We start from the raw sequence: 72,089 nt of genomic DNA, 5'->3' as shown, positions 1-72,089 counted from the left end.
AAGACTTAGAGACTTAGATCCCTCCTCTCCTCAATATCTCACCGCTCATTTTCTAAGGGCCAATCAGATAGTAACTCATTTTCTAACGGCCAATAAGATAGAAATTCTTTTTGTAAAAAGAGCAGACTTAGATCCCTACTCTCCTCAATATCTCACCACTCCTTTATAACTGCCAATAAGATAGTACACTCCTTTTCTAACTGCCAATAAGATAGTAATTCTTCCTCCAGTAAAAATAGATGACTTAAGATCCCTCCCTTCCTCAATATCTCACCACTTCTTCTCTAACTGCCAATATAGTAATTCTTCTTTTTGTAAAAACGGCAGACTTGGATCCCTCCCTCCCTTCCTCAATATCTTCTTCTTTTTGTAAAAAGAAACTTGGATCCCTCCCTCCCTTCCTCAATATCTCACCACTCCTTCTCCAACTGCCAATATAGTAATTCTTCCTTTTGTAAAAACAGCACAGCAGATTTAGATCCCTTCTCTCCTCAATGTCTCACCACTCCTTCTCACCACTCCTTTTCTAACTGCCAACATAGTAATTCTTCCTTTTCTAAAAATAGCAGATTTAGATCTCTCCTCTCCTCAATATCTCACCACTCCTTTAGTAATTCTTCCCTTTCTAAAAACAACTAGATCCCTTCTCTCTTCAATGTCTCACCACTCCTTTTCTAACTGCCAACATAGTAATTCTTTTTTTGTAAAAATAGCAGATTTAGATCTCTCCTCTCCTCAATATCTCACCACTCCTTTGGTAATTCTTCCCTTTCTAAAAACAACTAGATCCCTTCTCTCCTCAATGTCTCACCACTCCTTTTCTAACTGCCAACATAGTAATTCTTCCTTTGCTAAAAATAGCAGATTTAGATCTCTCCTCTCCTCAATATCTCACCACTAATTCTTCCATTTCTAAAAACAACGGATCCCTTCTCTCCTCAATGTCTCACCACTCCTTTTCCAACTGCCAATAATTATTCTTTTGTAAAAATAGCAGATTTAGATCTCTCCTCTCCTCAATATCTCACCACTCCTTTAGTAATTCTTCCCTTTCTAAAAACAACTAGATCCCTTCTCTCCTCCCTTCTCTCCTCAATGTCTCACCACTCCTTTTCTAACCGCCAACATAGTAATTCTTCCTTTTGTAAAAACAGTAGATTTAGATCTCTCATCTCCTCAATATCTCACCACTTAATTCTTCCCTTTCTAAAAACAACTAGATCCCTTCTCTCCTCAATATCTCACCACTCTTTTTCTAACTACCAACATAATAATTCGTACAAACAACAGATTTAGATTCCTCCTCTCCTCAATATCTCACCACTCATTTTCTAACCCCCAACATACTAATTCTTCCTTTTTTAAAAACATGTAGATCCCTTCTCTCCTCAATGTCTTATCACTGCTTTTCTAACTGATAGGATAGTAATTCTTCCTTTTTTTTAAAACGGCAGATTTAGTTCCCTCCTCTCCTCTCACTCCTTTTCTAACTAAAACAGTAATTTAGATCCCCGTTCTCCTGAATATATCACCACTCCTTTTTCTAACAAGATAATAATTCTTCCTTTAGTAAAAATAGGAGATTTAGATCCCTCCTCTCCTCAATATCTCACCACTCCTTTTCTGTCAAGATAATAATTAATAATTCTTCCTTCTGTAAAAACAGAAAATTTAGATCCCTCTCCTCAATATTTCACCACTCCTTTTCTAACTGCAAGATAATAATTCTTCTTTTTGTAAAAACAATAGATTTAACGAAATTCCTTTATGCAAAAACAAAGAAAAAACAAAAAAGTTTAAGTTGTTAGTTTTACTGAGGGATATGACTTTCAAGAAATCAGTGATATTTTACATCTTCCTTCTCTCTCATTAAAGAAAAAACAAAAAGTTTAAATAGTTAGTTTCAGGGAGAAATATGTCTTTGAAAAATTGATATTTTACCTCTTTCAATTAGTTTATTAAATCATATTAATTTAGTTACAATTAATTAATTTGAATTATGAATGAAAGGATAAGAATTTTAGATGAGTTTTAGAAAATGTGAAGAAAAAGTAAGATTGATTTTAAAAATGGGCTAAAACTAATTGAAGAAGGAAATAAAGGTAATAAAATAGGCTAAAACTAACTGTGAATATAATTAAAATGAGGAAAATAAAAAAGAAAAGAACTAAGAGAAAAGAAAATATCTTAAAAATGTTAAAGGGTATTAAATAGAACATTTGGACAATGTTAAACGGTATTAAATGATTTGCATGAAAATAATATTATAACAACCCTGTATAAATAATTCCAAACATAACTCAGATAAAGATGAGACTAAAGAATTGGAAGAAAAAAGATTTAACAAATTTAATTAATAGAATTTATATAAAATTAAAAATTTACGAAAAAAAATTAAATCTTAAAATTTGTTTGAAGTTTCAGAATTAAATTTATAATATATTGTGATGCAATAAGTTATAGTATGATATGTATACGATGGAAATTGTCATATCTAGAACATGAAATGGTACGATGTATTTAGATAAACTAAATAAAAAATAAATAAACTTGCGAAAAAAAGGAACAAAATTAATAAAATTGGTAAATATAATTAAATAGTATTGGAGATAATTAAAAAAATTATATTTATATTCATAAACTACGTTGAAATATCCATTAATTTCTGGTAAACTGAGAAGCCTGCCCACGAGGCCTATTGAGCCTCCCATATTTTATTTCATTTCATATTTAGTGAAAAATGGTAAGGAAACTCATGAGTACTGGACGAACACGTAATGTGAGGTTGTGGGCGCCCATCAAACCTCCTACTCTTAAAATAATTAATTGATATTTATTTACTCAATTATATTTGGAAATAGAGTCTTATCAATTTTTAGACTAAACATAACTCAACATAATTTAAATATCTTCATTTTTATATGGTCGTTTAGTTTGAGATTTTGTTTAAAATATTTAAAAATAAAAAATAATTATATTAGATGTTCCATGAAAATACGGTAGAGTTTCATAAAAATTAATAATATTTTTAAATAATTAATGGTGGTTAATTAATTTATTTTTATGCTCAGTTTTAGCCCATTAAATTTTAATTTTCATTCATATAGTAAGAAATATCTACTCACTCAAATTTTAATAACCATTAATATAATAATTAAGCTGAATAATTAATTACATGTTATATTTTAAAAATTAAATATCATTATTCTAAATTAGATTATCTTATAAATTTTATATAATTATGATCAATTATTAATAAATATGATTGAAAGGAATAAAAATAATAATTAATAATAATAATAAAACCCTAGACATAATAATAATAATAAATAAATAAATAAAATGGAAACAGTTTCCTCCCATCTCTTTTCCAAAAATTTCTCCTCAACACCTCTTTAACCGTAGAGACCAGCCATTCCAAGAGAGAGAAAGAAAAAAAAACAAATACAAAAAGAAAAGATTGCACATTTGGGAGAGAGAAAAACAACAATGACTTCACTTCTCTCAGAATTTTGGGAGAGAAAAAAGAAAAAAACTGGCAAGAATAGTCTTCACTTTCCAAGAGAATTTTGGGGAGAGAAAAAAAGAAAAAAGAAAAAACAAGACACCCTTCACTTTACCAACACAATTCTGAAGAGATAAAATACAAAAATGACCTTCACTTCAAATTTAACGGGAGAGAGGAGGAAAAAGATAGAGAAGTTTAGAATTAAAACAAAATAAAAATAGAAAGAAAGAAAAGAGAAATTTGAAATTGTGAAGGGAATTAAAGAGAATAGAAAATTTGGAGATAATTAAATGGTGGTTTTTTTTTTATTGTATGTGTGAATGAAGAGGGAAATAATGTTAGAAATATATATTTTTTATATGTAATACCAAACAACACTTTATTTCTAAGAATAAGAACTAAAGGGAATAACCCATAGAAAATGAACTACAGAGAATATCTTAATAGAAAATAAATAAATCAAATTCTTTTTTCAGAAATTTGCCTCAAATTGATGTCAAAGGTTCATGTAAATTGACTTGGGTACAAAAGACAAAATCAAATTTTCATAATTGGTGACATCAATCTAAACTAATCAGATAAGTAATTTTACTATCCTCATCGTTATATTTGATGCTGACACGTGCCCCGTGGTTCTGCATATGTCATATATGTATTGATATGTGTGAATTGTCTATGGATCGATATGCTTATGATATGATGTGTATATGTTATAATATGTGAACATTGAATGTAGAAATACTTCATTTAAACTTTCATAAAACATCACTTTTATCTTAAAACGCAACCATGGACTTACGTGTTTTGAAAACAATTTTAAAAACGACACAACAAAAGACTAAATAAAATAAATAAATGTTTAAATTAAAAACATCCTATTCTAGCCTAAGTCTAAAAAAATAATACGACTACCTTATGCATGTGTCATGGTCTGGAGTCGCAATGCCATCGTCAGTCAATGTTTTGCCTTAACTTGAAATAGAGGTATCACGTGGCTTGAGTATTTTAAGAAATACTCCGTTAGTGACTCAACTATTGGAGTTGAATGCAAAAACATGCGAATGCAATAACCAGCATATTAGTCTCTTTTCCTATGACACTATACTAATGGGCAGTTTGGATGTGTATTTTTTTCTTAAATATTAATTTTTTTAACTTTTTTATAAAAGTAAAGGGTGTTAATACTCCTTCTAAGGCTATTTTTAAATATTACAAAAAAAAATGAAAGATATTAATAATACTTTTTAAATTTTATGAATATTTTTTAAATACGGTTAAAAGTCAAGGGTATTTTTGAAAGAAAACAGTAAGGATTTTCATTAAATACATAAGAGTATATTTGAGATTTTTTTTTTAAGTTTTAAGGATATTTTGGACAAATTACAAAATTTATGAATATTTTTATTAATTTAGTTTTTTTTTTTATAATTACTAATTTTATATCTAATTAAGCATTAAACTTTTAAGACAAATAAAACTTTTAAAGTTTTATATTTATGTTTAATATAGAAATACTCAAACTATTTAAAAATGGTTCATTAAATAAAATTCAATTGTTTTAAAGGATGAAAACTTAAAATTTTGTGTCCAACAAACAGTGATTTTTTTTAGTATCGAATATATTAAAAATTTATTAGACACAAAAATGAAAACTTAAAGTATTTAATAAACACATAAAAATGAATAGACACCTAAAAATGAATGCATAGATACACACTTTCTAGATATATTTTAAGGATTATTTATCATTAGTTTTAATGATTAATTTGTCATTTTATCTCACATCCTCATTTACTTTTATAAAAATTGATTAATTACCATTAAACAATGCATTTGAAAGATTTACGAGGAATGAAAAATAGATGAGACTAAAGAAGAAAAAAGCATAATCAAATTTAATTAATAGGATTTACAATAAATTTGAAAATAAAAATTAAATCTTAAAATTTGTTTGAAGTTACATAATTAAATTTATATTTAACTATTTTTTAGATATTTTAAATTTAACCCATCAGATAATCAAGAAAAAATAAGTATAACGATTCTAAAATAATAATAATAATAGTAAAGTAATAATAAAATTTTAAAAAAATGGTAACCATCCCTCGTCTCCTTAATCTCTCGCAATTCCTCTTTGGTATTCTTCTTTTTGTAAAAGCAGCAGATTTATTAGAATTTCTTGATGCAAAAACAAATAAAAGTAAAAAAGTTTAAGAAGTTAGTTTTACTCTAGAGATATGACTTTCAATGTGTCAGTGATATTTTACCAAATGATATTAATTTGATTAAAATTAATTAGTTTTAAATGACGGATTATATAAAAAGAATTTTGTATGAGTAAGATTTGATTTAAAAAATGACTAAAACTAACCTGGGAGAACGAAACAAATAGAGATAATAATTGTTATTTGATATACTGCAATATGTTATGATACAATATGTATATGATGAAAATTGTTATGTTTAGAATCATGGAATGTTATGATATGACGTATTTACGTAAACTAAATAAAAAAAAATAAACTTACAAAAATATGAATGATTTTTTAATGAGTATTAAAAAAAAAACAAAAAACATAAAAATAAACTTGTTTGAATATATCAATTTAGTTGGACTTGACGTACTAGGAACCAAAGCCTACGAGGCCCTTGTTTTATTTATTTACATATTTAGTTAATTGAATTTATAAAAAATTAAAATTTTATTTGAAAAAAAATTAAATTTTAAAATTTGTTTGAAGTTAAAAGAATTAAATTTATATATAACTATGTATTTTAAATTTAACCATCAATTTTACTATACTTCAATTAATTAAAATAAAATATGACAAAATAAATATAACAATTTTAATAATAATAAAATGGAAGAAAAAAAAAACGGTAATTCATCCCTTCTCTCCTCAATCTCTTATCACTACTTATTAGTAATTCTTTTTATGGTAAAAACAGCACAAAAAATAAAAAACAAAAAAAAGTTTGTTAGTTTTATGGAAAATATATGACTTTCTAAAAATTCAGTGATATTTTATCTTTTTCTTTTATTTTATTAAATGATATTAATTTAGTTATAATTAATTAGTTTAAACAGTTAGTTTTATGGAAAATATATGACTTTCTAAAAATTCAGTGATATTTTACCTTTTTCTTTTATTTTATTAAATGATATTAATTTAGTTATAGTTAATTAGTTTTAAATTAGGGATTAAATAAAAAGAATTTTGTTTGAGTTTTAAGAAATCTTGTAGCTGTTATTATAGTAAAAAAAAAGTAAGAATTAATTTAAAAATTGTCTAAAACTAACTTCAGAGAAAGAACCAAACATAGATAAAAATGGGAACCAAACATAGATAAAAATGGGAAGATGGTGGATATAATTGAAATGAAGGAAAAAAAAAACAGTCAGAGAAAAGAAAATATCATTAAAAATGTTAGGTTATTAAATGGTTTGTATGAAAATAATATTATAACAAACATATATAAATAATTCAACACTTCACTTATGTAAAGACTTTAACGTTCGCATGAAGTATAACACATGGACGAACGTAAACTAGAGAAACAATTTTGTAGAAGTCCAAACTTGAAACTGATGTCATGGGCTCACATTGGTTGACTTGGATTTCAATGGGCATAATATAACTTTCATTGAGGATAAATTTCTGACAACAACGTAAGCTAATCGAGTAAGTGATCTTACTATGGGCATCGTTATATTTGATGTTGACACGTGCCCTGTGTTTCTACACGTGTCATATATATTGATATGTGTGACTTGTTTATGGATCGATATGCATGCTTATGATATAATATGTATATGATATGATACAATGTGTTCAATAATATATTTGAGATAAGATACGAGAAGGATGCACTAGACGTAATGTAATGATAGAAGTAAGATATGTTCATGAAACGTTAAAGTTATGTTACGTATCGAAGTGTTACAGATATGAGAAATTGATAAAAACGACATGGTCGCAATCGATTGATAAAAGAATATGGTTAGGTTATGGATAGAAAGGGATAAGATTATAATATATTGATAGAACGGTAGCATTAGGATACGTTCCTGTAACAATATTACTATGATTGGTATAAGAATGTTAAGACTATGACAAGTTAGGGAACGATATGACCATGAAGTGTTTACGATATGATATGATTATGATATGATATGTGTGTATGTATATATATCTCAAATTTACGAACTATTCATTGCATGTGGGAGAGACTAACATATCTCTCACATCTCTCTCCCAAAAATCTCTTCTCAATACCTACTAAACCATAGAGATCAGTCATTCTGATAGATAGAGAGAAAAAAAAAATAACAAAAGAAGAATGGCCTTCACTCTACTTGTAAATTTTGGAAGAGAAAAAAGAAAAAAAAAATGGTAAGAATAACCTTCACTTTACAAGTAGAATTTTGTAGGAGAAAAAAAAAATAGCCTTTACTCTACCAAGAGAATTTGTTGGAAAAAAAACATAATGACTTCCCCGTTCCTAAAAAAGAAAAAACAAGAACAGCATTCACTATACAAACAGAATTTGTTGGAGAGAAAATTCAAGAATGACCTTGTGTAATGCCCGGGATCCACCACTAGAACAACTAACTGAACAAACAGAATTTGTTGGAGAGAAAATACAAGAATGAGCTTGTGTAATGTCCTGGATCCACCCCTAGAACAACGAACTAAATAAATACAAAAAAGAAAAGAAGAATGACCTTCACTTTTACAAGCACAATTTTGGGGAAAAAAAAACGAAATAGTAAGAATGACCCATTTTACCGACAGAATTTTGGGGAGAGAAAAAAAAGGAAAAAACAAATTTTTACAAGCAGAATTTTGGGAGAGAAAAAAAGAAAAAACAATAATAGACTCCGCTGTACAAACAGAATTTGTTGGACAAAAAATAACTGAAGTATGAGCAGAATTGTGGAGAGAGAAAAATGAAAAAACAAATACAGCTTTTACTTCGCAAACAGAATTGGTTTGAGAGAAAATAAGTAGAATGATTTGGGGTGAGAAAAAAAAAAGAAAAAAAACAAACCGAATAACCTCCACTCTTAATTTTGGGGAGAGAAAAAAAGAAAAAACAAGAACATTCTTTACTCTTCAAATAGAATTTATTGGAGAGAAAATACCTTTCATTTTATTGGAATCTGTTGTCTATTCCAAAGATTTGAATCTTTGGACCGTTGGGAATGGAGTTGCCGAAAGATGGTTATCGGTTCAAGGACGCAAGGTGCCCCGCTTTCCCCCCTTTTCCGCCCGCCTCTTTGGTCTTAAGAATGCTGGTTTTTTGCCCGGGGGAAAAGCTACATCTAGTACCGGACCAATGATTTGAGCGATACGTCCCAAGTTGTTTTTCTTCACTCCACTAACAGAATTAGTTGCATTCACTTTCCTAATAGAATTTTTTGGAGAGAAAATAACTATAAGTATGACTTCCTTTTTACCAGCAGAATTTTGGGAGAGAAAAAAAAGAAAAAACGGCAACAACTTTACTTTACAAACAGAATTGGTTTGAGAGAAAATAACGTTAAGAATGACCTTCATTTTACCAGCCGAATGAGGAAAAAAAAAAAGAAAAAAACAAGAACAGCCTATAACGGTAAAGTAACGATAAGAATGACCTTCACTTTACCAGCAGAATGAGAACAAAATTTGTTGGAGAGAAAATAACGGTAAGAATGACCTTCACTTTACAAGTAGAATGAGAGAAAATAACTGTAAGAATGACCTTCACGAATGAGAGAAAATAATGGTAAGAATGACCTTCACTTTACAAGTAATATGAGAAAAAAAGAAAAAACATGAACAACCTATAATGGTAAAATAACTATAAGAATGACCTTCACTTACGGAATGAGAACAGAATTTGTTGGAGAGAAAATAACCGTAAGAATGACCTTTACTTCACCAGTTGAATGAGAAAAAAGAAGGTAAGAATGACAGCTTCACTTTACAAATAGTAAGAATGACCTTCCGTAAGGTAGCAGATCCACCGCTAGGAGATATTATCCTCTTTGGGCTTTCCCTTTTCAGGCTTCACCTCAAATCTTTAAAACGCGTTTGCTAGAGGAAGGTTTCCACCCGGGTGATTTGTTCTCCTCCCCAACTAACTTGCGACATCACACCCCCACTTTAAGAAAATTTAACTGAAGAGGAAAGAGATAGAAAAGTTTGGCTAGTGAACAAAATTAAAACAAAGTAACCATAGAGGGAAAGAAAAGAGAAGATTTGAAATTGTGAACCAAATTAAAGAAAATATAAAATTTGAAGTTCTTTTTTTTTAATTGTACGTGTGAATGAAGCATCTAAGAATAAGAGTTGAGGAAATAGGTCATGAAAATGAACGTAGAGAATAAAGTAATATAAAATAAATCAATCAAATTCATTTAAAAAAACCGTGGTAATAATAGAAAATGAGGTTTTTAATGAAAGACAAAATCTCTGATGCTCTAATATTGGAGCACTTTAAAATATGGAGAATTGAACTTGAAATTGATGTTAGAGGTTCATGTTGGTTGACTTTGGTATAAACGACAAAATCAAACTTTCATTAGGAATAAATTGACAACATCAATCTAAACTAATAAGGTAAGTGACCTTACTATCGGCATAGTTTTGACACATGTTCCGTGGTTCTACATGTGTCATATATATTGATATGTGTGAATTGTCTATGGATCGATATGCTTATGATATGATATGTATATGTTATACTATGTGAACATTAAATGCGGAAATACTTCCTTTGAACTTTCATAAAACATCACCTTTATCTTAAAACACAGCCATGAACTTACGTGTTTTGAAAACATATTTAAAAATGACACAACAAAAGACTAAATAAAATAAATAAATGTTAAAATTAAAAATATCATATTCTAGTTTAAGTCAAAGAAAATAATACGACTACCCTATGCATGTGTTACGGTCTCGAGTTGCGATGTCGTCGTCAGTCGTACAGGAATGCTTTGCCTTAACCTAAAATAGAGGTAGTACGTGGCTTGAGTATTTTAATAAATACTCACTAAGTGACCCCACTATTAGGGGTTGAATGCAAGAACATGTGAATGCAATAACCAGACCTATCATATCAGTCTTTTTTTTTTCCTACAGCACTATGCTAATGGGTAGCTTGAATGTGTACCATATACTCTACACAAAGCTCATACGTGCGAGTATGGGCTCACCAAACAGTTCGCACACTGCTAGGTCCCTTTTCTTGTCGGGCGAGCCTGCTTTGTTAGCTCCTTATGCTGGACACCTAATGCATGGGGTCCCAATATTTTTCTATTTTCACTGTCATTTAATACAATCACACACACACCGTTATATGAACATACCTTAGTCATTCTATCTTAACGCTATCACTCTATCAATATATCATAATCTTATCTCTTTCTACCCATAACCTAATCATATTCTTTTATCAATCGATTGTGACCATATCGTTTTTACCACTCTCTCATATCGATAACACTTCGAAACAAACCCTAACCTTAACGTTCCATTAACATATCTTACTTATATTGTTATATTACGTTTAGTGCATCCTTCTCGAATCCTATCTCAAACAGATCATTGAACACATCGCACTATAAGTATTATCTTACAATTTACATATTATAACATGTACATAAAATATTATAAGCATATTGATTCGCAAACAATTCACACATATCAATATATATGACATGTGCAGAACTACAGGGCACATACTTGATTACCTTAGGCTAATGTCACGAAGTTATCTATAATGAAAGTTTGATTTTGTCCATTGAAATCCAACTTTTACAAAATTGTCTCTCATTTACATTGATCCACGTATTATATTTCATGCGAAACTTAGAGTCTTTGCATGAATTAATTCTTGGAATATTTATATAGTTTGTTATAATATTATTTTCATACAGACCATTTAATACTTTAACATTTTCCAGGTATTTTCTTTCCTACTAATGTGTTTTCCTTTTTTACTTCTTCTTCTAATATATTCACTTTGTGTTTGTGTTTCTTTCTTTTCTTCCTTTTAATTATATTCATAATCCCTTATTTTAATCAATTTTTACTTCTCTAATAATGGCTCCAAGATTTTCAAACTCATATAAAATTCTTTTTGTTTAATCCTTAATTCAAAACTATTAACTAAATTAATATTGTTCAATAAAATAAACCAATGTTAATTAATATCATTTAATAAAATAAAATGAGGACTAATGATCTCTTCAAATGCATTATCTCCTGCCATCAAAACTAAATCTCAACCTTTTTGTTTTTCTATTTGGTTTTGTAAATCTTTGTAAATCTGCTTACACCTTTCCTTTTTTTATTTCAGTTTGTTTTGTTGGTAAGGAAATATGTTTGTTTTGTTTTTACAGTAATAAGGAAATCTGTTTGTTTTGTTACTAAAAGTGTTGGGAGAGTTATTTTAGGGAATGAGTGGTGAGAGATTAAGGAAGAGAGGGATGGGTTACCATTTTTTTAATTATTTTTTTTACCCGTATTAAGTTGGAAAAATAAAGGTCTCTAACTTTAAGCATTAAATCAAAGATGAAAAGATCATATATGGTAATAGGACAAGTCCACCGCTAGCATATATTGTTCGCCTTAGTCCATTAAGTATCGTCGTCAAGCTTACGATTTTAAAACACGTCTACTATAATGTTTCGTTCTTCTGTTAGATTGAAAACATAGTGAAAAATAATTTCAAAATTAAATCAACTCAAAATTACAGTTTTCCATCCAATTCATGAATAAGAAATAAATTATTATAATATTAAAAAAATGAGAGGTAAATCAAATATTTGATTGTATTTTTATAAAATAATTAGTAAAAACTATCTTTAAAAATAGGATTTTGTACCTCAAATAAATGACAAAAAGATGATTAACTCAAAAAAATGAATAAATAGATAACAAAAAAAACAATAATTTTTATTTAAATTCTAAAAAGAAAAGGTCAAATTTAGTTTATTTTTAAGTATAAATATAATTTCTTTTCGACTATTTTCAAAATTTTAAATCGTCAATGTTTAAAAACTAATTTCATCCTTTTATTTAAAAATTTTATTCACATTTTTTAAAATTAAATTTGAAATTAAGAAAAAAAATAAAAATATTTTCATAAAATTTGATCGTTCAAAATATAAATAACAATTTGAGTTGTGCTCAATCAAAGATTGAGTGAACAAGGAAAGAGGGAGCCATTTTTGTAAAAAATACAAAATATTAAAAATTTAAAGTTTTTTTCTCTATTTTAATTCTCTGTTTTTTTTAATTGGGAAGATTATATTTTAAAAATAAATACAAGTTTAAAAGGAAGGCAGATAGAAAAAAGCTAAGCAAGAAAAATAATTTATTATTTTATTTAAAATGATAGTTTATTCTTTTTTATGTTATAATGGATTTGTCCTTACAAAAAAATATATACGTGGATTCACTTATCTTTTAATATAAGATTATTTTAAATTCAACTGTGACATTGAAATTTATTTTTAAATATACGTGGATTCACTTTCATTTTAAAATAAAATTATTTTAAATTTAACTGTGACATTAGAGTAAGAAATATATGTGAATGAACCAAGACTACATTGAGAGTGGTCTTAAGAATAAAATGACTAATAAAGACTAAAAAAAAATGAAAATTACGACTTCTACCAACAAAGTCCTAAGATCACTAAAAAATACTTGAAACAAATGAAAATTACGACCTCTGCATTCTTTGTTGGTGAATTAATTTTATTTATTTTTTTTGGATAACTTTTATGTGGGATGACTTCTTGAGAATTTTCCTAAAATGCATGTAAGTGAGAACAAAACATATAGAAGAACTCGTGTTAGTTTATGAGATACTCTTCATCTTAAGAAGCGAGGAGTAGATAATGTAACCATGTCGTCGGAAAATTATATCTGGAATTTGAGACTATGTCAATTTATGAAAGTTTATTTTCAATTTAAAAAAATTTAAAATTCAATGACAATTTTTTTAAAACAATAATGATTAAATAAATATTTTTATAATTGAATCACCAAAAATGAAATAAACCCAAAAAAAAACTAAAAACAAAATGAATAAATTATAATTTCGAACCAAATTTATCATACTGGTACAGTGAAAATCAGGTAAAAAAAAAAAAAAGTCTTTTTTATATCATGGCGCATCTATTGTATTTATGATTTCAGTCCAAAAATAATAATAATAATAAATATTCCCGATTTAAATATAATATACTTATATATTTAAGTTTGCAGTATTTTACTCCTAGATTAAAATTTTAATTTAGTATTTTTTTTATATTTTTATTTTTTAAAATTTAATTTATTATTGAGATCCGTCAAAATTATGTAAAGATAAATTTAAGGTAATTTTTTTTCAGTGTAATTTATAAAATTTTATTAAATATTATGTTATATAAGATCATTATCGTCAAATTTTAAATAAAAAATAGAATAAATAAATGGAAAATTATATTTTACAGAATAATATAATTTTTAAAAAATTATTTCGACTAAATTAATTATTAAAATATTTAATTGTCATCACTCTATTTGATAGTAAAACCCTATTTATATTCACTTGGTTAATTGTTATTTTGTACTAAAATCTTATTTATATTCTCTTGGATAGAGAATGAACGTGATTAATATAATATAATTTTATTTATTTTTTTATCTAATTAGAAGTTCATCATGATCTCACGTCGACTTTATAAATTTTATTGATATAAAAATTACAAATTATTTTATTCTATAAATTTGCACACGTCTACTCTATAAATTTTATTGGTATAAAAATTACAAATTATTTTATTTTATTCGTAAAAGTATAAATTTACTGTGTTTTTTCAAAATTAAATTATTAATTAAGTCCCTACTTTAAAGATGTGTCTAATATATTTTTTTTCAATAATACCTAAATTTATGCTTTAAAAAAATATCCTTAAATTTTACATTTTCTTAAAAATAAAATATTAAATTTTCAAGAGTTTCCAGAATAGTCTTAAAATTTAAAAAAAAAAAAAATCTTTAAAATACCCTTAAACTTACAAGAAAAAAAAAAATCAACAATACATTTATTTACCGTTAGTTTTGAATGAAAATCATTAACACATAGTTAAAAAAAAAAAAATCAAATATACTCTTTCCACTGATACTATTTTCAAAACTACTAACCTTCAAAAGTAGGTTTGAGTTTAATCTGAGGTGTCAGATGGTTCTCTCACATCTATTGATGTAAGAATTTTTTTTAACATAAAAATTACCGGGTGTACTAATTTTAAAAATAGTATTAACAGGTATTTTATATTAATATTTTTTTTTAAAGTTTATTAATAAAAATAGTATTAACAGGTATTTTTATCAATAATTTCTTAAACATTAATAAAAGTTAAGGTATTTTTGAAATAAAATACTAACTGTTTCCATTCAAAACTAATGGTAAGAGTATATTTGAGATTTTTTTAAAAAAATTTGAAGGTACTTAGGGAGATTTTTTACCTTTTATAAATTATTAATGTTCTATCCTGCATCCACCTTTAAAAAAGATAAATAAATTTTTAAAATTTAAAATTTATGTTTAATATAGAAATACTCTAAAACAATGATTCGCTAGAGTAAATTAATTGTTTTAAAGGATGAAAACTTAAAATTTTTTGTCCAACAAATATGTAATTTTTTTTAATATCGAATATATTATAAATTTATTAGACACAAAATTAAAAACTTATACAAATGAATAGACCCATAAAATAAATGCATAGACACACACATTCTAGATATTTTTTTAAAGTTTATTTACAATTAGTTTTAATGATTAATTGTCATTTTCCCTCCCATCCTCATTTACTTTCATTGAATTGATTAATTATCGTAAAACAAAATATTTGAAAGATTTAGGAGTGATGAAAAATAAATGAGACTGAGAGAATGAGGAGAAGAAAGCTAATCAAATTTAATTAATAGGATTTACACAAAATTAAAAATTTAGGAAAAAAATAAAATTTAAATCTTAAAATTCATTTGAAGTTAAAAGTTAAATTTATATTTAACTATTTTATATATATATATATTTTAAATTTAACCCATCAATTTTAATATACTTCAACTAATTAAAATAAAAATAACAATCATAAAATAATAATAATAATAATATAGTAATAATAATAAATATATAAATAAATAAAATGGTAATGGATCCCTCATCTCCCTCTCCAATCTCTCACCACTCATTGTCTAACTGTCAATATAATAGTAATTCTCTGTAAAAACAGGATTCACTCAACAAAAACAAGGAAGAAACAAAAAAGTTTAAACAGTTAGTTTTACTGAGGAGATGCGACTCTTAGAAAGTCTGTGATATTTTACATCTTTCTCCTATTTTATTAAATAATATTAATTTTGTTACCATTAATTAGTTTTGAATTAGGGATTAGACGAAAACAATTTAGTATGAATTTTAGGAAATATTGGTTGTTAGAGAAAAAATAAGACCTTTATGCAAAAATAAGGAAAAAACAAAAAAAAAATTTAAGCAGTTAGTTTGACAGAGGAGATATGACTTTTTAAAAGTCAGTGATATTTTATTTTATTAATTTTGTTACAATTAATTAGTTTTGAATTAGGGATTAAACGAAAAGAATTTTATATGAGTTTTAGAAAATGTTGTAGGTGTGGTTAGAGAAAAAATAAGAATTATTTAAAAATATGCTAAAACTATCTTTAGAGAAAGAAACAAACAGAGAAAAAAAAGGAGAAAATGGTGGATATAATTAAAATAGAAAAATAAAAGAAAATATCTTTAAAAATGTTAAATGTATTAAATAACTGGACAATGTTAAAGAGTATTAAATGGTTTGTATGAAAATAATATTATAACAACTACATGTAAATAATTCAAAACTTAACTCATATATAGACTTGAACGTTCGGAAGTATAACACATGGATCAACATAAATTAGAGAAATAATTTTGTAGACATCCAAACTTGAAATTAATGTCATGGGCTCACATTGGTTGACTTGGATTTCAATGGACATAATCGAACCTTCACTAAGGTTAAATTCGTGCCAACAACGTAAGTTAATAAAGTAAATGGTCTTACTATCGGCATGATTATATTTGATGTTGACACGTGCCCTGTGGTTCTACACGTGTCATATATATTGATATGTGTGAATTGTTTATGAATCGATATGCTTATAATATGATATGATATGTATATGTTATAATATGTAAATTGTATGATAATATTTATGATATGATGTGTTGAATGATATGTTTGAGATAAGATACAAAAAGGATGCACTAGACGTAATGTAATAATAGGAGTAAGATATGTTCATGAAATGTTAAGGTTAGGTTATGTATCGAAGTATTATAGATATGAGAGATTGATAAAAATGACATGGTCACCCTCAATTGATAAAAGAATATGATTAGGTTATGGATAGAAAAGGAGAAAATTATGATAGATTAATAGAACGGTAGCGTTAAGATACATTCTTATAATGAAATGACTAAGGTACGTTCATATAACAATATGACTATGATTGGTATAAAAATGTTAAGGCTACGATAAGTTAAGGAATGATATGAACACGAAGTGTTTACGATATGATATGATATGATTATGATACGACATATGAATGACGAATATATATATATATATATATATATATATATATATATATATATATATGTATGTATGTATGTATGTATGTTGTAATATGATATGAAATATGCTATAGTACGAGATATGTGATAAATTAACATATTTATGATACGATATGTTATTGTATGATATGCATATGATGAAAATTGTTATGTCATCAAATATTATGGATATAATGTATTTATGTAAATTAGATGAGAAAAAATAAATTTGCGAAAATATGAATTTTAATCGGTATTTAAAAAAACAATAAATTAATAAAATTGGTAAATATATTTAAATAATATTGGAGATAATTTTAAAAAATTATATTTATATTTTATAGTATATTGTTGATATATCAATTTAGTTAGACTAGCCCAAATTCCACGAGGCCTATTGGCCTTCCTCACATATTTTATTTAATTTCATATTTAATTATGAATAAAAACAATTGAAAGGAATGAGAAGAAAAAACGAAAAAAAAAAAAGAGAAAAATAACTATAATATAAAATCATACATTTTTTTTTTTAATTTTTAGTAATTAAATTATTTCGAGCCGAACAAATAGGGCACTCCGAGCTTAGTCTTTCAGGCAAGATTCTAAAAGAGTGAGTCACTTATACTTTAGGAATTTGTAGTTGGTGAACTTTTGTTCCTGTTTACTCGTCAGAAACTTTATTCAAAATTTTATTTTAAAACGTAGCCAAAGACTAACATGTTTTCTAGAAGGTCATTAAAATAAATAACAAAAATTGAAATAATATAAAGCAAAAATGTCCTATAATAAATATCTATTATGCTACTAAATTAAATACATACAGCTTATTGTTTATGAAATTCAAATTTACAAACCGTCCAACTGTCCAATGCATGTGCTCTAACCACCCTATAAATAATAATAAATAAATAAATAAAATGGTAACCGTTTCTTCTCTTCCTACCTGTCTCTCAAGTTGACTCTCCCAAAGATCTCTCAACACCTCCTCAATTGTGAGTGAGAGAGAGCAAATACAGAAAGAAAAGATAGGAGAGAAAAAAAAGAAAAAACAAGAATAAGAATGAGAGGAAATAGGTCATGGAAAATGAACAGTAGATAATAAATGTAATATAAAATAAATCAATCAAATTCTTTTCAGAAAATCGTGGTAACAATAGAAAATGAGATTGTTAATAAAAATAAAATTATATATATATATATATATATATATATATATATATATATATATATATATATATATATATATAGATTACTAGACAAAATCTACGATGGTAGCCTGAAGTATAATATTGGACCATTGTACAATCTACAGAATTGAACTTGAAATTGATGTCAGAGGTTCATGTCGGTCGACTTGGAAATAAACGACAAAATCAAACTTTCTTTAGGATAAATTGGTGACATTAATCTAAACTAAGTGACCTTACTATCGGCATAGTTATATTTATTGACACGTGCCCGTGGTTTTGCATGTGTTATATATATTAATATGTGTGAATTGTCTATGGAGCGATATGCTTAGGATATGATATGTATATGTTATGATATATGAACATTGAATGCGGAAATACTTCATTTAAACTTTCATAAAACGTCACATTTATCTTAAAACACAGTCATGGTCTTGCGTGTTTTGAAAACACTTTTAAAAACGACACAACAAAAGACTAAATAAAATAAATAAACGTTTAAATTAAATACATCCTATTCTAGCCTAATTTTAAGAAAATAAGATGACTACCCTATAAATGTGTTATGGTCTTAAGTTACGATGTCGTAGTCAGCCGTACAAGAATGTCTTGCCTTAACCTAAAACAGAAATAGCACGTGACTTGAGTATTTTAAGAAATACTCACTAAGTGACCCTACTATTAGGGGTTGAATGCAAGAACATGCAATGACCAGACCTATCATATCGGTCTCTTTTCCTGCAGCACTATGTTAATGGACAGCTTGGATGTGTACCATATACTGTACACATAGCCCATACGTGCGAGTATGGGCTCACCAGACAGTTCGCACACCGTTGGATCTCTTTTCTTATCGAGCGAGTATGCTCTGGTACCTCCTTATGCTGGATACCAATTAGAATTAGTAACCGTCAAGGCAGCATTACGTAAAACATAATGATACTTCACCTGCCTACTGATGTACGCGTCTATACCCTCGTGATGGAATAAGGGTATCCCCCAATGCATGAGCACACGTAATGCATGAGGTCCCAATATTTTTCCATTTTCATTATCATTTAATACAACCCCGCTAGCGTTCCGTGCATATCATATCGTTTGTCATATCATTTCACATATTGTTTACGATTCATATCATATCATTTCTCATTTTTCTGTTCTTATATCATACATAATTCTAACGGGATTATATTTCATGTCATTTATCGTGATTTCATGTTATATACATACAATTTAAAACATATAACATAATGTTCCATGGTTTTAACATTACATCTCCTCATATACATCTCATACCATAACATAGCGCATCACAATATGTCATATCATAAACAAGTCAATTTATCACATATGTTGTACCATAACATCTTTCAAGTTTAGACGTCTATATATCACATATATATATATATATATATATATATATATATATATATATGTCATTCACATGTCGTATCATAATCATATCGTATTATAAACAATTCATGGTCATATCGTTCCCTAATTTAACATAGCCTTAACGTTTTTATATATATCACAGTCATATCGTTACATGAACATATCTTAGTCATATCGTTACAGTGACGTATCTTAACGCTATCGTTCTATCAATATATCATAATCTTATCCCTTTCTACCCATAGCCTAACCGTATTCTTTTATCAATCGATCGTGACCATATCGTTTTTACCACTCTCTCATATCCTAACACTTTGATACGAACCCTAACCTTAACATTCCATGAACATATCTTACTTATATCATTATATTACGTTTAGTGCATCCTCCTCGTATCCTATCTCAAACATATCATTGAACACATCGCACTGTAAGTATTATCTTACAATTCGCATATTATAACATGTACATAATATATCATAAGCATATCGATTCACAAACAATTCACACATATCAATATATATGATATGTGCATATTACAGGGCACGTGTCAACATCAAGTATAACCATGCCGATAGTAAGACTACTTACCTGATTACCTTAGGCTGATGTCACGAAGTTATCTATAATGAAAGTTTGATTTTGTCCATTGAAATCCAAGTCTATGAGCCTATGACATCAGTTTCAAGTTTGAACTTTTACAAAATTGTTTCTCTAATTTACATTGGTCCATGTGTTATACTAGAACCTTTGTGTTATACTTCATGAGAATCTTAGAGTCGCATGAGTAATTTACATTGGTCCATGTGTTATACTTCATGAGAACCTTTGTGTTATACTTCATGAGAACCTTTGTGTTATACTTCATGAGAACCTTAGAGTCGCATGAGTTAATTCGGGAATTATTTATATATGTTTTGTTATAATATTATTTTCATATCAACCATTTAATACCCAACATATTTAGATATTTTCTTTTCTATATTTAGATATTTTCTTTTCTATTATTGTGTTTTTTTTTTCTTCTCTTTTAATTATATTCCCCAGTGTTTCTTTCTTTTTTTTCTTTTCTTCATTTTAATTATATTCAAAATGTCCCCTTTATTTCCTTTTTTCCACCATTAGTTTTAGCAGATCTTTTAATCAATTCTTACCTTTTCTCTAAAAATTGCTACAAGATTTTCAAACTCATACAAAATTTATTTCAAAACCAATTTATAACTAAATTAATATTAAAAGGAAGACTACTAACCTCTTCAAATGTATTATCTCCTCTCAGTAAAACTAAATCTCAACCTTTTTGTTTTTCTATTTGTTTTTGAAGTTCTTAGGTAAATCTCCTTAAATCTTTCCTTTTTTATTTCTATTTATTTTGTTTATAAGGAAATATGTTTGTTTTATTTATAAGGAAATCTGTTTGTTGTTTGTTTTGTTTTTACGTAAAAGAAGGAAATCTGTTTGTTTTATTTTTAGAAAAAATAAGGAAATACTGATAAGTGTTGGAATGAGCAAGGAGAGATAAAGAGTGGGATGGGGTTACCATTTTTTTAAATTATTATTATTATTATTATTTTTTATACGGTTGTTACATCGGGAATATGAACCTCCCTAACTTTAAGCATTAAATCAAAGATTAAAAGATCATATATTGTAATAGTTCAAGTCCACTACTAGCATACATTATTCGTTTTAGCCCATTACGTATCGTCGTTAACCTCACGATTTTAAAAAACGTCTACTAGAGAGAGATGTTCACACCGTTACAAGTAATGCTTCGTTCTTCTCTCCCATTGAAAACATAGTTAAAAATAATTTCAAAATTAAATCCACCCAAAATTACAGTTTTCCGTCAAATTTATGGATAAAAAATCAATTTTTGTTATATTAAAAAATGAGAGGTAAATCAAATATTCAAAATAATTAGTAAAAACTATCTTTAAAAATAGGATTTTGTGCCGTGAAATAAATGCTAATAAAAATGCCATAAAAGAAAGAGTTGAATAAATAGATAAGACAAAAAAAAATAATAATAACAATAATTTTTATTTAAATTCTAAAAAATAAAACAATTTTAAAGTCAAAATTAGTTTATTTCCAACTAGTGTTCAAATGGTTATATCATCAATATTTAAAAATTAATTTTATTGTTTTATATAAAAATTTTATTCACATTTTTAAAATTAAAATTGAAATTAAGAAAAAATTAAAATATTTTCATAAAATTTCATCATTCATAATACAAATAACAATCTGAGTTGTGTTCCATCAAAGACGAAGTGAACGAAGAAGGAGGGAACATACCTCTATCTCTCGATTTGTCTTTAAGTCTTTTTTTATAAAAATACAATCTGTATCATCAAAGTCCATGTTCTTTTTTGGTGTTTTTTTTCTTGGATAACTTTTACGTTGGGCGACTTCTTGAGAATTTCTCCAAAATGCATGTGAGTAAGAACAAAGTATATAAAACAACTCGTGTTGGTCTGTGGGGATACTCTTTACTCTTAAGAAGAGAGGAGTAGATAACGTGACCATGTCGCCGGGAAATTATATCTGCAATTTGAGACTATCTCAATTTATCAAAATATATATTTTCAATTTAAAAAATTTAGAAATTCAGTGACAATTTTTTTTTCAATAATGATTAAATAAATATTTTTAGAATTAAATCACCAAAGTAAAATAAACTTAAAAATTTAAAAACAAAATTGATAAATTATAATTGAACCGAACCGAATCAAACCAAATAGAATTTATCCATATGAGCTGGTCGTGTGAAAAGATCAAGTCCAAAAAGCATATGCTCATTTATATTTATGACTTCAATCCAAAAATAATAATAATAATAATGAATATTTAAGTCATTTTCCCCTCAGTTTGTTTAAAGTTTTAATTTATTTATTTTTATATATTTTTATTTTTTTAAAATTTAATTTATTACTAAAACGGATGGTTAAGTAATGATAAATTTACACCATAAATGAATAAATAAAAATGAAATATTAAATTTTTTAAAATAATTTTTTCAGTGTAACTTATAAAAATTTATTAAATATTATATCGTCAAATTTTAAATAAAATATGGGATAAATAAATTTAAAATTATGTAGTAAAATAAAATTAAAATATTTAATGGCCACGGGTACTAAACCCTATTTATAATCTGGTGGTTAAGAGGTATATGGATTAATATAATATAATTTTATTTTATTTTATTTTTACCTTCTAATTATGAAAGTTTGTCCATTTCTTTTGCTTCCTTTATCAGGTTGACATCATCGTCTCGATAATCATTTTATTTTATTTGTAAAGAGTATAAATTTAGTGTTTTTTTTTTCAAAATTAAATTATTAATTAAGTCCACCAACTTTTAAGTAAAAATGTATAATATATTTTTTTAATAGTATGAAAACTTCGGCTAAAAAACGCTAATTTAATAAAAATATTCTTAAATTTGGTACTTTCTTAACGAAAAAAATATTAAATTTTCAAACGTTTCAATAATACTCTTAAAATTAAAAAAAAAAAAAATCTTAAAAATACCATTAAATTAAAAAAAAAATCACAATACACTTACCACTGTTATACTAAATTTTAAAAGGGTTTAATAAATTTTCAAAAGTTTTATTAATACTCATAATTTTTTTAAAAAAATTAAAAAACATCATTGATTAAAAAATAAAATTTAAAAGCACATTTACCCATATTAGTACCATGTTTCAACTACTTAACAACTTTCAAACGTAAGTTTGGGTATAATTGATGAGGTTTCATACCATTTTCTTATATAATGTAAGAATTTTTTTAAACATATTTTATAAGAGTAGATGGCGTCAATACTAATTTTAAAAATTTATGGCTATTTTTAAAAAATAGTAATAACAGATAATTTATTTTTGAAAAGTTACAACAAAAATGGAAAAATATTAATAAAACTTTTTAAACATTATTAAAAAGTTAAGAGTGTTTTTTAAATTTTTTTTTGAAATTTTTAAACGACAAAGTACAAAATTTATGAATATTTTTATTAATTTGAGTTTTATAAATTAGTAATGAACCTTAAACTTAAACCATGACAAATAAATTTTTAAATTTTTAAATTTATAGTTAATATTAGTAATACTCAAAGTATTTTAAAATGAATGATTCATTAGGAGTAAATTCAATTGTTTTAAAAGACGAAAACTTAAAATTTTGTGTCTAGCAAATAAGTGATTTTTTTTAATATCGAATATATTAAAAATTTATTAGACACAAAATTGAAAACTAAGTATTTAATGAACACATAATAATGAATACATAGATACATACTTTCTAGATATTTTTAAGATTTATTTACCGTTAGTTTTAATGATTAATTGTCATTTTTCTGTTTTAATGATTAATTGTCATTTTTCCGCACATTCTCATTTACTTTTATGAAAGTTGATTAATTATCGTAAAACAAAATGTTCGAAAGATTTACCGGAGATGAAAAATAGATGAAAAATAGAAGAAGAAAGCATAATCAAATTTAATGAATAGAATTTACATAAAATTGAAAATTTATGAAAAAAATAAATTTTAAATCTCGCTTGTTAGACTAATTAAAACAAAATATATAAGATAATAAAAGGAGATAAATATAACCATCCTAAAATAATAATAATAAATAAATGATAAAATTGAAAAAGAAAAATTGGTAACGGATCCCTCCTCCCTCCTCAATTTCTCACCACTCCTTTTCTAACTGCCAACCTATTAGTAATTTTCTTTTTCATAAAATCAACAGATTTATCGGGATTCCTTTGTGCAAAAACAAAGAAAAAACAAAAAAAATTAAGAAATTAGTTTTACCGAGGAGATAACCTTTCAAAAAGTTGGTGGTATTTTATATATTTGTTTTATTTATTAAATGATATTAATTTCGTTAAAATTAATTAGTTTAAATTAAAAATTAAATGAAAAGATTTTGTACCGAGTTTTAGAAAATCTTGTAGCTATTAGAAAAAAATAATAATTGATTTAAAAATGGGCTAAAACTAACTTTGGATAATGAAACAAACCAAAATACAAAAGGGAAGATGGTGGATATAATTAAAATGAGAGAAAAAAAAAACACAGGAAGAGAAAAGAGTATTAAATAAAATATCTTAACCATGGTAAAGAGTATTAAATGGTTTGTATGAAAATAATATCATAACAAACATATATATAAATAATTCAAGACTTAATTCAGGTAAAGATTTAACATGGACTAACATAAACTAGAGAAACAATTTTGTAGACGTTTAAACTTGAAACTGATGTCGTGGGCTCACATTGGTTGACTTGGATTTCAATGGACATAATCGAACTTTCACTACGGATAAATTCGTGACAACAACGTAAGCTAAACAAGTAAATGATCTTACTGTGGGTATGGTTATATTTGATGTTGACACGTGCTCTGTGGTTCTGCACGTGTCATATATATATTGATATGTGTGAATTGTTTATGAATCGGTATGCTTATGATATGATATGTATATGTTATAATATGTGAATTGTATGATAACATTTATGATATGATGTGTTCAATGATATGTTTAAAATAAGATACGAGAAGAATGCACTAGACGTAATGTAATGATAGGAGTAAGATATGTTCATGAAACGTTAAGATTAGGTTACGTATCGAAGTGCTACATATATGAGAGATTGATAAAAATGACATGATCACAATCAATTGATAAAAGAATATGGTTAGGTTATTAAGATAGATTGATAGAATGACAGCGTTAGGATACTTTCCTGTAACGATATGACTAAGATACGTTCACATAATAATATGACTATGAATGTTAAGGCTATGATAAGTTAGGGAACGATATAACCACGAAGTGTTTACGAAATAATATGATATGATTATAATACGACATGTGAATGATGGATATATATATATTGTGATATAATATGAAATATACTATGGTACGAGATATGTGATAAATTAACATGTTTATGATATGATATATTGTGATGCAATATGTTATGGTATGATATGTATACGATGAAAATTGTTATGCCTGGAAGCATGAAATGTTATGATATGATGTATTGATGTAATTTGAATGATATGATATGATTGTCATGCAAAACGACGAACTAACATGAAATATAACTCCAGCGCATACATGAAAGATATAATAAACGATATGTGAAATGATATGAAAAATGATATGATATGTATGGAATGCTAGCGGGATTGTATTAAATAATAATGAAAATGAAAAAAATGTTGGGACCTCATGCATTGGGGGATTCCCCTTACCCTTCACGATAGTATGGACGCGTACGTTATGAGGCACGAAAACGATCATTATGGTAATCATGATGCTGCGATGACCAAGCAGGAAAACTATCATTATGTTTATCATAACGTTGTGACGGTCAGGCAGAAAACTGATCATTATGTTTAACCTAATGCTGCCGTGAAGGTTATTAATTCTAACAAGTGCCTGACGTAAGTAACTCTTAGAGTATGCTGGCTCCACAAGAAAAACTAATATTTATATTAATATAATACTACATATTATTGATATATAATCCCAAATAAATTGATATCATGGGAAAATGGTGGGATGGGAATAAGTAATAATTTATTATTATTATTATTTTTTTTTTAATTGTTAACAATAATAGACATTGAAAAAGAAAAGAAAAAGAACAAAAGGTGTCCTGCAAACGTTTATCATGAAATACCCTAATTTCCGACCAGAAAAAAAAAAAAAAAATCAAAATCAAAAACCAAAATCTTAATTTATAAAATTATAAAATTTATTTCTTTTTATATTTGGTATAAAAATAAAGTATGATTTAATGACCCGAACAACTCGAATTATCCAACCCAGATTATAATATTTGGATTGGGTTAGATTATATTAAAAACATTTGACGTTTGTAATAGACGTTAATAATGACTGTAGCTTATGAATATGTAACTTGTATTCGGGTTGGGTTAGATCATGACTAAAATTTTACTACTCAATCAAACAAAATTCCTGAACAAAAAAAAAAAGAGAAAAAGAGAAAAAGAGAAAAAAAAAGAAAAGAAAAGAAAAGAAAAGAAAATAATTAATTGATTTTCTTTTTTTTCATTCATGAATCATGTGAGTGTGTTAATTATCGGGTTATTTTTTTTTGTTTTTTTCCGGAAATTGACCCAAATTGTAAACTAACTCAAAATAATAATATAATAATTATTAAATTAACATAAATTTAATTTAATTTCTATAATTTTAAAATGTTCGTTTAGTTTATATCACTATAATTAACACGATAACTATATAAATTATATGTTAATCCACACTAATTTTTTTTTTCTCAAACAGTCAATATTCATACAGTTAAATAACCTAATAAGTCGTTTAGCGAACATTTACTCATTACTACGGTACAAAAATGTACGATATATTTAATATAATAATGAAAATGTCAATCCGTAAAATATGAAAAAAACGTTAAATTTTCGAACACGTGTAAAGTAAACTAGAAAGCTAAATTAAAAAATTATAAAAAACGTAACTTACCATAAGTACGGCTCATGCAAACTCTAACGATGCATGAAAGATCGTAAAATCTTTATTTCATACCGGAGCAAGTCTGTTTAGGTTAAATCAAATATTTTTTTATAAATTTATCAAAAAAAAAATAAATAAATTATAGAAATTAGTAATTTAATTATTATTTTTTTCCATATGAACTAAGCCAAGTCAATTTTAGGTTATAGGTGTAAATTACTTTGGTAAAAATAAAATATAAAAAATTTTATTTTATTTTATTTTATTTTCCGAAGTTTCGCCGGAAGGAAAATTCCATTTTCCATAATTTGTTTTTTGTTTTTAATTTTTATAATTTTTATAATTTGATAATTGACGATTTTTACTGTTATAAACTTGTTAATCACTTTCGGATCCGCCCCCATCATCACCTGCTTCAGAGACTCTCCTCTTTTGCAAAATTATCGGTTTCATCCATCCTTCCGGCCGCCGTTCATCGGTTCCTTTTTCTTTCCATCTTTGCTTCTCTCATATCTGTTGCTGTGGGATCATAAAATTTCACTCCAGATCACCACCATCACTCTAAAACTTGGATTATCCATCTTAATTCTCTCTAACAAACCACAATGATTACACCGTCGATTTGTGTAGCGGCGGTCTCTGGAATCATCGGCGGTTGTCGGCAGTGACTAATTCAGGCTTTGTACCGTCGCTGAAGCTTCAGTTCTTTCATGGGCGATCTTCGGTCTTGGTCGTTTGAACAAAACGGCGGCGTAGCAGAAGAGAAGCCGTCTTCCTCCTCATCGTTTTCTACGTTGCTACCGTCGAATCCGACGGCTATAGGTGCCGATTACTGGCGACGAGCCGAGGAAGCCACACAGGCTATTATCGCGCAGGTTCAGCCTACTGTCTTTTCGGAAAAGAGAAGGGAAGCGGTTATAGATCATGTGCAAAGACTCCTTAGAGGTCATCTTAGATTCGAGGTGAGCTTGGGATTATATGTGATATACTCATTGCAATCTTAATCTCTACACTTAGTACTTATTATGTCTTCACTAGTAGGTTGAGGATTCTGGAGTTTTCTTATCTGTGCTTATAATTACTGATGTTGTGAAGTATGACGGCTAAGGATTCGCTTTCTTCATGAAAATTAATCTGGACAGTGTTCACAAGTTTCTCTTTTGTTGAAGTAGCATTATCATATAGGAAGCAGTCTTCTGATTCAACGTTCGAACTTAATCCCAGTTTGTGCTTTCGTTAAACGTTTTCAAGTGCTGTTAGGTTTTGTTCATTCCGATAGGTTGAGTGGGTGGTGATTGTAATCCAATCTGTGCTGACTATATTGATGAATGCAAGGTTGTAATAATGCTTTAGACGACATGGAGGATGTATACGAAGCAGTAAACATGATTTTGTTTATGATTTTTGATCATGCAAGCTTTGTATGTTCTATCTCTTTCCAATGTGTAAGAGACAAGGTTTTTTCTTGGATGGATGATTTTCATTTTCTTTGTAGGAATGAGGTGGTTGTACATTTTCGTCTTGACATATTTTTATCAAATATATTTATAATCAATGTTTTCAGGCAAGGCCTTCTGTAAAATGCTTACTTTTTATTTGTCATCTGCATGTGTCTGTGTAAGTGTAAATTTGGCGAAGGTGAATCCAGTTTCAACTTTAAACAATGTTGATCTACTACCTTCATCTTCGTCTTTTAATTATTGTAATTTATTTTTATTAGAAATAGATATTTCATTGATCTGATGGAATATACAGAGAAAAGGGGACAATGTTTATCCGCTTTCGAGACACCGAGTTTAGTTTGTGCATGTGGGTAATCATTTCCCCCTTATGATAATAATAATATTCAGTTCTAACAACTCTATCTATGCAATTACAACAAAGCCTAACATTTTCCCTTTACTGCTGACTACTTGATGGTGTGTACCTGCTCGGGCTGTATTCAATGACTATGGCTTTCCTTTGGAGATTCAATAGTCGTGTCATGAAAGCATTATACAGGTTGAATCTTGTAGAGTAGTGTATGATGTAATTTTAATATCCTGGGGCCTATTAAAGCTGCTGGCATTGACCCTGACTGTAGTTTAACTGAAGCAAGAATCTTCGCTTTCTTTTAGACATTTCCACATGTTCAATATTGGCGTGGAAATTATACCCATTTCCACCTTTTTCTGTTCTAAATTTGTGCTCAGATTCTGAAAAGTTAATTGAATTTACAGATTTAATTGCAGATTTCTTACTAACATATGATAGTACAGGTTTTTCCATTTGGGTCAGTGCCATTAAAGACCTATTTGCCCGATGGAGATATTGATTTGACTGTCCTCGGTGGTTCAAATATAGAGGAAGCTTTGGCCAATGATGTATGTTCGGTTCTCAATAGTGAAGATCAGAATGGGGCGGCCGAGTTTGTTGTAAAGGATGTGCAATTAATTCGAGCAGAGGTCCTGAATTTAAATATTATTTTCTTCTTTTTTATAGCTACTCTATAAGAAAAATATGCAATTCTTTTTTTTTTTTTTTCCTGTCTTTTTCCTGAAGCAGGAGGAATGGAAAACATGATGACGTTCCTTTTTTATTTTATAATTGTGCCAAGCTACTTCTTTCGTTACTACCAGTGAGCTCAAGATATCTCTCCTTACAGTAGGAGTTGAAAATTTTGGTTCTTTATGGTCATCTTCCCATCTTTTGATGGATCACGCCAATTGCTATGATATCCTAGAGTCATTATTTTGAACGTTCAGTTGGCAATTGGTCATGGTACTCTACTCTCAATCGTTGAAGAGAAAAGTAAGATATAGGCATGAGTTTAGTATTTGAAATCAATTAACTGAAGCTAGTCATTTCTGAGATCTTTTATTGATTCTGCTATTCTTTTCCCCAATGAACTTCTTCCAGAAGTTTTGCATGTCTCTGGAACTTCTGAGACATATTGCAGTTTATTGCTGCCCCTTGTATAATGTATATTTTGGTAGAGTTCAAAACCTTAATTTTTGAAAGACTTGGCTAGTTTCCTGTTGCCAAGTCTTTTAATTTATTTTCTTTTGACATTGTCTTATTATATGGACTTGTCTCTATAACGCCCCTGGATCTTCCAATGAACTATGTTCCGCTATATTGCTAGTGATTGGTTAGTTTATCCATGGACCAATGTCAACTTGGTTGATGAAATTGAAATTTACTTGCACGTGGATATTATATTTAGTAATTTTTAGATAATTTTATAGGATATTAGGGAGCAGTGTCATTTGTAGGTTCATTAAATAGATGGTTGAACTATTAATGCATGAGTTCGACAAGCGGTTTTGTAATAATCATATGTTGTTTATAGTGCTCAACTGTACTTTATAATTGTTTGTCGTGTAAAAATGTGATACAGGATCTTCTACTTGCAGTTAGTATAGCCCTCTATTGTTTTTCATGTAATGTTTGATGTCTTAGAGTGTTCTGTTTGCAGGTTAAGCTTGTAAAATGTCTTGTACAGAACATAGTTGTTGATATTTCCTTCAATCAATTGGGAGGGCTTTGCACGTTGTGCTTCCTTGAGAAGGTATTTTTTAGTGGAGTATATGTATAAATTTAGATTAAGTTGTGTATATATCAACTGATGCTTAAAACTTGACCATATCTACGCTTGTGTTATTCTTTAGTTAGCTGCCATAACCTACTTTTTTATTTTCCTGTTTACTTCATATGATTGAGAACTTGAGCATGGGTCTCAGTATCATTGAAAGCGTACTTGTAGATTGCAGAGCTTACTGATCATTTATGATATCTGGATTGACGTCCAGAATAGAATTATCATTCTTCTAGCACCAATTTGATTTTTTTTATGATCAAAAGCAAGCATGAAAATGTTAGAAATATCATTCAGATGTATTATTTTTATTGAAATCTTCGCAAGGTTAATACTGATACAGTCTGTTTCTAATGAAAATTGGCAATGTATCTACAATATATACGGGAAATATCAATAAACTGTGGAAACTACCGTGTGTTTAACAGTTGACCGTGAGTATATTGGCGATGTATCACGGGTGATTTCAGTTTTCACGCCAATTTTTAATCCAATATTCTCTCTCTTCAATTTCTGCCTTTTTTCCATGTTTTCAGTTAGTCTTCCCCACCCCTCACCCGTTCTTTCTTGGCCCATAAATCTCTCTTTTCTATCTTTCATAATATATATATAATTTAAATCACCCATTCCTAGGTAATATATATATATATATTTTTTTGCATATACATGTGTATGTGTATATATATATATATATATGATTAATGATGCTCTAAATATGTTAATCAAAGGATCATTCAATTTCTTATTTATTTTCCAGTCTTCATTTTATTATTTTTATTGTACTAAATGCACATTTTTTAGTTAAAGTTAGTGGTGGATGCATTAAAATGGGCAGTTTGTATCTTAAATAAGTTAGTGTTGAAGTTTTGTTTAAAAGTTCAATATTTCTCCAAGTATTTTTGATATCCGTGACTTTTCCTGGAATTTTCATGGATATATTTGTAAATCTATATGATCTATATCAACGTCAACATTTCCATCATCGTTCAAAAGTTCGGATCAGGAAATTTGGGCATTCTTATTTCTGTAATTTCTGGAAGTAATTTAGATTTTAAATCTATATGGGGATTCTTTGTTTCCCCTTCTTTCCTAGTAGTTTTTTCAAAATGCTATAACTTGACAGTTTTCTTTAGAAGAAGAAGCGATGCTGGCTTAATATTTTAGTTTCTTGACTTGATTGACGAGAAATTTTGTTCTATAAAAAGTAAACACGACTGTGAGTGAGAAAAATTGTGAGAGTCCTTGGCCTTAGAGGATTCCTGCCTTTCCCCTGCTTGCACACATTTGCATATGTAACAGCATGTAGCTGACTTGTCTTTGGCCTATGCATTCTTTACCAGATTGGTTGTAACTGGTCATCCTTTGGGTAAAATAACTCTTTTTTTTTTTTCAATTTTTCTTTTTGAACTAATTATTATTTCTTTTAAAGAGAAATCAAGCTTTCATTGATAAACATAATTGAATATATAAGAGCTTACAAAGCTCCAAGGAATACTTGGAGTCTGATAAAATATGAAAGAACATAATTAATTGGCATCTGATGCTGCATTGACCCTTGCATGTGGTCTTGTGCATCTTGTATCAATATGTCATTGAACTGTTTCTTCGAGGCGCAAATGACATTCCACCATAATCTCCCTCTGCCCCTTGGGACAAAGGGCGGTTTTTATGATGTGCGTGATATTTTGTGGGGGCTTTGGATGAAAGAAACAACAAAATCTTTAAGGCCGTGAGAGTTCTTTTACTGATGTTTGGTCTCTTATTAGATTTTTTTTGTTTCTCTCTAGGTCTCTGTTTGTAGGCTTTTATGTAATTATTTGCTTGGATTTTTTTCTCTAAACTGAAACCCTTTGTAGTTCGGCTCATTTTTGTGGGTTTTATTTGTCCATGTATTCTTTCCTTTGTACTCCATGAAAGTCAAGTTTTCTCAACAAATTTTCCTTTTCATTTAACATGACTCCCTAATGTTTGCTCATTGGTTCTAATTGATATCCTTTTGTGAAATGTTGGGATCAAAACTCCTGCCTCTCTTCTTCTAACATCTAAAAATGACATATCATAATGACATTTTAGTGCTACTTGTTCTAACAGATTGATTGTCGCATGGGGAAAGATCATCTTTTTAAGCGCAGCATTATACTTATTAAAGCTTGGTGCTATTATGAGAGCCGCATTCTAGGGGCTCATCATGGCTTGATATCGACATATGCTTTGGAGACTTTGGTTCTATATATTTTTCATCTCTTCCATTCTGCCTTAAATGGTCCTTTACAGGTTAGTAGTCTCAGGAGCAGGAGCTGCTCTTCTTAAACTTTCATTCATTGACTTGCACATGCTTTATATATAACTAATCTATCCTATATCTAAACTATTAGGTGTTATATAAATTTCTGGACTATTTTAGCAAATTTGATTGGGATAATTACTGCATAAGCTTGAATGGTCCAGTTCGCATATCCTCACTGCCGGAGCTTGCTGGTGAGAAGTTTCTTTTGACATACCTAATTTTTTTGAAGGTCCTGCATGCCTTGTATTTGGGATTCTAAATGTTTTGGCCATCTTCTGGCAGCTGAGACACCTGAAAATGGTGGGGGTGATCTGTTGCTTAGCACCGATTTTCTTAAGAGCTGTTTAGACACGTTATACGTGCCTGGAAGGGGGTACGAGCCAAACTCAAGGGCATTTCCCATAAAGCATCTCAACATTGTTGATCCACTAAAAGAGAACAACAACCTTGGTCGCAGTGTAAGCAAAGGTACCTACAATTCTCTACATTGGGTTTGATTGTCTGCTATTATTCCCCTCATCTATAATGGTATTATCGGGACATCCTGAAACTATGGTAAAGTGTTATTTTTTTCTTTTTAAAATGCTATTATGTTTTTAAACATTTAGAAATTACTCATAGCTTTCTAGTTCCTCGAGCAGCACAAGAGTAGGGGAGAGGTCTTTTATTATCACATGGAGATGTTTAATATGGAAATAAGTTTTAAGAACATGACTAAATCCTAATTTTTATGCATACTCTGTCTTGATCTTTACATCCAAATGATTCCAGAAATTTGTAACTTCGTTTTTAAAAAATCATTTTAGTGCTTCTTATTATTATTATAATTATTATTATTCAGTTGGGTTCCTTTTGATTGAGGCTTTTTTTATGGGCCCCTTCTATTCTTTCGTTCTTAATGAAAGTTGGGTTATTCATAAATAAAACAAATTAAGTTTCTAAGTTCTGAAATGAATCTAGGTTTAAATAGAAAATTGACTGTAAGCTAAAATAAACTTTTATGTGAAATCTAGGAACTATATTTAAAAATTAAGGGATCAAAATAGAAGATTTGAGAGTTGGGTAGAATGGAATTAGTATAAAAGTTCAAGACTCGAATAGGATTTAAAACTTAATACAATCCATTCTAGTTATTAACTAGCTTTTTGCGACCTTGGTGAACCCCTTCGAAATATTTGAAAGCCACTCTGTAACGTGCAGGAAACTTCTATAGGATTAGAAGTGCTTTCAGTTATGGTGCTCGGAAGCTAGGATCTATCCTTTCCCAACCTGAAGAAATTGTAGTGGATGAAGTTCGCAAGTTTTTTTCTAATACATTGGATAGGCACGGAGGTGGGCAGCGGCCTGATGTCCAAGATCCTGTTTCAGTGCCTGGAGGCTATGAATCTTGTGCAGGTTTACTAGTGTCTGGTTCAGAGACACAAGAAGAAACAAATAATCGTGATTCAGGCTCTCTCTACGCTAATGACACCACTGGAGAACGTAGCTCGAGTCGTGAGGTATCAATTCATGGGGGAAGTGCCAATGCTAAGGTATCAGGTGAATATGACATTGTTGGCGGAATCATGAATGAATCATCTCAAGGAAGACCATTATCAGTTCCTACAGGTGTTGATGGTCTTGCAAATGCCATTGGTGTTTCAGACGTTCGTCTCTCTGGAGATGCAAATGATCTTGCTAGCTTGAGAATTGAAGGTCTTACTATTTCAAACGATGCACATAAGTCTACTCCTTCAAGTTTGAAGGAGGGTATATCACCATTAGGTAATCCTCACCTTTGTAACGGGGAAGTAACAGACAAAAATACAAAGAAACGCACTCCAAAGAACTCTGGCTCAACAGAGAAGAAGTCATCTAACCAGCATCTGCAATCACCTACTGATGCAACAGGGTCTTCTGCACAAGGTAATAAGCAGGATGAGAATCACGTGAATAATGATGATGAATTGGCGAACCAATCTGAAAAGAAACAATGTTCTCGTGGGTTTCTGAATAGCAATGATGAACCTCCAGAAGCTTTCAGTGCTTTGTCAGATCTTAGTGGTGACTATGAAACTCATTTTAACAATCTGCAAATTGGCCGGTGGTACTACGAATATGCCTTAACCGCAGCCCTCTCACCCACTCCTCCACCATTGCCTTCACAATATCCAAACAAGAATGCATGGGATATAATACGACGCTCAGTGCAGGTCAAGCAGAATGCGTTTGCCCAGATGAACAATAATGGACTCCTTGCAAGACCAGCATTCTATCCCATGCGATCACCAATATTACCTGGGGGTGCAACATTGGGTATGGAAGAGATGCCGAAGCCACGAGGAACCGGGACATACTTTCCCAACATGGTATTCTCGTCATATTAAACTTCAAACACTTTTCGTCTTACAGTTTGTGTGGTTGAAGATGTACACTTCTTTCTTGTCTTTTGAGTATTTCTTTCTTTCCAGAACCATTACAGGGACAGACCACCATCAGCAAGGGGAAGGAACCAAGTGCTAGTGAGGTCGCCTCGAAACAATGGCCGATCATTGGAAACAACTGTACTCGAGAAAAGTAGTCAAGACTCGTACCAAGTACCAACTGTTAATCTTGCTGGTGGCATGTTGACTTCCACTGGTTCCTCTGTAAGGAAAGCTCAGCACAATGGGAATTCAATGTCACGACCTGATAGAGCGGTAGAATTTGGGTCTTTTGGGCATCTTCAATTAGAGTCGCCCGTAGATTGTAGCGGGGAATCAAGTCCTGTATCGGCAGTATTTTCATACTCAGAAGCTTTAAACGTTTCAAGTCCCAAGATGCAGAAAGCCAAACAAGCGTCAATCAAAGACCACGATAGGTACGAACACTTCATAACCCTTCCAGGTACTTATGCGATTACATGTCCTTGTTAAACTGTTTAAATTTTCTCTTTTTGTTCTGAATATGTAGGCTCTCTGTTCATATGCAATCGTATGAGTTGAAAGATGAAGAAGATTTCCCACCCTTATCCAACTGACACAAGTGGGGAATGGAGTTTATTTATACGGTTAGTCAGTATGAAACTGAGTAGGAAGAAACTGTAGTTGCTAACAAACAACAGTTTGCGATCCTCCTTCCATCTCTGCAATTTAGATGTTCTGTTCTATTTGTAGCTCAAAAAGCATTTTGTACATCCTACCAATTTATTTTGCTTTTCTCCTCAAATAACTCGATAGTCGTTTGTCGTGTTTTACACAGAAAGAGCCCTTTTTCATCTGAAACTAGGATGTTTGTAACAATGGTTGCTTCTTTTGACCCTCATTCCTCCATGTTTTTTGCCCTTTTCTCTTCTCCTTGTAGGTAAACATCCCAGCACAGAATATATTGTTGCCTATGTTTGTTGTAAGTTAAATGAAAATGCTTCTTTTTGGAGCCATCTCTACATTGCCCTATCCATCACCATAGCAACAGTGTTAATACCTTACTTACCTTCCTTATTTTGTGTTTTGTTTGTTTTGGCCCTTCCACTGTTAGCACAAATTTTCTGGGAAGGTCTACAGCTGTTTCCTATGGCTGAGCTGCATTTTCTTCTCATCTTATAGGAAAGAGCCTTTTGTTCTTTGTAGATGAAAAGAATTCCTTGGCTTAAGAGATTTGGAGTTGAGTCGTGAAATCATGGTTCATTTTTGGTTTAAACAAGTATCTAGTCTAACAACTTAAAATCTTGCTGCTCTTTGAGTTGTATAAATAGCTCAGATTTCTGTTGGCTTTGTTGTGTTTGTGTAGTTTGTTACGTCAATTCCAAAAGGATAAGTTGTGCTGGAATTGAGAAATTTTTGTGTAAGTTCATAATTGTATAAAAGGAGGAGAGACAGTGGGGCACGTCAAGGCACTTCTTGGTCCTTGTACGCCCGACCCGTTGGCCCGCTTTGAAGAATTCATAGGCCAGCAAGCCTCTAGGACAAGGGGGCGGGCACTACTAACCAAACCAAGCCTAGTTGTCACCGATAGGCGCTAGTAGCTTGCTTCCCAAGTCTTGCCATTAATCGAATTGGCTTCACTCATTTACTCATAGTTTATTCCAGAGTCGTTTTCTGATAACAAATGTCAATATAAGGGCTCTACCGACACTTTTTTTTCTTTTAAGTGTACAAGGCCTTCATTATTGGATTAAATGTAAATACAATGATCAAAAGGCCTGCATTATTCTTTAATCAAGATTCCTAAGGTGTTATTTGATGATTGAGGCTAGTTTTTGTTTAATCGATTTTAGTTATAGACTCATCAATGTTCGTCTAACTTACACGTTATCGAATCTAAGAAAAGAAGTTATTGATGGTTTTGTTTGATCGTTTCTTCATTGATTAGGCCCGAAAAAGATGAAATCAGAAGGAGACTTGTAGGGAAGCAATTGGTGAGCTATAAGCATCAGATCCTCACTTTTATAACATTGCGTAATAGGTTTCATAAAAAAGGGTATAATTATTGAGGAAACCCTAGAAATGAATTAAATAATTTAGTGATAAAAACATAGTTTATATTAAAAATCTCAACTATTTAATTAATAAGGAACAACTTGATAATTGACACGTCAAGTCAACTATATGTTTATAAAATTTGAGATGAAATTGACAAGAAACCAATGGGTACCAAACTCATCAAAATCTAACCCATGCTTATATAAAGTCAGCTCAAATATTTAAGTATAGGATTTATTAAAAATTTAGCATAATTGTGATAGAATCCTTTTTTTAGTTTGAATTTGTCATAGTTCCTAATTAATTGAAATATGCCCATTTTTTTCTTAAAAAATTTGGAGAATATTGATAAATTCAACACGCTTAGAGTTAGAGGCTGCCACGATAGAAAATAGCAGAAAAAAAAAACTTGCTAATGAGCCAAAGCGAACCTGCGCTATTACAAATGGTATTAGAGGTAGACACTAGGCCAGACACTAGGCGATATGCCAACAATGGCATTGGCCCTCAAGGGAGGTGGATTGTGAGATTTCACGTTGATTTGAGAGGGGAACGAAACATTTCTTATAAGGATGTGGAAACCTCTTCCTAATAGACGCGTTTTAAAATCGTGAGACTAATGGTGATACGTAATGAGTCAAAGCAGACAATATCTGCTAACGGTGGACTTGCGCTGTTACAAATTGTAGAGTATTTAGGCTGCACATTTATACCTATAATAGAATCTACTACTTGAGTTGCTCAGTGAATATCCCTTTTTATTGAGTCTGCTCCAATTATCTATGCGTTTTTTATAAATGTTATGTGGGTGGAAGCTTTCAATTTATATTGTTTTATTTTTATTTTCCACGTGTAATTTTTGAAATTAAAAAATAAAAGGTGGTCAAATTTAATTAAGAGTTAAAAACTTTTACCAAAATACATTTTAAAATAAAAGAGAAATTAAAACGGCAATTGGCCCTTTTTCATTATTGGCCCTTAGAAAGTCAACTTAAATATTAAAATATTTTACTTTCTTATTTATTTATTTATTTATTTATTTATTTACTTATTTATTTATAAATATAATCATCGGCTCATTGTTTAATTTAGCCCATCCGGCTGCCTTCAACTCCTCAACTTTCTTTTTATTTATAAATATAATTATCATTTTTATTTTATTTTGGATTCTAATAAAGTTTTTTTTTACCCTTTATATTTAGTTTTAAAAATACAAATTTTTTTAAGAAGTTTTTTTTATATATAAAATTAATGATTAATTCTCTATTTGTTGTACTTAAACTATCTAATTAATGTAAGCTATCTCAAAAATTAAAAGTCACGAACACAGGTGCCTTAAATATTAAATTACAATTTAGAAAATATCTTCAAAAAAATCTTTGATTTTGTATCTAATATATCTTTAAATATATATTTTTTTAATAAACCCTAATTTATTACCCATTTAGAAATCAAAATCTATTATACGTAAAATTGAAAGAGAATGAATATATCGAACAGATTCATAAAATTAGAAAAGGTTGAATATTTTAGTATATAATTTATATCGACCCGACACGTATGCATTAAATAAATTCTCGAACTTAATTTGCTATTAAATCCTTGAGTTTAAAATTTTATACTTAATAATTTACTGAACTTCCAACGTCACCGTTAAATTCTTCTAATGAATTTATTGTACAAAAAATTTATACCGAAGAATTATTACATAAAATTAAAAGGACTCATTTGACATTTTTAAAATTAAAAGGACGTAATAAAAATTTGGAAGTAAGTTTAAATTTATTTGAAAATTATGACTAACCAATTACCACAACACAACCCTTCTCACAGTCTGCCGGCTGGCTCGCAGCCGAAGCCGAACCAGCCACTAAATTCTCCGTTTAAAATCAACCCCGTCACCGTCAACAGACGTCATCCGTTAAAAAAACAAACGCCTCTTGTTCTTTCTTCATTTCATTCCATTTTGCATAATAAACTGAGTTCCCAAATTTTGCATTGAAAGAGAAAATTTTGTGTTCTAAGAAAATCAAGCCAAATTTTCCCGAGAAAATTTCACAAATGGTTGTAGCAAAGCGAGGGCACAGATTCTTCAAATTCAGATTATTATTCCATTTCATCTCTTGTTCTTCCTCCATTTCCAGTTCATAATCTCAAAAAAGCTTCCATCTTTTCATTTTCCCATCATCCAAACACCTTTTTCTTTTCTGGGTTTTGGATTTTGACACAAATGGTTTCAAAATATTACCACAAATTTTCACGTGGGGTTGTTGAAATGAATTGGATTAAGCTGATTTGTGTTCATTACTCAAATCTTTTCTGGTTTTTGTTTGGATTTTTCTCCAATGAAAACTATCAAGGGAAGCCTCGGATCATCTAGCAATTCCTTCATCCTTTTTTCTCTTCAATAATTCTGTTTGAATTTTACAAAACAATACTTTTTCAATATATATAATTGTTTCTATTTTGATTTTGATTTTGATTTTGAGCTAAGAACAATGGCACAGCCTTCTGGGTATGCTGAAACAGACCCATCTGGTCGCTATGGACGGGTAAGTTTCTATAAACCCTACATACTCCTTTAATTCCCTTTCTTTCCGTGTATATTTTACGTTAAATTATATAAATTACTCGGAAAAATTTGCTATGGGTTTTGAATAAGATGATGATCGAGTACTATTGTGCAAAATTGAAAAGATATCGTCTCCTAAACTAACACACAATGATCGTAAAAGTTGATTATAAAACGTATTCTATATTAAAATCAGTTGAACTATGCTTAAATTGACTTTAAAATATGTTGTAGTTCATAATATTGTTATTTTTAGGTTGAATTATATAAATTACTCTAAAATTCAAAAGATGATAATCGAAGACTATCGTGTTTTACAAAAGTTCAAAGAAGATAATATCAACAGTTACTGTGCAGTTTAGAGAGATTCTGGGGAAAGGAGCGATGAAGACGGTATACAAAGCCTTTGATGAGGTGCTTGGGATTGAAGTGGCATGGAACCAAGTCCAGCTCAAAGATGTGTTCCATTCCCCTGAGGAACTACAACGTCTCTACTCAGAAGTTCATCTCCTAAAGAACCTCAACCACGACTCGATCATCCGATTCTACGCTTCTTGGATCGATACTCATCGTCGAACCTTCAACTTCATCACCGAAATGTTCACCTCTGGCAGCCTTAGAGAGTACTACTCATAATTCACAACGTTATTCTATTTTGTTCTTGTTCTTGTTCTTGATATTTGTTCATTTCGCTTCGCTGATGCTATTAGGTACCGACAAAAACATCGAAACATCAATATCGAAGCGATCAAGAACTGGTCTCGACAAATCCTACACGGCCTAGCTTATCTTCATGGACATGATCCTCCTGTAATCCATAGAGATCTTAAATGTGATAACATATTCATCAATGGCCATCTTGGGCAAGTTAAAATTGGTGACTTGGGACTTGCAACTATCCTTCATGATTCTCAACACGCTCATAGTGTCATAGGTAAGCTTCTCGATTCGAGTTTCATATTTCTATAATGATATGATATTGTCTTAAAAAAACGTTTTGACGATCGAAGTTTGCAGGTACACCCGAGTTCATGGCACCGGAGCTGTATGATGAGGATTATAATGAGCTTGTAGATGTTTATTCCTTTGGAATGTGTTTGATTGAGATGCTCACTTTGGAGTATCCTTATAGCGAGTGCTCCAACCCTGCTCAGATATACAAGAAAGTCACTTCGGTAAGTCAATAAAAATATGATCGATCTCTCTAAACTATTACGATCTGTATCGATTTAGTAATGAGTTTCGATAAGGGTGTGGAAACCTAAACCTATTAGATACGTTTTAAAACCGTGAGGCTGACGACGATATGTAACGAGCCAAAACAGATAATATCTACTAGCATTGGGCTTGGGCTATTACAAATGATATCAGAGCCAGATATCGAGTGGTGTGCCAGCGAGGACGTTGGGCCCTCAAGGGGGTGGATTTGAGATCCCGCATCGGTTGGAGAGGGAAACAGAACCTCTCCCTAGTAGACATGTTTTAAAACCGTGAGGCTGACGACGATATATAATAGGCCAAAACGAACCATATCTACTAGCGTTGAGCTTGGACTGATACAAATGATATTAAAGCCAGACACCATAGGGTATGCCAACGAGGACGTTGGGCTCCCAAGGGGGTGGATTGTGAGATCCCACGTCAGTTAGAGAGGGGAACGAAGCATTCCTTATAAAGGCGTGGAAACCTCTCACTAGTAGACATGCTTTAAAACCGTGAGGCTAACGACGATATGTACAAGCCAAAGCGGATAATATCTGCTAGCAGTAGGCTTGAGTTGATACAAATGATGTTAGAGCCAGACACCAGGCGGTATGTCAGCGAGGACGTTAAGCCCTCAAGGAGTGGATTGTGAGATCCCATATCGGTTAGAGAGAGGACGAAGCATTCCTTATAAGGGTGTGAAAATCTCTCTCTAATAGAGATGTTTTGAAAGAGGCTAACGACAACTCGTAACGGGCCAAAGCGAAAATTTAAGCAAATCCAAACTAGTAAGATCTTGGTCCGATAAAGAAATTGCATGGCACGAGCAGGGAAAGTTGCCAAATGCGTTCTATGGGATCAAAGACTTGGAGGCCCAAAATTTTGTAAAGAAATGCTTGGAGAATGTTTCAAAGAGGGTGCCTGCCAAAGAGCTCTTGCTTGACCCATTTCTAGCTTCCAATAACAACAATGGCTCTCATCAAGAACACTTCTTGTGTTCATCACAAACTCCAAACAATTCAATGTCAAGAAGGACAGACATGGTCATTTCTGGATCAATGAATCCCAACGACGATACCGTTTTTCTAAAAGTGCATATCAAAGTGAAGAACGGTAAATATCGCTAACTCTTACCCTACGAATCTTCGTTCAATTTTAGTCTCTAAATTTTGGTTTCATTCAATATTGATTTCTTTTTTCTAATTTGAAAACTCGTCGTATGCACGTGGATAGGTAAAGCTAAGAACGTACACTTTGCTTTCGACACAATAAACGATACAGCCATCGACGTTGCGACTGAGATGGTTAAAGAGTTGGAAATCGGTGATTGGGATCCGAGTGAGATAGCTATGATGATAAAGAATGAGATATCCACATTGATACCCAATTGGGAGGAGTATCATCAAGATAGCTTCAACTATGATGAACAAGAAGAAGACGGTGGCGACGATGATGAAAGCTACGTAACCCGACATCCTTTCTACTCGTGCTCCTCCCATGCCTCCTCCTCAAATTCTCTTGAGGGTTTCTACTCTTTCTATGAGAATTCCCATCATCATATTTTGGATGGTGTGAATATTGATGATGATGATAAAGGTTCTTCCTTCAATTACTCTGAAGTAAGCTTTTGTTCAATCAATGAAGATGAGTATGGAAGAGATCCTCAATGCATATCAACCACCAAGAACCCTACAAGATTTTGCCCTACCATGAAGATAGACACGCACCATTTGAGGTATAAGGACACTAAAGTAATGGTGGATCGAGAAGCGTTCGAGAGACGATCCCGATCTGATAACTCAGCTAGACTTACGAGGGTGAAGTCAATGGTGAACCTCCGTAGCGAGGCGTTGCACCGATCGTTAGTTGAGATGTTGTTGAAGAAGCGATTGTTTAATACGGTGGATGCCATGGAGAATATTGGATACCAAAAGCCATAGGGTAACCTAATGTTCATCAAGAACCAACAAAGTAATGTTCTTGATGTTCATGAATGGTTTCATTAGGGGTTGGAGGATTTGTGTATAAATAAATGAAACAAACTTAAATGTGTGCTTGTATTTGTTTTGCATTTGTAAAATGTGTGAAACATAATGCTTCGATAATTAAACGTAGTCTAGGTTATATGCTTAAAATCCTTTGATATTGATTTGATTAATCTTACTGGTAGAGCGATTCAAATCTCAAATACGTTTAGATCGATAATATAATATGAATCTTACTTTTCTTGTAGTTTTTATGTTTTTAGATATTTTAGATCGAAGTTCGTGTGATTTCATATCATTTGGGATGAAATCAGGTTGATTTTAAGGCTTTAGTTGTGATTAGGGTTTGCATATTAGTTCTTCGATCCAATTGGCTAGAGTTTTCAAATATGATTTTTTTTTAAGTAACGAACAACTCCCTAACCTAATGTGGCACTGGGTTCGAGCCACAAGGAACTGTAGCACGGGGGACGTCTATCCTTTTGTCGCCACAAGGCTGGCTAATCGTACGCAGCAAGCTCGAAGACCCCTAATTCTGGAAGGCATAAGAGTCTGAACCCTATGTTGAATGTGCCACCGACACTACACTACGTAGGTACCTGTGTAGGTGAGGCATCAGTCGGTCCTAGAAACAGCGACAATGGTGCGAGGAGTTAATGTAGCATGGGAAAACTGTAGCATGGGGGGACGTCTAATCCTTTTGTCGCCGCAAGGCTGGCTAATCATACGCAGCAGGCTCGAAGACCCCTAATTCTGGAAGGCACAAGAGTCTGAACACTATGTTGAATGTGCCACCAACACTACGCTACATAAGTACCTGTGTAGGTGAGGCGTCAGTCGATCCTAGAAACAACGACAATGGTGCGAGGAGTTAATGTAGCATGGGGGGACGTTTATTCCTTTTGTCGTTGTAAGGCTGGTTAATCGTACGCAACAGGCTCGAAGACCCCTAATTCTGGAAGGCACAAGAGTCTGAACACTATATTGAATGTGCCACCGACACTACGCTACGTAGATACCTATGCAGGTGAGGCGTCAGTCAATCCTAGGAACAATAACACCGGTGCAATGAGTTAATGACCAGACGTGTTACAATCTAGGGATCACCAGACAACTCTTTCCATCTACAGGGACCAAAGGGGCATAACACACAATCCTACCATAACGTACTCCTATCTATAGCACCGACAACTGTCGAAAATGAACTAAAAACTAATATATTATTAAATTATTTACTCTATTATTATTATTATTTATAGGAGAAATAATAAATAAATAAATAAATAATGAATTAATGATAAGCATTAAGTAACAAACACAAAACGTGCATACTACGCCATAAATGACCCAATTGGGCCCTTCAAAACAAATTTTCTATTTTTTTTAATATATATATTTATTAAAAAAAAAAACCCACATAATCAGAACTAATAAACTCCCAATTTCGCCGCCGTCCACCGTCGTTATTAAAAAATATGGCTCTCTCACGCACAAAATCCCGCTTGACAATCCCAGCTCCGCCGCCGTCTCCGATCCCCACTGGCACCGGATCGCGCTCGGCGGCCAACGAGACCTTCAAACAATTTCTCGAGAAGTCGATTCACCTACCGCAGCTCTCTTTGCCGGAATCCCGCTTTATCTCCACCACTAATCCTTCTCTCGCCGTCATTGATTTCCGATCACTTGCTTCTCCAAGTGGCGGAGACGCGACGGCGCGAATGCTCCGGTCGGTGAATGAATTCGGGGCGTTTCGTATCGTTAATCACGGGATTTCCGGCGAGGAGATTTTGTCGGTGGTGAATGAAGCTAAATCCGTATGGGAAGATGATGATCGGAGCTGGGCTGGAGACGTCGGAAATCGGGAGGTGGTTTTCCAGGTACGGCGCCGGAATGACAGCGAGGCGTCGGAAAATACTGTTGTACAGGCCGCAACGAACCGGCAAATCAGGTAAAATTCCGATTCCATCCAATAACTTTGAATGTTTCCGATATGTTTCAAAATGGGCTGTAATGGGCTGGGCTTCGCTGTAAGTGGCCCAAGTCAGGCCCACTTTTTACGGAAATGTTTTCTTAGAATTTATTTATTAATAGGAATTATATATATATATATCTACATAATATATATATGTATATATGTGTGTATATATATATATACACATACATATATGTATGTATATAATTCCTATTAATAAATAAATTAGGGTTTTAGGATTTAGACATATATATAGACACACACATATATACATATATATATATATATATATTTTCTTAGAATTTATTTATTAAAAGGAATTATATACATATATTTATATAATTTAAAAAAACCTAATCAAATAGGTTTAATTTGATTTTTTAGTTATTTAATGTGAAATTAATTAAAATTAATTAATAAAAAAGTTTTTAGTTGAAGCTAATACTTTACTTTAAAAATATCGAACTTTAAGAATTTTAAAAAATTCTTATCCATTAATATATGGATAAAAACTGTATATTGACACTTCATATATTATCTCTACTAATCTTCCGGTTTTTTTTTTTTTTTTGGTCTCGGATTCCAATAATTTGTATTCCATTCTTTACTAAATTCGAAAAATTTTCGATTTCGAACCCAATCAACTGAGTCCAACTATTATCTGTACTAACCCGTTTTTGAATTGAATTCGATCTGGTTTGATTCGGGTCGACTTGCAGCGAAAAGATGGAGAAAATAAGAAGCAAACTAGAAGGGATTGAAGAGAAAATAAGCGAAAGGTTATGGAAATGCATGGGTGAGAACATGAAGAAAGGAGACAAAAAAGAGACCATTTTCAGCATTTATAGATACAATAATAATCACCAAAACCCTAACCCATGTGAGAGGGAAAATAAAAATAAGAACATGATGAGCCTCCACATCCCCGTAGAGCATTGCCAATTCTCTATCAATTCTCATCAACAACCCTCCTCCTTCAGCTTTGATGCTGCTGCCGACACGATTGTCGTCACCCTCGGCGAGCAACTCGTGGTAATCTTATTCGTACTCTTGTGTTTCATGACTAGTTTACGGATGTTGTTTAGGTTTCATTTGATAACTATTAAACCCGTTTGATTTTGATAGGAACAAAGTTTGGGGAAATTGAAGAGTGCAAGAAGTGAGATGACGTTTGTGCCAGACTTGCTTGGAAGTGGAACGTCGTTCTCGATTGAGCTTGAAGTTTCAAACACTAATTTAGTGAAAAAGCATTCCCATTCTAAGATCATCACTATTTATGATCAAATCCTGGTTGCGTTTTATGTTATTTCAGTTTATGTTCTTTACAATTTCATGTGCTCATTGTTTAAAGGCAAATAAGCATTGGGTTTGTGATTGAATGTTCATATGATTGGTTTGTTGGTTGAAGGGTTTATTGGGATTTGTATTAGAAAGTGATTTGTATTTGAAGAAAAGTGTGGAATTGAATATTGAATATTGTAATTTCATTTATATACTTACAAGGATGGTGATGTTATTTCTTACCGTCAACCGACCTTCTGCCACCGATCATTACTTCATAAAAACGGGGAGAGATTTCTACACGCTTATAAAAAAATGTTTTGGGCCAATGTCCTTACTAGCACGAGGCCCGTACTCCTTTCCTTTCGGGCTCAATCTCACAATCCACCTCCTTTTGGGGCCTAGTGTCCTCGGGATCCCCCAATCCACCTCTCTTTGGGGTCAGCGTCTTTGTTGGCACACTGTCTCGTTCTCGTGTCCACCCCTGAACGCTGGCACATCGTCCGTGTCTGCTTCTGATACCGTTTGTAACAGCCCAAACCCCACCACTAATAAATATTGTTCTCTTTGAGGCTTTTCCTTTCAGCTTTTCCCTCAAGGTTTTTAAAACACGTCTGCTAAGGAGAGGGTTTCACATTCTTAGAAAGAATATTTCGTTCTCCTCCCCAACTGATATGGGATCTCACGGATTGTTCGAACAAAGAATTGTTTTATGAACAATATGTTCGAGTTTAGTTTTCATGTCAATTCTTCTGCTCGTTTTTAATAATATCGATATTTTTTTAATTATTCTTAGTATAAATATGCCTTCGACACATCATGATAACAAGTAGTACCACGATTTCAAGATGACCCATGTATTAGTTTCAGTCGACTCTAGCTTAGAATAATTCACCAAGCACGTTAAAAACAATAAGCTTCAACTTAGCGGTAATCACCTTATCTCTGGCGGAATTATTGAGGATATAGACATTTTTCTCTTTATTATATAAAATATTTTAAATATTTATGTCTGTCTAAATAATGATACAATAATTAAAATCTTGAGTTTATGCATTAAATTTTTGTTTTAATATATTCTTGCAATTGAAATGATATTATTTATTTATTATGACGTGTATTAAATGTAAATTAACACATTCCAATAAATACTTTTATCATATGATAATTCTACGATTATTAATTAAGTTGCCCTCTCGTTGTTGTTGTAATACTTGCATCTCGAAGCTAATGCACTAGATCTCATCAAAACATTTGTAATCGAACAGCCTATTGTGTGTCTTAGTCTACTATTAGACTATGTAGCATTATCTAATGTCAAATCTTGAGGACTTGTAGGTCAAAGAAAAGGAGATGTCTTGACGAGGTGAGTGTCACGTATCGTTTCGTTGAAAAGGGTGTGTGAGATCCTACATCGTTGGAGAAGGGAACGAAGCATTCGTTATAATAGTGTGGAAACCTCTCCCTAGTAAACGTGTTTTAAAACTGTGAAGCGGAAATATGTAACGAGCCAAAGCATACAGTATCTATTAGCGGTGGACTTAGACTGTTACAAGGTATGCTGCCACCACCTAATAGACTCCAAAGTAGGGGTGCATATGAGTTGGGTACGGAAATCTTTCGGTCCAACTCGAAATTTCGAGTTGTTTAAGTTGGTGACATAAGAAATATAAATAGAGTTCACAACACAACCCAGCCCCATCTTCTACTTTCGGGTCGAATTTATCAAATACCAAACATTCCTAAGTCATAGCATATCACTAATATCAGTTACAAACGTCAAATATCTTTAATCTTAGAGATAGGGTTGGGTTGGGTTGTAACCTCGTCTTTGGGTTAGTCGACCCGAAAAAAAATATATCAACCCACGAACCGACTCGGATTTTCAATTTTTAAAATTTTAATTTTAGATAGTCTAAATTGGTCAAATTCTCGGAGTTCCTAACGCTAAATTGGTCAAAGATCATTTCAATTTTGAAGGAACTATAATGATTTTCATGGTCAATATATTCCTCAAAGCATTGAGCCAAGGCACCCTCCACCGCATCAAATTCTTTTTAGGTTACTAAATAAAAAATGACAGACAAATTTGAAAATTTTAATTAATATAAGGAAAGGACAAATAAATAAATAAATTATATAATGATAAAAGAATATATTATAACCGAATAAAACGGCGTCGTGTACTAAATATGGGACAATTTGAAATAATAGAGAAATAGAGGGGGGGAAATTTAATTAAAAAAATAAGTTTGGTAAAGAACAATAAAAACAGTTTATTACCGAAAAGGACTCCTGTATAAAGCGACGGCTGTAATTTGAGATTTTCTGGAAGATTTTTGTATCCCCATCACCCACACGTGGTTAAGTCACCGATCAATTCTTGTCGCTTTGTCATTGGTCTGTCACCGAATTTCTTCCGTGCCTCTTAAATTATGCGATTAATATTTATAAATATATAATTTTCCTTTTCTTTAATAGTGTGGCTTATTCTTCGTCTTTATATATTATTAATTTTTGTTTTATTTTGTCCATAAATCAGAGGGAATAAGATTTATATATTGGAATTTTGGATGTATTAGGAGAGGTTAGTAGGGCTATCTCGACCTACCCAACAACAAATTATTCTCGAGATTAATTCGATTCGATATAACCTCTTATGTTTTGCCGTCAACCTCATGATTTTAAAACGTGGGAGATGTTTCACGTCCTTATAAAAAATGCTCTGTTTCACACTTTTATAACACGCCGCTCAGTGTCTGACTCTGATACCATTTATAACAGCTCAAGTCAACCGCATCGCAATTTTAATGGAGTTGACTTATAAGGAATGTTTCGTTCACACATCGTTGCTAGAAATGGATCACGGTTTTCAACACCCTTTATAAGGAATGTTTTGTTTCCCTCTCCAACCAATATAGATCTCACACAATTAAAATTTTGAAGCGGGAATAAAAGATTAGACTCGAATTCGTAACACCTTTAGTAGAGTGGACGATCGCTGGCTAGCTTTTAAGCGATGAAAACACTCATTAGTATCAAGATACTATGACAAAGGGGCGATGTAAGTGTAGACAAGGATTCAAATCTCTAAACGAAACTTGTTGACGACTCAATTCCAATAGCGGTTTTGAATTAAAGATGACTTTCATCAGTGACCCATGTCTTGAACGGCGGTAGTTCAAAATACTCATAGCTTAAAGAATACAAATTAACAAATAACCGAACCTTTTAAGTCAGAATTAGTAGGTAACGATTTTTTTTTTTTTTGAATTAAGAGTGTCTTATAACTTTTAATTATTAATTAAATACTTCAATTATATTTTTTTAATACTAATTTTTTATGGTTAAAAGGTAATGGAAGAAAAAGAGAAGAAATGAGTGGTACTTTAGTGAACATCATCATTATCTTCTTGACACATTTATTTGTGTGTTTGCAATATTATATTTGGCTTCTATTATTCGTATTTAATTCCACAAAAAGAGAATCAAATAGAAAAAATAATAATTAAAGAATCCACTTAATAATCATGTTTTAATTGAAATTAAAAAAAAAAGTTATTATTAAAGATTTAATTTTTATATTTAATTTTGTAAACTTCCGACCGAGGGAACATTAGGTCGGCCGACACTATCGAACAACCGGAAGAAATTCAGTCCGCCATCAGTCTTGGACCCTAAAAAATGGCAGAAATTTTTTTACATTTTCCAATGAAAGGCGTTTCTAATACTAACTTAAGCTTAAGGGTATATTTACTCGAGAAACATCTTGGTACGAGGTTGTTATTTTACACATTATCTCGATAGCTAACTCGGGTTTACCTCAAATGCCACATCGAATGCGCACCTTGTTTAGAACCATGCATCAACACCATTTTATATCATTCAATTACATAAATGAGAGTAAAATTTTGTACTCAAGATGTTCTTGTATTATGAACAACACGTGGGCTCATTCTTAATAACATGATTGAGTGAGCTACGATGGTTGACGACACCCTATGACTTGGGATGACGTCAAGACATATGAGCTTGTTAATTGGGAACCAAGATGTTGGACGCGGCATTGCATTGAGAGACCTTGGTCTCAATAAAGACAAGGTCGAGCTAAATGATTTGGCCTAGTGTAGAGACAAATCAGTTGTGTCCTATAGGATTGATCATACATACGCATGCGACGTGTGTGACCGAACAAGCTTGAATTCCATACAGTGATGTTCGGTTGGCTAATACAAATCTTATCCTTCAATTTGTACCGATCAACTACTACAAACATTTTAGGACTGAATTGGGTTTAATTAATTATTTAATAAGAATCTTTTTTAAAAAAATTAAAAACATTTTCCAACCCAATGGAAATTCATAATTCCCGGTCGGATGGAAACCAGGAATCGACGGGTCGGGTTATTTTGTCCTTTCTACCGTCGCCGACAGTCTCCCATTCTCCCACTTACATTAAGACACGTGGGGTAGTACGGACAAGACATGATATGACGTGGCAGTATAGGGTTTGACAAAAGAAAGTCAAAGCTTATGTACCATCCAGAATCAGATGGATGATAGACATGCACATGCATGAACCCCACTCCCCAATTTTCTCTTTTCTTCTTTTTATTAAAGAATTTTTAAATGCTTTTTCAACCCAACTTTTTTTTTTCTTTTTTTTTTTTTCCTTTTTCTTTTTGAATAAAGCTTAAAAAGAGGGGCTAAAAAGGATATATTTGCACAAATATTTAACGTCGTATTAGGCATGATTGTAACGTTAAAATTTTTGTAAGGTTGTATACGGGTTGGGATGGATTGAAGAAATCTTTTGGATCGACTCGAAATTTTGTGTTGGTTGAGTTGGTGACGTGAACAACTTGAATAGAGTTCACAACTCAGTTCAACCCAGTTCCCTGTTCTCGGGTTGAGTTGTCAGATTATTTTTTTTTTATAATTATTTTAAAGATTCTACTTGTCCGCGGTATATGTTACATTAATAACTAAAATCTCGTGAACATTAAATATCAAATATTCACAAGTCATAATGCATTATTAACATTAGTTACAAACGTCAAATATTTTAATATTCACAATAATCTTAAAAGTAGAGTAGCGTAAGGTTGGGTTGTAATCCTATTTTCGGGTTGGTCGGGTTGATTCAATAAAAATAAATATCAACCCACGAACATGCCAGAATTTTTGGAACCCAACTGAATTTTTGTGGTTTGAATTAGATAGTTCGGATTGGTCAAGTTTTCGAGTCATTTGAATGCCTCTAAACATAAAATCTACTTCAATTATTTTACTTCTAAAGTATAATGATAAATTCAAATTAGCAAAGATTATGAACTCGAGGTCAAGATGTTGTTATAGTAAATGAGGTAATAATAATCAAACCAAGGGTATAAACTCGAGGTAAAGGTCAAACAAAAACAACTACAAATAAACAACGTCTTTCGAGACATTACGTTTATGAATTTAAAACGTATGAAATTATGGAGTTTAAGAGATTGATTAATTTAAATTTGCACCATACGTTCATAATTTATGAGTCTTCCATAGTAACAAGCAGTTCTTCCCATCGTAACCCTTTGTCTTTATTTAAAAATATTTCTTAAAAAAGGTTGAATATTGAAAATAGATATGCAAAAATTGTCAACAAAACTTACCTAAATGAACAAAAATTATTCAAAACTTGTCCAAACTCCCATAAACATTATTGAGCGGACGTGACAAATAAAATCACGATAAGTGGTACAATTCTCATGGACATAGATAGGTGTTCGTCACAAGACCCTATCTCGAAGAGGTGGTATAATTTTCATATACTGAGATAGTTAATTAACTCAAGATCATAATACCCAATCGAATGTAATTATCATTGTGAGATCTCACATCGTTTGGAGAGGAGAACGAAGTAATACTCGATGATTCAAACCCTAAAAATCCCATGCTACCTTATTTATTCAGATCAAGGTAAAGCACCCCTACACAGATGACGATTGATCCTGGAATGACCATGAGTAGTTTTTTAGACGTGTTTTAAAAATACAAAATTTTACTTTTGTGAATACGGACGTTGTTATAATCAATTATTTTTATTTGGGGATGCGTAGAAATTTTTAAATATTGGAAATTAAATATTTTAATGTTCTTCAAATGATGTAGAAAAGTCAATTCAATTATTGACCATAAATTTCAATTTTTTTTTTCTTGAAATCTCCAAATTTTCAAATTTTAAACTATATATGTTTGAAGGTACAATTATCATCCAAGTTCCCATGTCATTATTCAGATTATTTATTTGTTTAAAAATTAAAAAAATAATAATAAAACTAATAAAATAAGAGAATTGTTTTAAAATAATTGGTTAAATATGTATTAATTAACCTTTTTTTTTTATGAAAAAAATAATTTATACATAAAAAATGAATTTCAAATATTCAGCAATATTTAGTTATTAATAGTTAAAAGATAAAATAAATAAATAAATAAAAGTTGAGAAAATCAACTCAACTTTTACTTTATTTTTTGAATTCCTTTTTTCTTTCACCTTCTTTTCCCACTTCTTTTCAGCTTCTTTTTCCACTTGTTTGTCGGTTAAATTACGAGTTTTGTTTGTATACGTCAAGAAAAAACGGACAATATCTACTAGCAGTGGACTTAGACTATTACGAATGTTATCAGAGTCACGAGCTGTTACAAATGGTATTAAAGTCATGGGTTGTTACAAATAGTATTAAAGCCAGACACCCGACAATATGCCAGTAAGAACGTTGGCCTCCAAGGCGGTGGATTGTGAGATCTCACATTGGTTCGAGAGAAAAACGAGCCTTTCTTAAAATGGTGAGGAAATCTCGCGTAATGGGCTAAAACGGACAATATCTAGTAGGGGTAGACTTAGACTGTTACAAATGGTATCAAAGCCGGATATTGAGCTGTATGCTAGCGATGAACTTGCAAGATCGGAAGGGAATTTAAAGAGTCATTTTCTTGGATCATAAAGCTGAAAGTATTGCCTGGAGAATGGAGCTTCAAGACATGATGATCTTGTCTTTTAAGGATGTGTTCTTCCTATAATAAATGAATAAAAATTGCATCTTTTTTCTCCCAATGTTTAGAGGTTGAAATTAAGCTAAAAATTTTATTTAAATTTTGTTTAGAATTAGAGGGAAGAACTGTACAAGGAATTTGAAATGGGTATTTGAAAATCAAACGGCAAGTTCCGTAAGATCAAACCAGATCTGCTTGAAAACTTTGATTATAAGATCGTGATATTCATCGGCGTTCAAACAGAGATAGCATGCAAGAAGATCTTCCAAATCCTTCGAACCTCTAATGTTGTTCTCAACGATCATCTCCACCATTGATTCTCTGAAATCCTTTTGTGGATCGTACGATGATTTCATGATCGCCAAGCTGTCGGAAAGGCTCCGCCGCGATGACACGCTTTTCCGGCCTCCGATTTTCCGGTGCCCGATTTTGGGGGAGTGGATTCGGAGCCGTACGCCGGGGGAATTCGCCGGAGGTTTCTTTGTCGTCGTCGTCGTCCTCTGTTTTGTGTCTTTTTTCTTCTGCTTTGTTATGATCGGCGGGAGGTCAACTTCCGACAGGGAGTCGAACGCGCCGACGACGACATTGTTGGAATAGTTTGACGACACGTCGATTACGATATCGCGGTCGAAGGATTCGGATTGGAGTTCAACGGCGAGGATTTTGTCGGATTCAGGGGAAGTTTCGGAGGGTGACGTGGACAATTCCGGTGGAGAATCTGATTTGGTCCAGATGGACTCCGACGTCGTGGGGCAGCTGCAGCCGACGGAGGAGGAGTTGTGGAGTTTCACCGCCGTCGCCGTCGACGACCGGTTACTCGTTTGTATTTTTCCTGGTTTCCCCTGTTTTGACGACTTTCTCGCCGGTACCAGCATAGGCAGCAGCGGCGGGGACGGCGGAGGGGAATTAACACAAAACCCATCGTTGGATTCGAGTTCTCTGGTGAAATAATAAGATTTTCTAGAGTGAGAATGCGGCGACGGCACTTGCAACTGCCTCTGTTTTGGCGGTGGCTGCCGGGGCTTTTTCTTCGAATCAAAAGGCGTTTGGTTGGTCGAGGATCTTCCTCTTCCGCCGCCAATTTCTCTGAGCTTGTAAAACCAAGCGTTTGGAATCATATCCGATAATCGGAATTTGTGATTTCTCATCGGAAAAGTTTCTCTCTCTAAAAATTCTCAATCTCTCTCTCTCTGTCTCAGCTCTGTTTTAGCGTCGCCGGTGGGAGAGATAAAAAAGAGGGGCGGTTTTAGGATTTGGGGAGAGAGAAGGGGCCCACCGGTGTAGAAAAAGTGGGGAAAGGCAAAACGGTGGGGTCCACGTGGCATTTTAATTTTAAATATTTCTTTTTTGTTTTATACTAAAAAAATATGTTTTTTTTTAATAATAAAATGAGAAAGGGAGAAAAAAGATGCATTAGAAGTTTAATTAGAACCCAATTATAAAAATAAAAAAAAAACCTAATAAATCACTAAAAAATTTCTTTATTTTATTATCTATTTTCTAAAATTACTTTTAAATTTTAAAATCTATAGAAAAAAAATATTTTTTTTTTAATTTTAAATAGAAAACTACATATTTTCGATATCTAATGAAAAAAAACAATAATTTATTTAAATAATTTTAATATTTTTTATTTATAAGAATATATGTTAATATTATTATTTTATCGTGTATCAATATTGAATTAAAATCTCGACGTCGATATTTTAATTGTTTTTTCTAAGTAAAGTATTGATTTTTATAATTTTGTTAGTGAAATATAAAAGAAAAAGACAAAAGAAATGTGTTGGTGTCGAGAGTTTGTCACCATTCCAAGTCTAGCCCATGCTTGGATAATGCTTCAATACCCAAACAAGCCAATCACAAGGCTTGAAAAATTATTATTATCTTCGTACCTTCGTCTAGGGAAAGTCATTTTCTCCTTTGAAACTCGTAATGAATGACTCTATATCGAATTTGGTGTTCAAACTTCAAAGAAATTGAAATATAAAGTAACTGAATTCTCGACTAACCAATAGTCTTGTTACTTACTTAATTTGTGGAGTCGGAATCCTGTGGGGACCCACTACGAACAGGGGTGTGAGATCTCACATCAGTTGGAGAGGAGAACGAAGAATTTCTTAAAAGGGTGTAGAAACCTCTTCTTGACTGTGAGATTGACGACAATACGTAACAGATTAAAATAAACAATATCTATTAACAGTGGGCTTTGGTTGTTACAAAAGGTATCAGAGTCAAACACTGAGCGGTATGCCAACAAGAACATTGGGCCCCCAAGGGAAGTTTTCATATCAGTTGGAGAGGAGAACAAAACATTTTTTATGAAGGTAGATATGTAACGGGCCAAAACGGACAATGTCTGCTAATAGTGGGCTTGAGTTGTTACAAGGGGAGAGAACATAGAAAAATTGGTTCGAGGACAGAACTAGTACCAAAAATACATCACGGCTAGCATATCATCAATACATCCAATAACACGTTGTTATAAAATTAAGACGTAGGGTTATAAAAGTCGGGTTTTGGGATTGAATTGAAGACAGAAAATGAGGTACATAGACAGTGAAAAAGGTGATATGAAATGAAATGAAGTGAAGGAAAACATGTGTGAATGTGGGGATAAATAAAGGAAAAGGAAACCAAGTTGTATAGTTTTGTGGCAGAGATGATGTTTAAATGGATTGGAGGAGACATTCTTTCTTACCCTTAAAACCAAGCATTTGCCCCACAAATTATAGGACATACGTCCTGCAACCAATGGTCCCATCCAACTTTAGGGTAACGAGTACCTTTAACGTGTTCAACTTCACACCTCCTATTTGGTTCTCTCTCAATGGTATGGCTAAGTTGTCTTAAATGGCTCAAACCCATGTCGTAAAAATCGTCTTATTTACAGCTTAAATAAGAAATATTATGAAACACGTGTCTCTGTTCTCTACGAATATCGTGTACATCCATGAACTTAAAAAGTCGTCTTATTCGTGTCGCTACTAGTAGCCTTTTTGGTTCAAACCCTAAAGTAACGATCGTCGTCTTGCTATAGGTAGTCTTCTGGACTTGACAATAACCATACCTAAGAGTTTAAGCCTTAAATATGACTCCAGCCTCACTTAAAGCTAGTGCACGATTAGAACGTGTCATAAGTCGTCTCCTTTAACGTTGATCGAATAGGTCCTAGTTGTGTTGGGAGTTGCTTTCCTAAGAACATGAGATGGTCCAAAGGCTCTAAAGTTATAGGCCCATCAACCAAAGAGAAGAAGACTTTTAATGTGTATTATGGGCTTTCAAAGTCTTTGCCATTTAAAGCCCTCTCATCCCTTTCAAATAATTTGCTAAATTCAACGTATTTTAATTACGATAACGACCCAAGTTTTCGAACGCTTTAAGAATCTAGATCAAAACCAAAAAGATAAATGAACGACACCGTGTTCTTCAAATTTATTACAGAAAAACGAGTTGGGATACAATTACAAAATGAAATACGAAAGACAAACTGAAACTTTGAAACGACCCCCTTTGTGACATGCTGCTCTCGAACACTTTCCTACGTCGATTTGAATTCTGAAGCGTCGGAATTCAAGTTCTGACATTATTATATAAACGGAGTCTCTTGTACCACGTTTTCCTTGAACACATTTATCTACACCTTATAACTCAATCTATTTTTGGTTTTCTAGAGCTCGGTTCTACTGTAGTCACCTTACCATAGAGACGATATCTCATTGTCATTAAGTCTATTGGCGGTGGTTGTCCTTTTTATTCATTTACTCTCCATAGTGTTATTAGTTTGTCCAAGTTTCGACCCATTTAAATTGTTTCGGATAAGGTGACTTTGGGACGATTGACGAGACAAGTCTATCTCATAGTCCCTACTTACTTGATGCTCAAGTGGACGTGTTGTCAATAATGTCTCTATTAATACTAATCAACCAAGTTGTTTGTGCTTATAATTTCTCAATCTAACGTTGTTCATCCACGTCACAAGCTTAGGATAATCTTATTTTTCGTAGTTTTCTTCTAATGTTTTTATTTTTTTTTATGTTATTCATGTTGATATTTTAGAGCGTTTTTTTTTTTTTTGTTCTTGTTTCTTGACGTCAGCAGATGACTTTACACGTTATTCTTAAATTTTATGTTCAAACACAAGGTTTTAAATGTCGAATTGATGGAAATATTGGAGTCTCGCTAAAGAAATATTTCGATAAAATGTTCATGTGAATAGACATTTCTTGAAAAAAAAAATCATTTAATATATTCAAATTAATGGATAAACTTTTTTTTGCTATATTTTGTTGGTTTTTCATTATTGATTATTTTTAGATAATTATTAAACATAAATATATTAGTATTAATTTTTTTTGTTAAATTAAATCACTTAATTATCAATATTTTTTTAATTAAATTTAAACGTAAAAATATTTATTATTTATTATTTTAATGGATTGATTTATTAATTAATATACAAATATAATAAATAATAATAAATTCAGTTTATTATTGAATCAATTTGCTCTCTATCTAAGTAACTAATTATAATTTTTATGAACGTAAAAAAGAATGCACCCATTAAATATAGTCGTCAACTTCGCATCTTAAAATAATACTCTGTTTCCATCTCCAATGAGATTTCACAATCCACCTCTACTGGGGCCAGCGTCCTCTGACACACCGCTAGCAAATATTGTCTACTTTGGCCCGTGAGGTATAGCTGTCAAATATTGTCTACTTTGGCCCGTTAGGTATAGTCGTCAACCTCACGATTTTAAAACACGTCTACTAGAAAGGGATTTCCACACTCTTAGGAATGCTTTCTTCTTCTCTACAATTTGAGTGAGATCTCACAACAACTTTGTTTTTGTTTTGTTCAAATGACGTTCTCATTGTTTATCTAAGTTGTTTTCTCATATTCTTGTCTTTCTTCATCTCATCGACTCTTACACATTATTGCTATTGTTGCTTTTTAGAGTGATCGTGAATGGATGATCAATAGCGAGAGCGTGCTGGAGTGAGGCTATAGTGACCATTATAAAAACCGAGTTGTTTTTGGAATGAATATGGTATGTTTTACAAATGAATTCATGTTTTCTGAGTTCAACTACATACAAATCATTATAGAGTGAACAAATCAAATCAAACTAATCAAAGACAATTTTGGGCCTTTTTTTAAACTCAAACTAAGAACAAATAAAGAACACATTAATTTACAAACAAATCTATGGGAAAGAATTTGGATGAAACCTTCTCTTCTACACATGCACAATTGCTCCTCTTGATGAACTAACAATGGGGTTTGAGTCGCCACCCATTCTCGACGAAGTAATTGTCATGGACTCTACTCCAGCGCCGCCGTTTCCATCCAAACCTGCTGACCATCGCCGGAGTATTCTCAACAGCGACGCCGCCTTTCGCCGCCCTCTCGCGGTTCCACTCCCCATCAATTCCCAAATCACTCTCTCAATCCCAGCAATAGACGCCAGCTCCGCCACCATTTCCGATCCACCTTGCCTGCACATTGTCACCAGTGCCGCGGCGGCGCTCTCTCTGGCTCTATCGGAGCCCTCTCTCAAAACAGAGCCTAATTTCTTAATCACATAAAAACCAGAAGCAATCGCCACAAATCCCCCTTTCCTAACCACCACTTCCAGAATCGTCACCGCCTCCTCCGGCAGGCTGTTCATCAGATGGCTCACCGCCTCCATAACCCCACCTTCGATTAACCGACCGACGATCTCCCTGTCGTTGGCTAGTGTCAAAATGGTCACCAGAGCATCCCTCTTCGAATTAATCGGCCCGTTTTTGGCCAAATCGAGCAGTCCCCTGATAACACGACTCTTCCTCCCCATTCTCCGCCGGTAAGAATGGATACTGGAGAGGCTGAATATGGTGGCGGCGGCGTTCCCTTTTGCTTCCCAAGTGGCGCCGGAGCGGAGTACCTCGATGACTCCGATCAGCGCGCCGTCGGTTTCCATTATCAACGATTTATTGGCTTCGAAAATGGACAGGTTTAGCACCGTCGTGACGGCGTTAACTTGCAGAGTCGGGTTATCAGAGTTGAGGTAACGGATGAGTAACGGTACAGCTCCGGCTTGGGCGATGAACCCACGGCTTCCGGGATCTGTTTTAGCCAAAACACGAAGCTCGTAAACGACGTCGTTCACTGAAGAGTCTGCTGACGTGGCGAGCTTCTTAACGAGAAATGACGCCGTCATTCTCATAGCCTCTAACGCCGCCTTGTTTAACGTGACGCCGTTGACTCTCTCTTTGTTGCTTTCCGCTACATCGAACGGAATTCTCTCCTGACGGCACCACATTGCAATCAGGTTTTTCAATCCCCGGTTCGGAATTAGGTTCGTATGGGCCAAGGTCTGACCTGTTTTCGGACACGTGTTGTGCCCTGATTCAATCCACAACGTTATAGCCGCACGATCGTACGTATGACCTGTTGCCACGACGACAGGGTCCTGCATTAAATCCAGATTAATCGGACACTTGAAATCCGCCGGTACAGGCAAATCCGAGATCGAATCACTCCGGCGGAATCCAGATTCCGCCGTCGACGCTCCGTACAGAACGCATTTCGCGTAACGAACTAATCCGATCAAAGCAATCATATCGGATCTCGATTTCTCATCCGTTTGATTCTGAACTTCGTCCTCGAGATTCTCGATTTCCTCACGACAACTCGACGAATCGCGAATATCGATCATGGAGAAAATCTCTGACAGTTCGGCACAATCCGGAACGATTTCATCTTTAATTCGATCGATCGTGTTCATCACACTCAATCGGAGATCTTCATCTCTTGGATCAAGAAACGCGGCAGATTCGGAGCACTGATTTCTCAAGAGGAAGAACAATTCCTCAACGTCTTCGGTTAATCCAGCGTCCTTAACAGGGAAGATATCAAGAAGAGTCGATAAATCCAAGGTGAGTTCATGAAAGTTGTTAGCGATGGATTGGTTCTGAGTTAGTAACCACATCTTGCTTCCATTAGAACAATCTTCAATCAAGGTTTTGATTCTTTGCAAAACGATATACATTTCTTCAAGGCAGAGCAAGGCGGAGGCGGAAAGCAAAACCGTCGGATTACGGCGGAGGTCTTGGAGAAAAATGTGGAGTAATCTGGATTTCCGAATCATGGAAATGGAGTAGCGTTTGAGGATGAATTGAAGCGGTTTGATGGCGGAGATTTCATGGCAGAGAGAGAGGAGAGATTCGAGGAGGATAGGGGCGGAGAGTTTGGGGGAGACGAATGCCGCCGCCGAGGGACGCCGCTTTCTGGGCGGAAAAGAGTGGGGAGAAACCGCCATGGGAGGTCGGAGGAATAAGTTTTGCTTTGGTTATCCAAACAGTTGCTTTGAAAAATGGGCTAAGAACGAAGAATTGGAGAAAAAATTGGGGATTTTAAGATTTGTATTTTTTTTTTTTTTTTTTTTTTTTTTGGGAAATTAAGAAGAAAAGGTCTTGGCCAGGTGGGATGACGCGCACGCCAATATCATAAATAATTAAATAATTGTTTATTTAATTTTTTTAAAAAAACTTATTGAATTCATAAGGAATAAATAATTAAATTAGATTAAGTTGAGATTAGATTAGAATGGGAAATCCAAGTCGCCAATTTGGAATGAGTTACGTGTTTATTAAGTCGTGGCCTTCATTCTTACCGTTAACAAATTATTATTATTATGTTATTTGATTCTTAATATTACTCGGTCCTGTTTGGTTAGAATTTTTTAAAAACTAAAAGTTTTGGTCAATTCTCAGATTAACTAACTCGACAACTCCGTACCCCCGACAGTTACATGCAGTAAGCCGTTGTTGTCTTTTGCTTACATTTTCATATACCACAAATTTCAATTTCTCAAATCTTGTCTTCAAAACTCTCTTTCGAAATCTCTCTGTCCCAGTTTCTAAAACTTTCTTCTTGAACTCGAGCCATAGGCTCGAGTATACGTCGCGCCGCTTGGCCGTAGGCAACGCAAGAACAAAGAAACTTAACTCACTTGTTACTAGGAAGTGAGTGTCGCACAATTATAAGTCCGTCCAGTGCCATCAAAGTGGGATTGTGACTGGTAGTCAAATTGGATTATAACACAACCTAATTGTGTTAAGAATAGTTGACCCTTCATTATAAGGCACCTCACACGACTTACATATTTGGTCTTTTATTAAAAACAAATATACTGTATTCATCAACGGTTTATTATTATTTTTCTTTATAATTGTGGAATTAATTTTTGTTTTTAAGAACAAAATTGAAAAGTTTTATTGGGTTATTTATTTATTTTGAAGGAGTAATAGAACCTCGTGTAAAATGCAAGGACAATCCATGTGGTTGACTTGAGATTGGCTGGGCAATGAGGTGGCCGGTGGGATAATAATTCATTAATCATTTTATTTTTATTTTTATAAATATATAAACCGGTTGACTTTTTTTTTTTTTTTTTGACTTTCTAAATTTGATTTTCAAAAGTAAATTTAAATTGTATTTTACGTTTTTAAATTAAGGATTAAAATTGGAAATTAAATGACTAAACCCATTTAACTAAATATTTTCTTATAAAACATAGATATAATATTTTACTTTATTAACTTTGAATAAATAAATAAATAAATATATAAAAAGCAGTTAAAAACGCAGGATGTTATTTATTTTTAATTAAGTTAAATAAATAATTCAAATACATTGGGCTGTTCGGGAGAATTCACGTTAAATTTGGGTTGGATTGTCGGCCGTCGCCCACATGTTTTTAAACAATTTAATAAAATTAAAACTAAATTTCCATTAGCCGCTTTTTTTTTCCTTTTCACTTTTTGGACATTTTCCACCCAAGTGGATTTTTTTTATTTTAATTAATATTGGAGTATTCTGTTTGAAAGGCTGCGGAGGTTTTTAAAATGTCTCGTATTAATGGAGATAGTGTTCCTCATTTATACACACATGATCTTTTCTTCAATTAGTTTATACAAGGCTCCAATAATACTCAACAAATGTCACACCACGTTTGTACAAGGGGAAGATATGACTCCCCAAAATGGTAAGTGGGGACAAAATTACCATTTTGCCCTTATTGACTTCAACATTCTAATTTTCAGGTTTTTTTTTTTTTAAAAAAAATTAGGTCTCTTAAGGCATCCCGAACGTTTTTCTCTAATTTTCAAGTTTACCATCTGTGAGACTATTTAATTTTATATTACTGTTTACCATAGGTATCGTATTTGATTGTTGATTATACAAATTCTTTCCATTTTTTATAATCATTTTTTAGTTACTCATTTTAAATTATTTTGAAAAAATCAATTAAAAATATATATTTTTTTTAAACACTTGATTTTGTTTTTTGGAAGAGTTCGAAATATAATAATTAAATTAAACAAAGTTAAAAATTTAATATAGGACAATATAAATATAAATGTAGTTAGGTGATATACCTACCTTACCCTAATTTATTAATATTTTTATTAGGTTAGTTAGGTCACTTATCTTAAAATTGTACAAAAATAATATTACTTTAAAAATCTAATTATTTTCCTATGAAAAATAAAATAAAAGAGATTCTTTTTTTTCTATTTTGATTTTTCTAGCATAAAAATGTCTATACCCATTTTTTAAATATAGTTTTTTTAAAAAATAATTATTTTGGTTCATTAAAATTTGAAAATATCTATTTTAATTTAAAAACAAAATTAAAAATTGGTTGTTATTTTCTCACTACCTACCTATTAATTACTTTATTTATGACTTTAATATAATATATAAATTTAAAGTCATATTAACCATAGATACAAATTTAAATTATTATTTTTATTCTTAATTTAAATTTCATATTTATTATTCCGACTAAAAATTTAATAAAATTCATATTTGACTTTCATTTTCACATGGAACGTTAATTATCATAAAATATGAGCTTTATTCACTTAATATAAAATTTAAAATAATGAAGCATGCAATACATTTTTATTATTATTTTTTTGATGAAAAATAAAAATAATAAATAAGGTAGTTAGGAAAATATAAAAATTCATAAAAAAAAAAGGTGAAATTAAATGCATAGAATAGTTTTATTCATTTATTAGTTAGTTTCATTAAATTATATTTCTCGAAAAAAAATTTATAATAATAAAATAGAGATGAAAATAGTAAAAAAGAACGTAACTCATATATATCTCTTTATTATATCGTATATTCAATCAGTAATAAAAAAAAAATCGTCTAATTAATTAATTATTTTTTTTTTAGGCTACCCATTAAAAATTTAAAAAAAATAAAAAATAATTTAAATATGAATAGGGTTTGAATTGAAAATAGAAAATTGGGGAAAATGTGAAGAGAAAAAGGTTTTAATTAATGCCCAACACCCTTCCATGAACTTAAATTATTTATGCATTTTTCCACACTTATCATGTCTTGTCTGCTTCCTAGCCACTTCAATTATTTCTTTATTTATATATTTATATATATAATTTTAATAATCGACATATCATATCGGCATTTTGCTAATATCGTTACAGACTAAAATGTATGGTTACGATGTTAATATCGGAGATTATTATAAAATTAGTGATGATTTTGGAATATTTTTTTAAAAAAATTAATAATGGTGATGTGATATCTTTATTATATTTTTTTAATTAAAAATAATACTCACTATAATTTCCTTTTACTTTTAAAATTTTGTTATTAATTTATTCTTATTTATATTATATTATGATAAAAAGAAAACTGAAAAAAAAATATTTTTTTTTCTAAAGCCCAATGAATGGGAGACAGGCCCAAATAAATGGGCTGCGAACAGATCACTGATGGCCTTTGGGCTTATATTTGGGCTTGGCCTGTTGTATACATAATGAGTTTGGTGTTGGGCCCGATAAAAAGAAAAATGAAAAATTGATATTCGAATGGCTCAATATTATCTAATTATTTTTAAAATTTTTATTTTAATGAAACTCTAAATATATTCCCAACATTCTTAAATTTTAAGAAATATTGAATACGTCAATAGATACAAACTTGAAAGTTTAGACTTTCCGAGCTGACAACCTTTGTAACTGTTGAGCTCCTAAGCATCCCGTCATTTCAACTAGTACTCTCATGGATCTATTGCCCAAAGTTGAGGGTGCTAGGATACGTAATAGATCTACTGCTAGCAAATATTGTCCAGGTTTCCACACCCTTATAAATGGTGGGTTATTCTCCTTCCCAACCAATGTGGGACATCACAAGATAGTCCACCTAAACTCTCAACTTAGCTCACACAATTCTAACCGGCCTCACACCTAACTCAATGATACCAAACTGTATTGGAAAGGGGTGTAAAATCTCCTCGACGCCGCACTGTTGGTTATCGATTTACATTACTAAGGCTAGTTTGTTAATCATTTAATTTCTTAAAATTATACTTATAAAACATTGGGAAATTTTAGAAAAAAACAAACTCATTTCTTATTTCAAAATTTAACTAAAAAAATTAAAATATTATCTTAAAATTCACGTCAATCGAATTTAGTATAGTATTCTTTTCAAACGTACCTAATATAACCTAATTAGACTTTCTCTACTTCATTTTCTTTCGACGAATGACACATCAAAATTACGTATTTACCCCTTCGAAGCTTACAAGAAAACGCTAAGTTGTTTATAATTTCGCATTGTGTTTGCTTACACAAACAAATTAAGCAACCTTTGTTAAAGAGTACACAAGGTAAGGCCATGGAAGTTAAAGCAATTGGAGACTTGCAAGCAAAATCCCATTTATTTTTTCCTTTAAAAGCTTAGATGGATTGGATAAAGTAATTTATTTACCAATTTGTCACACTTCCCAATATTCTAAAATGCCTTAAAATGTGTGTTTGGAATTTAAAATTTAAAATTTAAAATTAAAATGATCTTGAGATTAGATAATAAATTACCAAAATTTCCATTGAATCCCTTTTGTTGCCATTTGTCTATCTCCCATTTGAATCCACGATTGCTAGCAGATATTATCTGCTTTGCCTCATTACGTATCGACGTCAGTTTCACAGTATTAAAATGCGTTTACTAATGAGAGGTTTCCACACCCTTATAAGTAATGTTTCATTCTCCTCTCTAGCCGATGTGAGATCTTACAAACTATTAGAACATTTGATATGATAAGGAATCAATACAAGGGGAATAAGATTCGGATTACCTTGTTAATCAAATATCTCAAGGCAAGAACACTTGTTTGAGATTCGAATCACTCCACAAGCAAGATCGATCATGTCTAGCTTCAATGATTCTTCTTGATCAAATATCTCAATGTAAGAACACTTGTTTGAGATTCGAATCACTCCACAAGCAAGATCGATCATGTCTAGCTTCAATGATTCTTCTTGATCAAATATCTTAATGCAAGAACACTTGTTTGAGATTCGAATCACTCCACAAGCAAGATTGATCATGTCGAGCTTCAATGATTCTACATGCAACCTAAACTACATAGAATTGAGAAAAAAAAAAACACTTAGTCATTGAACAAAGAAAAGCACAAATGCTTCTTTTACTATATTTTCTCAGTCTCCCTTACAAATACAATATACATGGCTCTATATAGCCTCAAAATGAAACTATTAAAGGCATTACCAGAGTTGTAACATTTAGACCATAATTAGCCATTATGTAAATGTAACCTTAAGTAAATAAAATGTCTTAAAATACAATAACTCTAAATTACTCTAAATTGTAACCCACCCAAAATTTACAACAATCAAACTAGCATGAATTGAAATATCTTTTGATAATTTTGACAACCGTTTCTTCACATCTTCATTGAAGTATATTGTATGATTGATGTCTCTTGGTTCATATCAACATTGATAAAGCGATCTTATGATTTCACGAATGATTGTTGGAGATATGAACATAAAGTTGAAGTGTTTTAGTCCAAATTTTTTAAAAATTTCTATACGTGTGTTTAGATTAGATGTAAGTCCAATGAAGTTTAAAAAACGAGAAGAGAAAATGCAAATCGAATTTCGTTATAAATTATTTAGAGTGTTCGTGAGTTGGGATGAGTTGGGTTGAAACATTTTTTAAAACCCAACCCCGACCCAATTGTTTGAGTGCTAAAATTTTAAATCCAAACAACTCTTATTAAATAATGAACCCAGTCAACTTAACCTAAAATTTTTGAGGTGTTTGGATCATTTATTTTAAAAAAAAAATTGTAATAAAAATAAAACGTTTATTCTATTAAAAAAAAATTAATTAAGATATATATTTTAAAAAACTAATATAATTTGATTAAGGTTTCAAATTTTTTATTTAAAAAAAATCATTTTCAGAACAATCAAATCCATTTATCAATGAGTTAATGAGTTAACATAAAGAAAATAAAAAATTATAAAAAAAGAAAAAGAAAATGTATGGGTGTGGCTAGAGTTTGGGGTTTTTGAATGGTTCATGAATAAAATAAAATAAAATAATTTTATTAAACATTTTCCTAATTTCAAACTCAAAATTATTTGTGGCTAATAATATGACATTTTTCATTTAAATTGACCCCACAACTTTTGCTTTATTATTTACATTATTCCAAATTATGAACCATATCCCTTTCTTTTTCTCCGACCAACATTTTAAAAATGTCCATGAACTTCCAAAAGTAACATTAAAAAGTTTATAGATAATCTCCGAACTTTATATAGACAGATTTTATCCATATATCGATGATAAGAAAATTATAAACTTTTTTTTTTCATAAATATAAAGAACGTTACTGTTGCTTTTAAAATTTCAGTAATACTTTTTTTTTTTTTTTTTATAAAATTTTTCTTTTGAAATAACTCGAAAAGAAATCTTATCAAATTATCGATATTAAGAAAACAACTGTCTAGAATTGTGACCGCAACGCTAACAAAGGTATCACGTCAATCATTCAATACTACAAATTTAAATACTTTTTAGGATAAAGTGCTAACATTATCCATGGAATTTGAACTTTTTTAGTTTACTTCTACGCCATAATCATTAATCAAATCATTTTTTTTTATATTTAAAAAAACACATTAATTTTAATTCATCAATAAATAATAATAAATCTTTTCGTTTAATAGTGATATATCAAAAAGTGTAACTACTTGAATTTTCTAAACTTACACGGGCTGAGATCATTATCAAGATCGGCCAAACGATAGTGCAGAAGTCGATCGCATGACGAAAAATTAAAAAAAATTGCGCTGAAGTAAAAACATGACAACAGAGACTTCCATGTCACATCAAACAAACGATGGTCGGTCTTGTGTGTCCTTGCCTTTATCTATAAAAAAAAATTGTTTTGAAAAGGTTGAGTATTGAAATACTCGGTCAGTAACTCCTGTAATGAGGCTAGAAATGCATAAACAATCAATAATATGCAACGGCATTTGAGGGACCTAAATTTGATCTGTCAAAATATTTGTGACTCGGTGGTCAATTAACTTACTAACTAGCTATGTCAATTCTTTGTCAGTACATGTGTATGAGTCTTAATGAACTTTACCCCAACCGATGATAATGGGCTCTTTGCTAGGAGAGTCGTGTCGCTCCTATGTATGGCGTCATAAATTTGATGGGTCATTGCCACTTTCATAAATTACAAGTGTCATTTAATACTCGTATGAGGGACGGTCCCATTACATGTATGCACAAACATATACTGAAAGCTACTTATCCCTGGAATAAAGTTTTCCATGAATATATTTCTCTTTTTAGCTCGTAACCAACGTAATATAACTGACCAATCGCACGGCATGAATCCAACATATATTTGTCTTACTAAAAACATAAAAAATAACCTTAAACTGAGTATAATTGAAAAAAAAAAAACAAATAGAATCGAGTATGAACCATTGGAAAATCAACTTAGATTGAAAAAACCGCTGAATTGAACTTGAAATGAGAGAAAACTCCCTTGAATCAAACTCAAACTTGTGAAAACAGCCAAACCGACTCAAACTAGCGAAGGACTAATCAAATGGACGAAGAACCAAGTCAATTTGAACTTGAAAATTGAAATGAAATAGCAACCTCATGCTTCACGAGGATTTGTGCAGTAACGACAAACTAGTGACACTAGCGACGATTGCTCAAGTGATACAAATCTTAAGAAAACGATGACCACCTTAAGTACCTACGGTTAAGATTGAAACCTAAAATGAAGGAGAAAATGAAATTAATTGAAATGAGAGATAAATTGAGAGGAAATTTACATTCAATTGGTCTAATGATATTACAACCATAGGTCAAGGAGGTATGATCGGTTATGAAGAAGTGAGCAAATATAGAACCCATCAACAAAATGAGGCTACAATGAATCAAAGAGTGCGAATAATTGTAAGATAAAAACGAAGAAAGACGAAGCACATTCGCAACTTCATGTAGCCATATGTGTCAAGACGAAGTCGGTCCACAATCTAATGCTGAGACAAAGTCATAGCGCGAGCTAGGGAGGTAAAGTCGAGGAACGAAAAGCTTGGCAACAACGATCATAACCTTAAACAATACAGTAAAAAAGAATGTTTATTAGAACATAATCCAAACAAAAATAATTCTATAAATATGATATTTAAATATGATTACTTAAGTTCTATTAATAGAAACCATCTAAACGCCGCTCCTTACCTTTGAAAGTTGCTTAAAAAAAAAAACACATAATAATAATTAATAATAATCAAATTTGTCACAAAAAAAAAAAAAAAAAAAAAGGGCAAAGGTTATGTTTGGATATGGGTTTACTGTAGACCAACATGCGATTATTCCCCGCTGTGTGGACAGCAATGCTACTTCTGTCAGTTCCAATTGAAAAAAGAAAAAAAAAGTGCAATCCATTGAAGGAGATGACATAATCATTTTCCTTTTCTGAAAATAAATAAATAAATATATATATATATATATATATATATATATATATATATATATATTTTTTTTTTTTCCTCCTTAAATGAAGCTTGTGGATTCGTAACACTAAAATAGAGAAAGAAAAAAAAAAAAACCCTCAATTATTGAATTTTTGTATGACTAAATTATTTATCACAATAATTAATTATAAAATAAATTTACGAATTTTGATTTGACATCATTTCAGCCTAATCTATATCGTAATAGTAATTTGTGACTTTTCAAGTTGAGAAAAAGTACGTGAATAAACTGAAACTATGTAACAGTTCTAAGTTCATCGTTATATATTGTATGTTTTTATTTGTTACGTATCATTGTCAATCTTATAGTTTTAAAATGTGTCTACTAAAGAGAGGCAACGTGAGATCTCACAATTCACTCATACCTAGCGTCCTCACTGGCACACCCCCTGGTGTTTGGCTCTTATACCATTCTGTCACACCTTGAGTTTGGGAGTATAGAAATACTGGGCGTGGGCGTGACTCACTGACTATGTATGGTAAAAATGAAAGCAAGACAAATAGAAAAAATTCACCATAAAATTTCCCAACTCAATTATAAAAACGCGAATAATAAGTAAAGTGACCATTTACAAAGAATGCAAGAAAATGCTGGAGCCATCGGTACTATATCTAGATTTGAAATTCGGAGTAATAAAAATTATTTTTTTTTCAATAAAGCACGATAATAAAATGGGTAAAGCTCATAAAGAAAAAGATTGGTCCTTTATTAATTACATGTTGAAATGTATAAAAATTCAAAATTTCACTTTCAAAATCATGTTTCAAATAAGTTTGAAAGCAAGCCAAAAGAAAAAGGGATGGAATAGAGGATAACAGATTAATCCGCTATTAGTATATATTGTCCATTTTAACTCGTAACATATTGTTATTAGTATCATAATTTTAAAACACGTATATTATGGAGAGGTTTCCACACCGAAGATGTAATTATAATAAAAAATATATATATAATTACACGGACGGATTTGTGTATGAAAATTATAGTTTTATTATTATTTTAAATGTTTTGAAATTATGATTTGAATTTGTTTAATGCAACATAAGTCATTGGTAAATTTGCTAAATTACTTTTTTTTTATAAATAAAATATAATTATTTGAATAAATAAAGAGCGGAATTAGAGAAATCAACTTTTCATTAAAAAGTGACTCAACATACCATTCCATACACAACAAACAAGTCTAGCACGTGGTTGGCCATTTTTTATGCTTATGTCACTCGTGGACCCCACTAATGTTTTTATATTAAAATATTAATATATTAAAAAAATTGATGATTCAAAAAACTCGATCCATAAGTTATCGACCTATTACCGACGTATCTACATTGAGTTGTTGTATTCATTCGAACTTAATCAACTCGAATATATGGTTATATTTATTTTAATTAACATGTTTTACTTGAAGTAATTTTACGTTTGGTGGAACGACCCTATTTTTCTATTGTCGTATATTATTTTATTATGCCAAGTAAAGACAAGGTATCCCTATACGGATGATGACAGCTGTCGGATTGAAAACCATGAAACCCGTGTTAGGATAGTTGCATTTTATTTTTTTTTAGATCTTAAGTTGGATCAGGGCATCGTTTTAATATTCTTTTTATTTTATTTTATATTTTACATTAAATACTTTTCATTGTTTTGTTTTAAACACATAGTACGAATATTTTTAAGTCCATAAATTATTTAAAATGAATGTTTTCACATAAAAATGTCACGTGATGCATGTCATAACGACTCTATGTCGGTAGAAAAATAGGGTCGTTACATTAAGTGACATTCTAGAAATGTTATTGAAATGCATATAAGTGAAGACAAAATGTCACGGAAAGACTTGTGTTGATTTATGAAGACAATTTTTATTCTTAAGAATTGGGGAGTAGGTAACGTGATCGGGTGTCGTAAGAGATGTAAAAGAATGTCGAGTGATCACCAGATTCTAAATCTTAAGCATAGATCGTTATAGCTCTCGTGGATGTCTACACAACACCTATGGTAGAGTGTCCCAATTATTTTGGAGGGTCGAATACTTCATTGGGGGACCCCACCATACGCGACTACCCTTCAAATACCTTCGCTCCCAACCTGGACTGCCTGTACCAATTTCCTCTCTCACTCTAAATTCCTCTCTCTCTCTCCTCGACCTTCCCACCCATTTCCATGGCGGAAAATGCCAAATCGCTGTAATTAAACCTCCTCTCACCATCTTCGAACCTCTAAAACTCAAAATCCGTTCTGTTTTTGTAACCATGCCGCCGTTCGACGACAATCCTCCGCCGCGACTCGCCCGCGGCGACTCTTTGCCGGAAGGAATTCTGTTCGGAAAATACGAACTCGGTAAGCTATTAGGATGTGGAGCTTTTGCGAAGGTCTACCATGGCAGAAACGTTCTTACTGGACAGAGCGTCGCGATTAAGATCGTTAACAAACTCAAAGTCCTCAAAGGCGGTTTCAAGGCGCACGTTAAGAGAGAAATCGCTATCATGCGCCGTCTCCGTCATCCGAACGTCGTTCGTC

General features: G+C 31.4%; 6 protein-coding genes across 6 annotated transcripts in view; 4 read left to right on the top strand and 2 right to left on the bottom strand.

Annotated features, from left to right (window-relative positions):
• The first annotated feature begins 27,675 nt into the window (after window positions 1-27,675).
• On the top strand, window positions 27,676-36,563 carry LOC111453279. The gene is made up of 9 exons (XM_023094324.1): window positions 27,676-28,258; window positions 29,555-29,740; window positions 30,754-30,846; window positions 32,965-33,147; window positions 33,249-33,351; window positions 33,443-33,628; window positions 34,361-35,508; window positions 35,611-35,999; window positions 36,092-36,563. The coding sequence occupies exons 1-9, from the start codon at window positions 28,007-28,009 to the stop codon at window positions 36,156-36,158; spliced, it is 2,607 nt and encodes an 868-aa protein (XP_022950092.1). The 5' UTR covers window positions 27,676-28,006; the 3' UTR covers window positions 36,159-36,563.
• A 3,513-nt stretch (window positions 36,564-40,076) lies between these two features.
• Window positions 40,077-43,498, top strand: LOC111453280 (probable serine/threonine-protein kinase WNK5). The gene is made up of 6 exons (XM_023094325.1): window positions 40,077-40,151; window positions 40,529-40,794; window positions 40,882-41,105; window positions 41,189-41,346; window positions 42,205-42,487; window positions 42,608-43,498. The coding sequence occupies exons 1-6, from the start codon at window positions 40,098-40,100 to the stop codon at window positions 43,312-43,314; spliced, it is 1,692 nt and encodes a 563-aa protein (XP_022950093.1). The 5' UTR covers window positions 40,077-40,097; the 3' UTR covers window positions 43,315-43,498.
• Window positions 43,499-44,782: 1,284 nt separating this feature from the next.
• Window positions 44,783-46,833, top strand: LOC111453527. Its single transcript, XM_023094655.1, has 3 exons — window positions 44,783-45,307; window positions 46,051-46,363; window positions 46,457-46,833. Exons 1-3 carry the CDS (start codon window positions 44,835-44,837, stop codon window positions 46,688-46,690), a joined length of 1,020 nt encoding a protein of 339 aa, XP_022950423.1. The 5' UTR covers window positions 44,783-44,834; the 3' UTR covers window positions 46,691-46,833.
• A 6,888-nt stretch (window positions 46,834-53,721) lies between these two features.
• LOC111453529 (transcription repressor OFP1-like) lies at window positions 53,722-54,856 on the bottom strand. The gene has a single exon (XM_023094657.1). It carries the CDS (start codon window positions 54,796-54,798, stop codon window positions 53,809-53,811), a length of 990 nt encoding a protein of 329 aa, XP_022950425.1. The 5' UTR covers window positions 54,799-54,856; the 3' UTR covers window positions 53,722-53,808.
• Window positions 54,857-58,687: 3,831 nt separating this feature from the next.
• On the bottom strand, window positions 58,688-61,054 carry LOC111452957 (U-box domain-containing protein 16-like). The gene has a single exon (XM_023093853.1). The coding sequence runs from the start codon at window positions 60,955-60,957 to the stop codon at window positions 58,894-58,896; it is 2,064 nt and encodes a 687-aa protein (XP_022949621.1). The 5' UTR covers window positions 60,958-61,054; the 3' UTR covers window positions 58,688-58,893.
• Window positions 61,055-71,644: 10,590 nt separating this feature from the next.
• Window positions 71,645-72,089, top strand: part of LOC111452989 (CBL-interacting serine/threonine-protein kinase 14-like) — a 1,686-nt gene continuing 1,241 nt past the window's right edge. The window contains exon 1 of the mRNA XM_023093898.1: window positions 71,645-72,089. This exon is cut by the window's right edge and continues 1,241 nt beyond it. Coding sequence (XP_022949666.1) covers window positions 71,822-72,089 — 268 coding nt within the window. The 5' untranslated portion in view covers window positions 71,645-71,821.

Source organism: Cucurbita moschata, unplaced genomic scaffold, assembly GCF_002738365.1.
Source record: "Cucurbita moschata cultivar Rifu unplaced genomic scaffold, Cmos_1.0 Cmo_Scf00015, whole genome shotgun sequence".
Taxonomy (NCBI): Eukaryota; Viridiplantae; Streptophyta; class Magnoliopsida; order Cucurbitales; family Cucurbitaceae; genus Cucurbita; species Cucurbita moschata.
This window is presented reverse-complemented; position numbering and strand designations above follow the sequence as displayed.

Excerpts from the sequence above, each read along its gene's own strand:
- LOC111453279 (XM_023094324.1), top strand. The coding sequence starts at position 28,007 with ATGGGCGATCTTCGGTCTTGGTCGTTTGAACAAAACGGCGGCGTAGCA. Across the intron at positions 29,741-30,753 it reads TGCAATTAATTCGAGCAGAG|GTTAAGCTTGTAAAATGTCT; the intron begins GTCCTGAATTTA and ends TTCTGTTTGCAG. Across the intron at positions 33,629-34,360 it reads TGGTCGCAGTGTAAGCAAAG|GAAACTTCTATAGGATTAGA; the intron begins GTACCTACAATT and ends TGTAACGTGCAG.
- LOC111453280 (XM_023094325.1), top strand. The coding sequence starts at position 40,098 with ATGGCACAGCCTTCTGGGTATGCTGAAACAGACCCATCTGGTCGCTAT. Across the intron at positions 40,152-40,528 it reads CATCTGGTCGCTATGGACGG|TTTAGAGAGATTCTGGGGAA; the intron begins GTAAGTTTCTAT and ends GTTACTGTGCAG. Across the intron at positions 40,795-40,881 it reads ACCTCTGGCAGCCTTAGAGA|GTACCGACAAAAACATCGAA; the intron begins GTACTACTCATA and ends TGATGCTATTAG.
- LOC111453527 (XM_023094655.1), top strand. The coding sequence starts at position 44,835 with ATGGCTCTCTCACGCACAAAATCCCGCTTGACAATCCCAGCTCCGCCG. Across the intron at positions 45,308-46,050 it reads GCAACGAACCGGCAAATCAG|CGAAAAGATGGAGAAAATAA; the intron begins GTAAAATTCCGA and ends GTCGACTTGCAG. Across the intron at positions 46,364-46,456 it reads CCCTCGGCGAGCAACTCGTG|GAACAAAGTTTGGGGAAATT; the intron begins GTAATCTTATTC and ends TGATTTTGATAG.
- LOC111453529 (XM_023094657.1), bottom strand. The coding sequence starts at position 54,798 with ATGAGAAATCACAAATTCCGATTATCGGATATGATTCCAAACGCTTGG.
- LOC111452957 (XM_023093853.1), bottom strand. The coding sequence starts at position 60,957 with ATGGCGGTTTCTCCCCACTCTTTTCCGCCCAGAAAGCGGCGTCCCTCG.